The 69,942-nt window shown below is 47.3% G+C and overlaps 5 protein-coding genes and 1 pseudogene across 8 annotated transcripts; 3 read left to right on the top strand and 3 right to left on the bottom strand.

Annotated features, from left to right (window-relative positions):
- Window positions 1–15,540: 15,540 nt before the first annotated feature.
- Window positions 15,541–19,024, top strand: LOC109772288 (protein PIN-LIKES 7). Of its 2 annotated transcripts, none has more exons than XM_020330974.4 (10): window positions 15,541–15,903; window positions 16,616–16,827; window positions 16,938–17,017; window positions 17,232–17,356; window positions 17,454–17,578; window positions 17,669–17,872; window positions 17,958–18,077; window positions 18,175–18,275; window positions 18,403–18,455; window positions 18,568–19,024. In XM_020330974.4, exons 2-10 carry the CDS (start codon window positions 16,693–16,695, stop codon window positions 18,876–18,878), a joined length of 1,254 nt encoding a protein of 417 aa, XP_020186563.1. In that variant the 5' UTR covers window positions 15,541–15,903; window positions 16,616–16,692; the 3' UTR covers window positions 18,879–19,024. The 2 variants fall into 2 exon arrangements, with proteins under 2 accessions (XP_020186563.1, XP_020186562.1); XM_020330973.4 differs by having other exon boundaries at window positions 15,598–15,903; window positions 16,621–16,827.
- A 350-nt stretch (window positions 19,025–19,374) lies between these two features.
- On the bottom strand, window positions 19,375–21,431 carry LOC120964915 (putative F-box/LRR-repeat protein At3g58880). Its single transcript, XM_073499305.1, has 4 exons — window positions 20,433–21,431; window positions 20,194–20,370; window positions 20,146–20,152; window positions 19,375–19,870 (listed from the first exon to the last, which is right to left on the bottom strand). Exons 1-4 carry the CDS (start codon window positions 21,348–21,350, stop codon window positions 19,482–19,484), a joined length of 1,491 nt encoding a protein of 496 aa, XP_073355406.1. The 5' UTR covers window positions 21,351–21,431; the 3' UTR covers window positions 19,375–19,481.
- A 7,779-nt stretch (window positions 21,432–29,210) lies between these two features.
- On the top strand, window positions 29,211–34,922 carry LOC109772309 (protein PIN-LIKES 7). Its single transcript, XM_073498117.1, has 6 exons — window positions 29,211–29,867; window positions 30,012–30,146; window positions 30,259–30,338; window positions 32,553–32,677; window positions 32,837–32,961; window positions 33,051–34,922. The coding sequence occupies exons 1-6, from the start codon at window positions 29,658–29,660 to the stop codon at window positions 33,123–33,125; spliced, it is 750 nt and encodes a 249-aa protein (XP_073354218.1). The 5' UTR covers window positions 29,211–29,657; the 3' UTR covers window positions 33,126–34,922.
- Window positions 33,271–34,737, bottom strand: LOC141023000 (uncharacterized). The gene is made up of 5 exons (XM_073499304.1): window positions 34,723–34,737; window positions 34,083–34,616; window positions 33,878–34,012; window positions 33,463–33,627; window positions 33,271–33,297 (listed from the first exon to the last, which is right to left on the bottom strand). Exons 1-5 carry the CDS (start codon window positions 34,735–34,737, stop codon window positions 33,271–33,273), a joined length of 876 nt encoding a protein of 291 aa, XP_073355405.1.
- A 68-nt stretch (window positions 34,923–34,990) lies between the features above and the next one.
- Window positions 34,991–50,657, bottom strand: LOC109772312 (F-box/LRR-repeat protein At3g03360-like; annotated as a pseudogene).
- Window positions 36,777–40,764, top strand: LOC109772311 (uncharacterized). 3 transcript variants are annotated; one of them, XM_073498116.1, is made up of 4 exons: window positions 36,777–37,225; window positions 38,033–38,141; window positions 38,183–38,449; window positions 38,542–40,764. In XM_073498116.1, exons 2-4 carry the CDS (start codon window positions 38,055–38,057, stop codon window positions 39,874–39,876), a joined length of 1,689 nt encoding a protein of 562 aa, XP_073354217.1. In that variant the 5' UTR covers window positions 36,777–37,225; window positions 38,033–38,054; the 3' UTR covers window positions 39,877–40,764. The 3 variants fall into 3 exon arrangements, with proteins under 3 accessions (XP_073354217.1, XP_073354216.1, XP_045085063.1); XM_073498115.1 differs by having other exon boundaries at window positions 36,786–37,225; window positions 38,033–38,099; window positions 38,141–38,449; window positions 38,542–40,610; XM_045229128.2 differs by having other exon boundaries at window positions 36,799–37,225; window positions 38,033–38,449; window positions 38,542–40,602.
- Window positions 50,658–69,942: the final 19,285 nt, after the last annotated feature.

Genomic DNA, 69,942 nt, shown 5'->3' with positions numbered 1-69,942 from the left:
TTCAATGCATGCATGCTTCTTTGAGAGTTCATTGGCAAATACAGGACCATGTCCAGCGGAAACTAAGCAAAGAACCGTTGACGGGGAGGAATGGCCGGCCGGCGTGCGTAGCACACGGCACGGCGCAAATTGCCCGGCAACACGTGCTCCGGCGCTGGCCTAAAACCGCCACTCACGACCGATACAAGTGGCCATGCCATAGCTAGTGGCGGCCCCATCTCGACGCCATGCATGGATGGACGGACGGACGGACGCCGGCTGCCGGGGTTGGGACGGCGACCCGGCCTCTCTGCGAGCGTCGGGACACCGGACACCCCACTGCTCTGCCTTTGGCCCTTGGCTACTACTGGACCACGTTTCTATTTCCGCCACTTGTTATCTACCCAGATGGCAATCATGGTGGTTAGACTAATGGGGATCGGAAGGCCGGGCAATCAATGTAAAGCAAAGAGCAAAGGAGACCGGCCAGATGAACTGAGCTCATATTATGGAGAGGTAAATTAAGTGGCGACAAGATGGCTCTGGCTGGCATGGCAACGCCCACAGCGGCCATGGGCGGCCTTTCCTCTTCCCTGCGACAAGATGGACATCACGGAATTCTAGAAGTCCACGCAAGTCCTGGTCGGAAACGGCCAGCAGGCGTGCTTTTGAACGAGCCATTGGTTGGGTGCGGCCTCTTTGGCTGCCGCCTTCCCGAGCCTCTACAACCACTCCAGGCGCAAGAACCGCACAGTGGCCGCCGCGCACGCCAATGACCAATAGATCAGAGACCTTCATCACGGCAACACGTCGCTTATTGTCGTCGAGTATCTGCAACTCTGGAGGCAAATTCAACAAGCTGGAGTGATCCTTGACAGTCTCGTTCCAGATCGGATTCAGTGGACAGCGGGCGGCGGTGATCGCTATTCGGCAAAGGCGGCGTACCGCATGCTCTTTCAGTCCAGGCCGAGCACGACTGATGACAAAGTGATCTGGAAAAGCTGGGCGCCGGGATCTGCCAAGGTGTTCTCTTGGCTCATGTTCAGGAACAGGATCTGGTGCAACGATCGGCTGCAAAGGCGAGGTTGGCCAAACGGATATTTCTGCAGCCTGTGCCTCCGAAACCTGGAGTCTGCGGTCCATCTCTTCTGGGAGTGCCCGTTCTTCCACCAAATTTGGGCAACCTTCTCCGTTGGAGCTAGCTACGAGGAAATGGCCGCCGCCAAATCGCCGCTCCACTCTTCCATGCAGCACTACCTGCAAATGATACGTCGCACGCCAGCGGGGGCGCGAAAGGGCTTCAGAACGATGCTAATCTTGATTGCCTGGAATTTATGGAAGGAGAGAAACGCCTACGTCTTCAGGGGGAAGCTACCATGCCGCAATGACGTCGCCCGCGCCATCAGGCTGGATTGCGACCAGTGGCGCGCCGCCGGTGCAGCCTGCCTAGAGCCCCCGTTCGGGGTCTATCCTGCGAGATAGCATCTCCACGATCGCTCCTTGTGAGCTCTAGTTTCCCTTTCCAATTTTTTCATCTCCTTTTTGCAACCATGATCACTTGATCCTCCATGTATTTCCCACTGCTTTCTCCTAAATCAATGAAGCCGGCCAAACCGGATCTTTCAAAAAAAAAATTAAGTGGCGACTCGATCGGCCGATCGATCGCCCACACCACACCCACCCAGGGCGCAGGATAAGATTGTATATCTAACCCTTTCATGGTCAAACGCCCAAATCATCCTTTGCTGACTGGTTAGCCAGGAAAGCTTGCTCTTTAATTTACCGGCGGATCGACGTGGATTGGATTGATCGGGGCTGCCGCCGGCGGGGGCCGGAGTAGGAATAGTACTTCGGGGGTACGGGGCACGAGAGGTCAAGGGACACTCGAATCGATTCGGAGCGAAAGTTGGTGCCCCGTCCGGCGTTGCACTTTGCATGCCCGGGTGGTCAAATGCTACTCAAATGGGCATCATTCGTGGTACGTGGGGCCGACGGTGGCGGCACGGGGGCTTTGGTGCTGTCCTGCCGGCATTGGGTCTGGACGAGCGTCACTGTTCGGTCGCGATGCCTCCTGTCTCTTCTCATCTGCATGCCCGCCCGCGCGCTCATCCTATAACTGCACTTAATTGTCGCGATTTTTCTATAGCTTGCGTGTTCTTAAAAAGTAAAAAAAAGTATTTAAGAACAAATGAATTAAGCGCAGTTATATTACCTAAAAGAAGAAAGAAAATGAAAAATGGGGTGATTGTGTGTCGCGTGTCTGATTTTTGTTGGCGTTCAATAAAATTAGTCTCCACCATTTGATCTAGATCCAAAGGCCTAGTTGGCTTCTTCATTCTTCTTCCCACTATGTTAACACTGAAGTTAAAACAAGAAACAATCATAGAATTAAATTTTCCAAAGAAGAATGAATAAGTGGCATTGGTATTTTACACATAAAGAAGAAAGAACATGGCCAAAACGTAAAACAAAAAAAATCTTGCACACAATTTACAAGGAAATGACGCTTTTATAATACGCAACAATAAACATATAATATGCAAGAATGAACCTATTATAGACTTAAAGAATAATGAACAAAAAATCTAGCTCTCTAGGAATAGTGTTGATAGAAATGAATTAGTGCCACTGGTATTGCACTTTATGGGAAAAAGAATGAAACAAATAAATAATGAAAATGCCCACAATTTACACAAAAATACATTTATCAATATGCAAGAATAAAAATATAATAGTGGAATTCTCGCAAAAGACGTTTTCTAAGAAGGAATAAATTAGTGGCATTGATATTACACTTAAAAAGAATGAAAATGAATTAAAAAACAAATGAAAGTTTCTATAGAAAAATGAACTAGTGATGTTTGGTTTACCTGTTAAGATAAAACAATATATACATTTTATAAAAATAATGAAAAAATTGACCGTTCGATCGCGATGCCAAAACTTATAAAATAAATATAATGGCATTGGGTTTGGAGGACCTTCACCGTTCGGTCACGAAGCCTACCATCTCTTCTCATCGGCATGCCCGCCATGTTACTATATATCGACAGCGCAGATTGCGTCTGGAGGTCACGTGTTTTTACTTTGAAGGACAAAACTATTTGTGGCCTCTACAACTGCATGATGCAAGCAACCACAATTTGTAACATTTGGGGTATGGCCACCGATGGCGGGATCAACTACTACGAAAAACAAAGGGGGACCATAAATGGATGAACGGCCTGGTTGGTGATTATCAAACAAAAAAAACATGTTTTGTCCAGAGCAACACCTTGGAAGATAATATTTTGTGTGCATAAACCAACCGCGCATTCACACAAGTTCGAGCAATCTTACAATTGTGTCCACCATGTCCGCGTGCCCGGGAAAGTAGCACTACCTTCAACTTTGATGCACCAAAAGAGAGGGGCAATGCCCGCCGAACACATTGACCAACATTGACTGAGAAGGTAGCCTACCACGAGGCGATCAAAATAAGTGGTGACGGACATATATGACACTGTTTAACAATGGTCTGAACAATGATTATCAAACCAAAAAGCAACTTTCGTAATAAGTTGTCATTACAAAGCTATGTTTTCAAGACGAAGAAGGGGCACACACATCGATATTGTGTTGCAAGGTAATACTATGCATAAACCAACCACGTATTCAGACACTCCTTTCTTCGATAATGTACATCGAGGCGAATCAACTCATTCTTGTATCCACCCCATTTATGTGAACAAGGAAGCAACACTATCTTCAACGTGGATGCATCTAAAGAGAGAGGCTAGTCTTGTCGACAAACAACCGGATCGCACATAGCAACATTGGTGGAGCATAGTAAAAGGAAAAAAAGTACTCTTGAAGCTAGCAATATGTGATGCCATATAACATTACCTTTGGTAAATCTGTAATAAATTTAATTATATGCATCTATGACATAGATGACGTGGATAATAAAAGTTCTCATTATCTTAAAAAAAAATCACCACTACTAGAAAAAGGCTTACTAGTGGCGCACCAGTTTTGCCTACTAATGGCGCACTACTGGTGCGCCACTAGCATCACGCCACTAGTAATTTTTACTAATGGCGCATCGCTGGTGCGCCATTAGTATCTGGTACTCTAATGGCGCACCAGGCAGTGCGCCATTAGTATAGGCCCCGGTGCGCCATTAGTATGCCTCCCAGTGGGCATGTGCTTTGCCATCCTAATGGCGCACTGGTGGGTGATGCGCCATTAGTATCCTTTGGCATACTAATGGCGCACGTCTGGGTGATGCGCCATTAGTATGTATATTAGGGATTTTTTTCTTTTCTGATATTTGCACAGATTACAAAATATATTATTGGACAGAATATAAACAGCACCACACAGCAACAGCAGATTCATCGAATACAATAGAAGATTAGTCTCCGAATACAATTCATCATATTAGTCTCCGAAATCAAAAGACCGAACAAAGATAGAACATTACAAGTCTCAAGACCGCGAGTAGCGACTTTGTCGAAATTAATACTAATCCTAACAAGTCATGCTAATCATCATCATACAACTTCTACTCGTTATTAATAACAAGTCATACAATCATCATCCTGATAGTCATCGAACCAACCCTACTTAATTGTTCTTAGCACATGATCATCAGTATTAGGCAGGACCTAAAATACCCTATTTAAGGTAAAATAGCATAAAACAATATAGACCCTGACTCTCCATTATGGAGAATGGAGATCATCCTGTCTCCAATTCTTGCGCGGCGCTTCCTTTTGCTTCCAAGAACCTCCTTACGACTGCCCATACATTTTTTCCATTCTCTGATTAGCATGTCTCCACTTCTTCTAGAAATCCGGTATGGACAGTTGAGATTTGTAGGATGACCTGGATATAAGTTCAAAACTTGAAGGCTGCCATTCTGATACATCAAATGAGGCACACAATCCTCTGGGATTCTCTGTTGAAAAACATAGTAATAACTTCATAGTTAGCAATGATGTACTACTTTTAGAAGTATGCAAAAGATGCACGGATGTCGTAATAGTACAAAATCTTACCAGGGTATCTCCATGATAGTTACCGTAGTTCAACACGTGCACTAGTGGCACGTATTGACCATAATGTTGAGGAGTTTGATTGTAGATATTGTAATTCTCAAGATCAGTACAAAATCCAACCAGATGATTTTTCTCCTGATAAGTTAACTCGGAGCCATCGGTGTAGTGGGTTTTGTCTACCATTTTCCGCACATTTTTTGAACAATCAAAATAAGCTGTCAATGGAAATAAGTTGTCAACTATTTTGAAATAAACAATATAGATTAGTTAATAATTAACTATGTTTGAGAAACTCACATAGCGGTAGAACTGAAGGCGTATCAACAAGGACCCAAATGTCCATATTGTCTTGGTCGATGCCAGGATCACCAAGATCCATGGTGACAAGCATACCCTCATCAAAACCATACATCTTGCAAAATGCTTCCCAATTTTTGCAACCAAAATGGGTTACGCTCTCAGCATTATACAGATTTACTTCAAAATCCACATCATGATGTGTCCTTAGGTGAATTTTCTTCGTTTCAAAATTTTCATGATCTTCAAAATCCATCCTCTCCAAGACATAGCGTCTTGCATGGCATGGGATAAACTATACTCGAATTGTAAAAGATGAAATTACACGTTGGAATAGTTGAAGTCATGCTTAATTATGAAAAAAACACTTGTCGTCGTTGCGTACCGTTTCAACTTCGAAGGTCTCCTCGAGCTTAATGCTGAAGCGCCGATCATCGTCCAGGTGAGGCCTGTCGCACAGACCTCGACCGTCGTGGCACCAGTCGCACTCCCCCGAGAGACTTTCGTCGTCCGATGACGACATTTCCTATGTTCATAATTCAAAACTACATCATCTCTGTTGGGTCCAATAAGATAATCCACAGTGTGGTGAAAACACGCCCTTCGAACTGGTTTGAGCAATTGGTGAATGGAGATGGTCTATGATTTTCAGTAGTAAGAAGTGAAGTGGTAATTTTGAGAGCTAATGGTTAGGATGAGTGGTTCCTCTTTCCTGTTTAGCTTTACAATAGAATATTGTTAGTCATGCACACTTGTGCATTTTCAGCCAGGCCCAGTGGAGTTGGCCTAAAAACATTTCTTTCTTTAAGCCTGCTACATCCATCTCAAGTATTTATGGTCAAGGGTTAGCAGGGCCATCCAAATAGAATATGTTGGGGTTTGTCGACGCCGAGGCACCCTAAAAGCCTAAGCTTTCATCATTTAGGTTTTTATCGACACCGAGGCACCCTAAAAGCCAAGGTTTTATCCTTTAGGGTTTGTCGACGCTGAGGCACCCTAAATGCTAAGTTAAGTTTTCATCATTTAGGGTTTATCGATGCCGAGGGACCCTAGGTTGACTGATATATATGGGTATCTTCTAATAATACACCCTATCAAGAAAAGGGAAGGAGAATTCTAAGTTGGGCCTAATCACTTGGCTCTATTGCCACCTATGGTTTAATGCAGCAAGAATAAAGGGGCAGTTGATCCTACTTAATTAAGTACTAAGATACCCCGGCCCATGCATTAGTCACAAGTGCCCCATATGTCCTATTTTTAGCAAAGTCATGCTAAAATTCACGGAAAATTTCAGCATGACCGTTGCTGAAAATAGGACATATGGAGTACCCGAATTTGCCGGAACGGAAGTCAATCGACATTTCGGCAAACTCAAGGGCCTCTCAGGGTACAGCAGCAGCATCACAAGTTGACAAAATTCCCAAGTAGTACATTTCTGCAAGTAGAAGCACAAGCACCACTCAAGGGCTAGTAGTAAAGCATTGATGTATATAGCAGCAGTAGTAAATTAGATTGTACCACTCATGGTACATTTCTGCAAGTAGAAACACAAGCACCACTCAGAGCAATGGAGAGGAAAATCTGACAATAACTTAACTTAAACCAAAGAAAGACCAAGCAAACTATTGCAAGTACAGTACACTAACTACTTCACTAAACACAAATTCTAATGTTCTCCATGAAGTTAATTGTGCAGCACAACTCCACGAAGTGTCCCAAACCGATGCCACAAATGCAGCAAATCTGAGAGGCTGCATTTGAAACTTTTTTGAGTGAGGGTCTTGTTTGAATGGAGCTACATGAATTTTGTCTGGTGTTTTCTGCTTGATATATTTTTGAGTGAGGGTCTTGTTTGAATGAATCTGTTTTCTGCTTGATATATTTTTAGTAAGTGGTGTTTGCCACCTTGTGCAACAGTGCAAGCCATGTTTGTCACTCCTCGAAGGTTTTGTCTGGTGTTAAATGCTATGTTGCTGAGTGTCTTGGCAGGTCTTGGCAGGGACCTCGAAGGTTTGTCACTCCTCGAAGGTTTCGTCTCTAAATCACACTTCTACTTTTTATTATTACTCAAACAATAATTAATTATCTGGAGGTTATTCATGCCAAACATGGCCAGGACCTAAAGAGTAACAGATTTCATGGGCAGCAAAGCTTGCTCCCTTTAAACTAACAACATCACTGCTTTCAACAAACAAACTGTCAAGCTGGAACATAAACTAACAAATTGATGTGGGCATTATAGGTTCTGATTTGGACCAAGTGAAGCTCTGTAAATATTGCCTATACTCCTTATGATAATGAGAAATGAGACTTGCTTGAGATACAATATGAATCTACTTTTCAGAACTGGAGATACCATATGAAAGTGCTGAACTTGAACTTGAAAGGCGGGATGGGCGCGTCGGGGCCGCGCTCGCCGGCTGCTGCAGGGGCTGGAGGAGGCCCTCGCTCGTCGGAGGGAGGAGGAGAGGAAAGGAGCGGGCGGCGCGCGCTCGGCCGATCCCGTTCGGGGGGCGCGGGGGTGGCGGGGGTGGAGTCCCGCGGGGGTCGGGGCGGCGGCGTCGAGGCAGCGCAAGACCACAGCGGCGGCGGCGTCGCCGACGGCGTGCAGGCGCGGCGGACGGAGGGGGCGGAGCAAGGGGGCGGCGGCGTACGGTTGGGGTCGAGGAGTGGGGGATCTGGCGAGCGAGGGAGGGAGGGAGGCGACAGTGCGAGGGGAACAAGTATAAAAATTCTAATGGCGCACCTCCCCCTGGTGCGCCATAAGTACGTCGATTCTAATGGCGCACCTCCCCCTGGTGCGCCATTAGAATTTTGTTTTACTTACTAGCCCGACTGGTCAGGTTATATCCCACCTAACCCTATCTCCATCAGAACACGCCCACTAGCCCGACTGGTCAGCACGTAGCACACACACTAGGAGGTCCTGGGTTTGATTCCCAGGCTCCCCAATTTTTTTTATGCATTTAAAATGCTGTTTGATATTTATTTATGTTTAAATATGTTCAAACTTGTTTAAATCATAACAGTAATATTTTTTTATAAAAACAGTAATATTTTTTATAAAAAATGCATTTAAAATGCTGTTTGATATTTATTTGTGTTTAAATATGTTGAAACTTGTTTAAATCATAACAGTAATATTTTTTTAATAAAAACAGTAATAATTTTTATAAAAACAGGGTGCGGGGGGTGCTCGGCGGCGGTGGAGCGGGGGAGGGTGCGGTGGGTCGTCGGGGGTTGCGGGGGGTGCTCTGTCCTTGTCGTTACCGGTGTAGGATTCCATCGTTACCCCGGAGTTCTGATAACCATCGCTCTTCATGTCCTTGTCCTCGGTGTAGAATGTGTAGCTGTTGAATGCGAGGCGGAGGTTGCGGCGCGCGCGGGCGAGGGCGAGGTTGGTGTCGGCCCTGCGGCGCTGCTCCGGCGAGAGTGGGGTGGGGTCGGAGGGGAGGATGGGGAGAGGGAGGCGGCGGGGGCGCGGATTGGGAGCGGACGGAGAGGAACTGGCGCGGGGGAGAGGGACGAAGGGGAACTGGCGAGGGAGAGGGAGGAATTAGCTATAGCATTCATTTGTGACGGTGGAGCAGGCCGGAGAGGGTGCAGGGGGTCGGCGGCGGCGGTGGAGCGGGCCGGGGAGGGTGCGGTGGGTCATCGGCGGCGGTGGAGCAGGGGAGCTAGGGTGCGGTGGGTCGTCGGCGGCGGTGGAGCGGGGGAGGGTGCGGTGGGTCGTCGGCGGCGGCGGTGGAGCAGGGAAGGGTGTGGTGGGTCGTCGGCGGCGGTGGAGCGGGGGAGGGTGCGGGGGGTCGGCGGCGGCGCCCGGTGGAGCGGGGTAGAGGGTGCGGGGGTGCTCGGCGGCGAGGGGGGCCGGATCTGGCGAGGTGGGATAGCGATCGAGATGGAGAGGGATCGAGATCAAGTGTCCAGGAAATATACACTAATGGCGCACGGGGAGCAGTGCGCCATTACTAGCTTAATTAGTAATGGCGCACTGCACCAGGTGCGCCATTAGTAGTTTTGCAAAAAAGTAAAAAAAAAAATTAGTGACGCACTATGTTGCTGGTGCGCCATTACTAGTTATAACTAGTAATGACGCACTATGTCCTGGTGCGCCATTAGTATGTCTGGCAAAATAAAAATAAATAAAATTTGTTACTAATGGCGCATCGTTTGTCTGGTGCGTCATTAGTGTCTATCACTCTAAAGGCGCACCAGCACATGGTGCGTCATTGCTATATAGCAATGGCGCATCACATGTCTGGTGCGCCATTAGTGACCATTCCATCTATAGCCCTTTTCCTAGTAGTGCACATTGCCTAGTTCTGGGGACTAGCGGAGCCAATGATAATATGATAATACTTGTACTGCCACTTCCATTTACCTATACATTTGATGGAAGACGAATATCTTTGACGTGCAGATTACACAATTTACTCCAACATATTATGAACACGAACCAACCTGCTCAAGGAAATTTCCATATGTGGATCACAGGCAAATTATCTGCGAATTCGAGACTAGTAGTAGATGTGAATATCCTACAGACCGGTAGGCCCATGGACAATGGGCTATGGATCACGTTGTGGTTGCAGGCTAGGTGGACCAAACTGATTGTCTCCTCGGTGAAGAGATCCGGGCTGCTCGGCGGGAAGCGAGCGCTACGGGACAAGTAAGTCTGCAAGGGGATTTCATCTAGTATGGCAAAATATTGGTGGAGTAGTTCTCTCGACCGGCGTTCGTTGCACTGGGTTGATTGGCAAACACTCGCATCACCGAAGGTACAAGGAGGGATGGGTTTTCGGAGTCTTGAGATGTTTGATTTAGCCATGCTAGGTAAGCACGGATGGAGACTGATCACAAACCCAGACTCCCTCTGTGGTCGTGTGTTGAAGGGGAAGTATTTCCCTCTCACGGACTTCATGCATGCTACTGTACCAAAGAACGCCTCGGCTACCTGGAGTGCTATTATAGCAGGGAGGGAGGCGCTCAAAGTGGGTTTGATCAGGCGCATTGGGGATGGCTCCTCGGTGTCGATCTGGAATGGTACCATTGCGGCAAGGGGGAGGTGAGGACTTCTGGGCATGGGCGTGGGAGAAGATGGGTGTCTATACTGTAAAATCTGCGTATCAGGCTCGTATGACTCACAACGAGCACTTAGCTCTATAGGAAGGGACGACTACGGGTACTTCAGAGACAGAAAAACAGTTATGGGCAAGGTTGTGGAAGCTACAAGTGGTACCTAAAGTTCGTGTGTTCTGGTGGCGAGTTCTACGGGGAATCCTTCCTGTCGAGCGAACACTGCAGCACAGACACATAGTCACCACAGCTAGATGTAAAGTCTGCCTAGCTGCAGACGAGGATTTGATGCATGCGCTGATTAAGTGCACTCATGCAGAGAGGTTCCGGGGGAAGCAAGAGAGTGGTTACAAGTGAAACTTCCTGCTCTCCACCCAGAAACATGGATGAAAGATATACTTTGTGACCCAAGGTTTCAAGAAACTGATAGGGCAAAAATTGTTTCTGTCATGTGGGCGATTTGGACTTCCAGAAACAATATTACACATGATAAGGAAAGTTCAAACCCAGTCCAGTTTATGAGAACGATCAAGGATGCTTTGGCGGTGCTAGAACTTCCTGTGGAGCACACCAAAGTCCTGACCAGCTACGGATGGAGACCACCTGAGGGTGATTGGATTAAGATCAACACTGATGCAGGTATCTCCAGTGAGGAGAGAAAAGGGGGTGCAGGAGGGATCGCTCGGTCTTCGACTGCCTTCCTTGCGGCCTGGAGCAAGCCTTATCCTGGAGTGACGGATCCATTGGTAGCAGAAGCTTTGGCCCTGCGTGATGGTGTTCTTTTTGCTCATCTCCGAGGCGTCATGCGAGTGGTTATGGAGGTTGACTGCAAGGAGGTAGTCGATCTGTGGGCTTCTCGCACTTTTTCACGCTTGACGGTAGCGCCAGTTCTATTGGAGATAGAAGGACTAGCTTTATCTTTTCAGTCTTTTGTTATTCAATCTGTATCAAGAAAAGCCAATGCTCCAGCCCACCTTTGTGCCAAGTTTGCTTGCACATTAGGGGTTACGAGCTGTTGGATGGACTCCCCTCCTAGTTTTCTCATGACTAGCGTTATGGCTGATCATGCTGGAGCTAGAGATGATTGAATAAAGTTCTCATTTCCCTGCAAAAAAAAAAAATACGGGACAAGTAAGTGGGTGTGTTTGTTCCAGGAGGTACGGTCCAGATTAGCAGGACCTTGCCGTCGGTGGTACAAGTCACTTGGTTGGACCAGTTGGAATTTACGGAAAGAGTTGGAATTTACCGACGACAGATCGATGCATATGCGTCCATAGTCCATTGGGCATTTCCCCTCATCACGCAAGTACCACGTTTTCTCTTGCTTGCCTTCCATGCAACAGGGCCTTTTTTTTTCCGAACCAACCACAGGTTAGGAGGACAATGCTATCCTCTACCCATCAGGATTCAAGTACTGATGCGCCTTCAGTGGAAGGAGACATCTCCGTCGACTACGACACACCTACGGTGACTTTATAAAATCTCACGATGATATGCCGGCTCAACCTTTCAGATCCGCGTCTTCACAGAGGTGGAGCATATACGCGTGTATATAAGTGCTTGTGTCTGTATTTTTTTAAAATAATAGAGCTTTTTTTTTACGAATACCATTCAACAGGGCCTTGCTCCGTGTATATATGTTGGCGTGGAGTGGAGCTGCAAGACGCGGGAGGGAGGACGCATGGCGTGTGCATTGTTATTGCACTGACGGCGAACGCCGGCCGCCACACAGGATGATGTGTCTGGAGAATGGATGCATACATATCAGCCTGATTTGACAGTGGAGCGTCAGAGCTGAGCTGATGATCACGCGTTAATTAAATTATGATGAATGATGTGATGGCTCGCATCGCATCGCACCTTGCTCCCCTCCCTGGTATGCATTTCCCTGGCGGGCAAGTCAAGTCAAGCCAGGCCAAGCCAAGCCGGCGGTCCAGGAGCCAGCAAGGCCGAGAGAGAAAGGCCTAGTACGCACGTACGTCATGGCTGACTCACACGTAGTAGCCCTCCGGCCAGCCCGGCCAAATGAAAGCAGCCACAGCCCAGACCGACCGACCGGAGTGCCGCCGCCGACGGGGATTTCGATCTGCGTACCAACAAGCGATTTCGAAGAGCTCGCGCGTGCGTCTCATGGCCTTAATCACACAGGCAGAGCTGCTTGGGTTTGATTTTTCTTTTTCTTTCGTGGCCCTAGTACGCCCGAGACGTGTGCGCCAGTACAAAAAACCACGTACGCTGGGCTGGGTCGACTCGTCGCGCTCGCGTGCAGCGCACGGCCGCTCCTCATCACACAGACAACGATCTGCAAAGTCGCGTAGAGAGACGACTCGGATCGATCATGGATATCCAATTTCATTTCGCTTGCTTCGCTTCAGCCTGAAAAACATGCCAAGCGTTCGCCCGTGGTCACGAGCAGATAGATAGATAGATAACCACGTGTTTATTTAGCTTGTCCGCCACGGGATTAGCTTAGCATAACCGGGCAGGCGAAGGGGGAACTGTCGAGTCGCGGCATGTATACATCACCTCCATCTTTCTCTGGCCGCCGCATATATACGTCCAAGCCCGGGATGCCATCCACACATAGGAAGTACAGAAAACTGTGCAACACACAAATCATACGCCCAGAACTAACAAGTCTTGAATCCTTGTGCAATTTGTTATTTTCAACACAAACATAGCAGAAGAGAACACGAGCACCAGGTCAAAGTGAGTTGTTTTAATTATCGGAAAAGCTATTTTCCGGACGGCAGGATTTTAGCGACAGGTGCGGACGATTCGCACGACGTCAGATCCGAATCCTGCGCGCCTGCTTGTTCCTTTTTTCTGCCAAATTTTCCGTTCCCATCCGCAGGTTAATCGCTAGGAAGAAAAACAACCACTAGGCCATGCCTTAATTACAAGAAAATAAAATGAAGTGTTTGCAGTGGGATTCAAACCCATGTCGCCTAGGCTGCTCGAAAAGCCAACAACCATCTCAGCCATTTCGACTTTGCTGTCAAACTACTTCCTGTTATGTGAATAACCCAATTTTTTTGGCATTGTAATTAAGGCATGGCCTTTCTCATAATTTTTTTTGACGCATGGCCTAATGGTTGTTTTTCCATTCTTAAAAGTCTACTGCTGTTGGGTTGCATAATAGCTCACGTTAGTGCAAGGTATCTTGTGTGTCTTCCACTCGTGTGTGTTGACATGTTAGTATTCATTGATTCACCATGACGAAAAGTTACCGCTCCATCGAGAATGGAGCCGATAACTCACGTACAAATAATACGGTAACTCTTTCGAACCATGGAAAAAAAGTTGTTGAACCCATATCCCCGGTAACTTCTGTGGAAATAACATGGTAATATACGCACACCAAAGCTGATAAATCGCGGTAACTTCTGTGGAATTAACATGGAAAAAAAGTTGCTAAATCCATACCCCGGTAACTTCTGTGAAAATAATATGGTAATATACGCACACCAAAGCTGATAAATCGCGTACAAGCACCATGATACCTTTTTTACCGGAAAAAATGTAAATTAATATAACCCGGTAACTTGTGTGTAAAAAACATGATAATATAGACATAACAAAGGTGATAAGTCACGTACAAATACTACGATAACCTTTTTGTCCTGGGACAATTTTATTGTAAAACAAAACCGGGTAACTTCTATGTAAATAGGTTGCTAATATACCCATAACAGAGCTGATAACTCATGTAAAAACACCGTGATAATGACCCCAGGATAAAATTTGTTGGAAACCATACCCCTGATAACTTCTGTGCAGATAGTGCAATAATATACACACAACAGAGCGGGTAACTTTGACTAGGGAAATTTTCTCTTTGAAAAACATAACTACGATAACTTTTGTGTAAACGACATGATAGTTTGTGCACCGCAACCCTAATAATTTAGATACAAACATGGTGGTAACATTCGACACGAGGGGTGCTTGAAATGTATCCTTGCTAATTTATGTGTAAATAGCATGATAATTTATGCACTGCTGACATGATAACTGATGTACAAACATCATGATAACTTAGGTACAAACACCATTATAATTTTTATCGACGAACAAAATGTTTGAAGACACATCCTTGATAACTTTTGTAGAAATAGCATGGTAATATAGGCACAACATACCTGATAACTTAGATACAAACACACTGATAATATTAATCTGAGGAAAAATGGTTGTTCAAAACATAACTCCGGTAACTTTTGCGTAAATATCAAGGTAGTACACGTACCACAGCTCTGATAACTCAGGTTCAAACACCACGGTAGGGGGGAGGGGTGTTGTTGTGCTTGAGTTACCACGGCGTTTGTGAGCGAGTTATCAGGTTCGTGACGTATATATTACCATGCTCTTTACAGAGAAGTTATCGGGGTGTGTTGCAACAACTTTTTTTTTTCTCTGGGCCGAAAGTTACCGCAGTGTTTGTGATTGAGTTACCAGGTTTGTGGCGTATATACTACCATGCTTTTTAGAGAAGTTATTGGGATGTGTTACAACAACTCTTTTTTTCATGTGGTCAAAAATATTACCATAGTGTTTGTGTGCGAGTTATCAGATTCGTGGTGTATAATTACCATGCTCTTTTATAGATAAGTTATCACAATGTATTACAAACAACTATTTTACCTAGGGTCAAAAAGTGAATTATCAGGTCTGTGATGCACAAATTACCGTGTACTAAAGGAAAAAAATGGTAAAAAAAAAGAGAGAAAGAAAGAGGGCTTGTTTTTCTGATCGCGTATGTAGGAGTACAAATATTTATCGATCTTTTTCGTAATCGCTACTTGAAACTAGACTAGGTGGATCTGAGAAGCGATAATGGGACAACAGGTAGTGAGTTCGACTCCTACCTCCTGTAAATTTTTTACCACATTTATTTACCACGCTAGAGAAGCATGCGCGCGATCGTTCGCATCTGTCGCTAAAATCCTTCCGTCAAAAAGTTAGTCGCGTCGTTTAATTATTATTGCTCGCGGGGCGAGCCCAACTTGGTCTCGATCTTGCGTAAACAAGGGGAGATCACTTGACACTGGATGCGCGTGCGCGGTCAAAGAGATGGAGACGCGAGCCGATCGGCTAGCTGATCGGGCAAACAGATAACCAACCATGTCCATGTGCGTTTTAGCCTGGCTGCACGGGACGGACGGGATTAGCACTAGCAGAGGAAGGAGGAGGGAAGCGAGTAGGTAGCTAGCGACAGACGGACGGACGGACGTCTGTGTTGGCGGCGGCTGCCTGCACGGGACGGAATAGGTGGATGCGGTGTAGGCGCCATCTCTTCTCCGGCCCAGTCCGCCTGACTGTGTACGTACGTGTCTCCGTCGCTATCCTATTTAAACCTCCTCCTCCTCCTCCTCTCTCGACTCTGTCTGCATCGCATCCATCCATCCATCCAGGGCTGGCCACCGTACGCCTCCTTCTCTCCCGTCTCCGGCAACGACCAACTCCGGCGGATCCTCCTCGCTCCTCCGCCCCGCCGCGCATTCTTCAGGTAATTATTAAGCTTAACTACTTCGCTCCTGCGTCCGCGATCGAGCATGCAGCCGGCAGCTCCGTGGCGTGGGCGTTGGCACCAGTACCCACTGCCGTCTTTATTTGCTTCTCCTTCTTCTGGGAGCTCCATCCGTCCATCTCCTACCTGCTGCTGCGTTCCATGCTTTTCTTCTTCTTCTTCAACCTTGGGGAATAGTAGTAAGTTCCGAGAGTCTTGGAGAATTTTGCGTCCGTCCGTCCGTCCGTCCGTTTGTATCGTCGCCGGCAGGCTAGCTCGTGTTTTCTTTTCCTCAAAACGCTGGTGCTGCCTGTTTAAACGCACAAGTGCTTTACGCCTTCGCCTCCTCCACATGTATGCTGACAAGGCAGGCATACCCCTTGCAACTTGCTGCTGCCATGAGGAGAGGACCCGTCTCTTTCGGATCACAGTACAAGTAGCATATACCAGAAGCTACCAGCCTAGCAGCAGCAACAAAGATTTTGTAAATACAGCAGATAAAAGCTTAGCTCCATGGAGCAATGCCATCCAGACATATTGCGGCTACCAGCGGTTCCCTGGATCATTCAGCCATTTTGATCTCTCTCTCTCTCTCTCTCTCTCTCTCTCTCTCTCTCTCTCTTATTTGATTTTTTTTTTGTGGTTGTTGCGAAAAACTCTCTTATTTGAATTTGTCAGGAGACGTGTCTGAAAACCATACTTGACATCATAGTACAGGGAGAAGCTAAGCAGGAGATCAGCAGGGGGCTAAGGAGGAGACTTGATCCTACCGACATCAGGACTGGGAAGATGGGTTTCCTGTCACTGCTCGTCGTGGCTTCCATGCCCATCGTCCAGGTCCTGCTCATCGGCGTCATCGGAGCCTTCCTCGCCTCGGGGTACAGCAAGGTTCTCACCGCCAGCGCTCGCAGGGACATGAACAAGGTCATCCAGCTTCCATTGGCACACTATAAACATCCAATGTTTCACCCTGAGCATAATAGTACTTCCTTTGTTATCGGCTAATCCCATTACTTGATTTTCTTCCCGGGCAGGTTGTTTTTACAGTCTTCACCCCGTCTCTCATCTTCGCCAACCTCGCCAAGACGGTCACACTGTCCGACGTCATCTCCTGGTGAGTCAGCGGCTTCATCAGGTTTCATAGTTTCCAACAAGGCAATTAGTTAAATAGGTGCTGCAATTCGGTGAACATGTCCCAGAGTTAGCACCATGTTCCCCTTAACAAGTTCTCTGAATGTCAAACAAGACATCCAGCTCAAGTGACAGAACATTCAGGCATAAACATCCAACTCAAGTGGACTGACACGAGCAAGCTTTACATCATACAGGTGGTTCATGCCGGTGAACATAGCAATCACATTCCTGGTTGGCAGTGCTCTAGGCTGGCTAGCGTGCAAGATCCTGAAACCGCCGCCGCATTTCCGTGGCCTCATCATGGCCTTCTGCTCAGCAGGTACACACACACAATTTCAGACTTTGAGTCGCCATGATGCTGTTGGTATCCATATCATGATGCTAACCGCGTCCGGCATCGACCAAAAATACCGCAGGAAACCTCGGCAACCTGCTGCTGATCGTCGTCCCGGCCGTCTGCGACGAAGACGGCAACCCGTTTGGGAACGACCGGAGCCAGTGCCGCTCCCGCGGCCTCTCCTACTCGTCGCTGTCCATGGCTGTAAGCAGAATTTGCCACCAGTACCAGTTGCTCGTCCCTCTGACGACGCTGAGAGATCAGGCTGCTAATTCACTCTGAGGATGTCTGCAGCTCGGTGGCCTCTTCATATGGACGTACACCTACAGCTTGATGCAGAAGTCTGGCAAACTGTACCACAAGATGCAGTCCAAGAGCATCCAGTGCCCCGCCGACAGCGACGAGGAGCATCTCGAGGGATTCAAAGCCGGCGACGAGGAAGCAGCTCTCCCCGCATCGGCTGGACCCGATGACGAACACAACGAGGGGAGACAGATTGTAAGTTCAGAATTGTCCATGTTGGTTGGTTGGTTCTTGGGGGCATCTCCAGATTTCAAAGAAACTGACTCAGAGAGAAATGCAGGAGGCTCCACTACTGTCTTGTGAGAGCGATGTCGCCAACAACAAAGGGTTCTGGGTAAACCTGAAGGAGGCCGTGCACCAGCTCGTCGAGGAGCTCATGGCGCCGCCGACCATATCCGCGGTATGTCTCTGCCAAACAAACTGCAACATTTATCATTTCTAGGGGAAAGGTTCTTTTTTTTTTTTGACTGAATTCGGTTTTAACTGCATCCTGGCAGATGATTGGATTCGTTGTTGGGCTAGTGCCATGGCTGAAGTCGCTGATCATCGGCGAAGGCGCCCCTTTCAGAGTTATCCAGGATTCTCTGGAGTTGATGGGGTAAGAAGCAACATCAGTGTCTGTCTACTTGCAGATGATAATTTTTCCTGCTTTCATTTTGAAAGCTCTGAACTTAATTCAGTGCTCATTCAGTCTCACTTCAATGACTAAGAAATTGCCTTTGCAGCAATGGCACCATACCCTGCATCACCCTCATCCTGGGAGGAAACCTGACACAAGGTAGGGATCTGACAACCTTTCCGTTCCGATCGTCAAGATCATTTGGTAGCAGTTCATCCACACAGTGTCGTGCCCGAAAACAATTCCCTGAACTCTGAAAATTCTTCTGTAGGGCTGCGGAAGTCGGTGCTGAAGCGCATGGTGATCGTGGCGATCGTGTTTATCCGCTACGTGGCTATGCCGGTGATCGGGATCGCTGTCGTCCGCGCGGCGCACGGGGTCGGGTTCCTTCCCCATGATCCTCTCTACCGGTACGTGCTGATGTTGCAGTTCGCGCTGCCGCCCGCTATGAACATCGGGACCATGGCGCAGCTGTTCGACGTCGGGCAGGAGGAGTGCTCGGTGATCTTCCTGTGGACGTACCTAGTTGCTGCGGTCGCGCTCACCACATGGTCCACCGTCTTCATGTCCATTCTCTCCTGAAGCAGGCAACCATTAACAGTTCAATTTTGTAATGGGCCAGGGAGAACTCCCGTAGATTCCATTTGTAAAGTGTTCATTACAGAGTTTGTAAGTAGACACGCCATTCTTTCTGTATACTAAATACTAGTCCATTTTTTATGGAAAAACACATACTAGTCCATTTTCAGCCTGTCCTGCTTTTGCAACAGACTGCACTAGTGGAAGGATCCCTGTGATGGAACGATCAAGCACTAGTTCATTATATAATCGAAGGATATCAGAGTTTAAACTAACACTTAATTTGACCCAGATTTTGCAAGACAGTTTTGCAAACAATACAAACTCTTTTACATACACTTTCAGAGACCAAAGTAAGAAGCTACCCTGCCCTTCCACCGGTTACTTAATCCCCCTGCGGACTTCTGAATTCTGGTTCCGCAGACTTTGGAATTCCAGTCTACTTCATGGATAGAAACATATTATTTCACTAGTATATGGAAAGAGCATAGACAAACATATCCCCTGGCTCTGCAGACTTCTAAATTTCAGTATACTTCAGGCTACTTTTTTTTTTTGCAAGAAGACTCCACTGAAAGGGCATCATAGCAGACAACAACATTTGCACTAAGAGCTACCAAAGGGATCAACTGTCCACATACCATACAGGTGATGGTCATCGCAAAGGCTGGGGATATCAAAATCTCTTTCAAAATCAAATCGCGCATCTCTAGAAGCTCTGTTACCCAGTTGTAGCCGCCTGCGCTGATTAGCCACCCATTTATCATTGCAGGTACCACTGGCACCAAATTTCATTACCTTGAGCACCTTTGCATTCAGAACAAAGAACTTGGCAAAGTCAACATCTGCTCTCTTGCCTTCATAGGTGTTCAATACTATTGCTCTGAGATGAAGTTCAAGGCATTCGATGGGATCGAGTGTGCTATATTGGCACACATTTTTCATATCCTTCCTAAGGCGTGACTGCAAAAGAACAAAATAGATATTGGTGGCCACTTAGGTCGCGATAAAAGGAGTAATTTTACTGTGGGCAGGGAAACAATGATTCCACATAGTTGGCACCTAGTTACATAAGGATTAGTTGTATTTGCATGATGATTGAATTAATTGGGGATTACTGAACAATGTAGTCCCCTTAGTTCATTTTAACTTTAAAACCCCTACGTGTAGTTTTGACTACGAGATTTTTCATTGTACAATTATAGGGGAAAAATTACCCAACAATCGTTACTGTGGAGGGTAATTTTACCAAAAGTGTACTAAATATTACGTCCAAACTAGACTTCCAGAAATATACAATTGATCAAAGTTAAAATACCATTTGACTAGATTTAACAACAAAGATTTTCACCTGGATGTATAGCTTCTCCAAGCAGGGAAAGCATCTAAGGAAGCCAACAACTGCTTCTAGATTGGGGCCGATAGATTCTAGAATCAAGACCTTCACTGTGCGTCCCGATGCAGACAAGCTAGTGGGGACAATTTCCTGGAGAAAACAGATACACACACATCAATAGATTGCAAGTAGAAAAATGCCCAAATGCATGCAAGTTTTACCTTCACAATTGTTCCATTCACAGTTTTGAAATTTTCGCCATACAGGCAGCCCAACACCATCAAGTTCGGCGTCGCAAGGACTTTGACTATCCTCGGGCCACCACATGGACCAAGTGTGATCAATCTCTCGAGGCAAGGTGCATCCTCAATGACAAGCTCCTGAATCTGGGACTCTTCAATGTTGAAGTCAGAACCAGAGACACCGATACTACGTAGAGTGGACGAGATGATCCGGACGGAGCTGAGCCCCTGGATGTTATCAAGCTGAAGGATCTCTAGCGCAGTGCAGCCAGCGAGTAGGCAGTGGAGGGTCGCATCCGAGATAGTGGCACGACCACAGAGCTTGAGCTCCTTCAGCCGAGGGAGACGAAGTGCGGGGGTAGCTTTAATCTCGTGGAAATCACAGCCGCACAGTCTCGCGACGCGCAGCGTGGGCGCGAAGCGGAGCACGGAGGTCGGCAGCGTCCACCCCGGCTCGCCGCCCAAGTAGAAATCGAGCTCCTCGAGGCCATCGAGGGCGGTGGAGCAGAACCAGCCGTCGAACTTAGTGCAGAAGCCGCGGTTGAGGCGGATGCCGTGGCGGTCACCCAAGGAGAGGCGGCGAGCGGGGCCGGTGTGCACGGCGAGGATCTTGGAGAGGGTGACGTCGATGCGCTCGCTCACCCGGCGGTAAACAGGTTTGTAGTGGATGTCGCGGAGGAACGAGCCGGTGAGCCAGATTGAGCGGGCGAGGTGCTCGACCGCGAGGTTAAGCGGGGCGGAGTGCCAGAGGTGGCGCCACCGAGAGGAGAGAACGGTTGTCCGCGCGGCGTCTTTGGTGGGCAAGAGAGAGATGATGGTGCCGAGGATCTCGTCAGGGAGGTTGCTGATGAGGTCCCGCCTCCGCTTCTTGGATCGGGAAGCCGCCACATCGTTCATGGACGCCGCCGCCCAAAATATCCGGCAATTAGGTTGGAACCTTCTGTTCACCCCCGAGCGACCTATTTAACCAGTTTGGAATATGTACGACTTATACAGGTATACATATCACAAAAAAATCTCTCTTTTTATAAGAAAGAAAAATAAAGAAAACGCATCCGCATTATATAACTCTTCGTGCAACGACCATCTCTGTGGCCTTGTATCTAAGTTGATCGAATGGTCCGCAGCAACCCATACACTATTCCAGCTTGCAACATGGTCCTTGTTGCAACCCTTTCGAGCGCAACACTGGCTATGTTGCAGAGCGACTACGCATGCCTAGGCCTCCTTTCTCACGTGCCATGTGTCCGACCCTACACACCTCTCTTGTCTCTGATTTGGAAGCATTCTCATCACATCGTTTTCAACCGAATCGGTCCCCTTTCTCCTTGGCTCCTTGCATAACACCCACATTCATGTGCCCTCCGGTGAGTTGCTGCTCCCAAGAGAGCCTCTCTCCCCTGCCCTCTTCCACTCGAGAGTCGTGACCTCGAGCTCCACCGCATTGTTCTGCAACCCCCTCCCCCCCACACCCAATCGAATGTGCATCGTCCTTGGCCATCGCCCGCGTCCCCTACACAGCCACCGCCCCGAACACTCTCATGCTGCGACTATGGGGCCACCACATGCACCATCGCGTTGCCAGTTGCACTCCGCCAAGGGCGACCGCCATGGGTGTCGCCCTGGATCCAACACGCCATGTTGTTTCCTTCGGATCCGAGGCAAGAGCTCAATCCTTGCGTGCTGACCTGCCACCAGCCGCCTGGCTCATCTCTTGCATGTGGTCCCGTGCAAGGGTGGGGATTTCGCTGGAGGGGTCAGCCCCCCATGCCTGCTGCGAAGGTGTCGGGGGCACTACTTTTGTTAGACATGTTGCAAGGCACGGCCGCCACCACAATTGCTTGTTGCAATGGGGAGCATCGTCGGTGTTGCACGTGGCTACCATCGGTGGTGCTAGATTGCAACCCGCATGGTGTTGCATACCGCGAAGCACTGTAACTGCAACTTCCGCACTGTTGTGGGTCGCTGCTATGAGCGACGAACAACTCGTTGCAATGTCGCTATTGTATAAAAAATCCTCGCAAAGTTTTGTTCCAATCCGAGAACTTTTATTTCTACACAAAAACAACACCATGATAGTTCTGCTGAAAATAGCGTCAGTCCGGATTAGTTTCATTCAAATCATGCAAATTAGAGTCCAAAACAAGAAGAAAAGCGTTAGGAAAAGTAGATACGACGGAGACGTATCAGTAGACACACTCCCCCCTTGTTGCTATGCATCTCCATGGATAGATCATTGCGTGTGCGTAGATTTTTTTTTGTTTTCCATGCAACGATTCCCAACATACAGAGCCCAAAGAAATGACTATAATCAGGAGACATAAAAATCACTTACCAATCTTCTAATTGCTATAAAACGGTTTGCTTAACTGCATCCATGAATTGCTGAACAGTTGGTGTAGGCATGCACATCCTATCTGATTTTTTTTTCATCCTAATGTCATTCTCCTCCGGACGAAATAATAGGACAGACCCATCAGTTTTCCTATATGCTTTAGGCTGTCAAACAATTCCTACATACCAAAACAACAACTGTCCTTGAGGACATCCAAGAATGCTGCATATTTCACATGTTATTATTGCTACATGTTCCTATTCCACCACATGTACGAAACAAACCTGTCCATCTAGCAGACGGGCTCAGTGCTATGGGTCCAAATGGCAGAATTTATCCTTTGGCAAAGATTCCATCTGGCCCACATTTAACCATGTACATGAGGTCGGTGTCAACAAGGGAAAAGCCAAGGATTTCCTAGACCAGGTCAACTATGTAAGGTCTCTCCCTGGAAAGAATCATACTGGTGAGAACTAAATGTCCGTGGGTTGCTATCGACCAAAAATTGTGGAGGCCTCACAAAGACTATAGCATGCAAACTTACTCAGCCATAAACCTTGCAGCAAAGGACTTGTCATCACTCTGCCAACTGTATGAAAAATGTAATAAAGAGTTGCCAGAAAAAAAGGGGTGATACCTTACTCAAGAAGTATACATCAAGTGGTGCAGAAAAGGGTCAAGATGGAAAGGAATTGCTTCTTTGCAATTTGCATAGAAAATGTATTGATCCACCCCGGATGAATATACATTGGAGATGTCGATTTCACTTGATAGGAAGACTACGAAGGTGCTTTTGTGATACGTCTCCAACGTATCTATAATTTTTTATTGTTCCATAATATTATATTATTTATCTTGGATGTTTTATATGCATTTATATGCTATTTTATATTATTTTTGGGACCAACCTATTAAACTAGAGCCTAGTGCGAGTTTCTGTTTTTTCCTTCTTTTTGAGTTTCGCAGAAAAGGAATATCAAACGGAGTCCAAATGAGCTGAAAATTTACGGTGATTTTTTATGGACCAAAAGAAGCCCCCAAAGCAAAAGAGTTGGCCCAGAAGAGTCCCGAGTCAACGACAAGGGTGGAGGGGGCGCCCACCCCCCTAGGCACGCCCCCTGCCTTGTCGCTGACTCATGGACCCCCCTGACGTGAAACCGACGCCAAAAAATCCTATAAATCCAGAAACCCCAAGAACAAAATCTAGATTGGGAGTTCCGCCACCGCAAGCCTCTGTAGCCACGAAAAACCAATCGGGAGCCTGTTCCGGCACCCTGCCGAAGGGGGAAACCATCATTGGTGGCCATCTTCATCATCTCGGCGGTCTCCATGACGAGGGGGGAGTAGTTCACCCTCGGGGCTGAGGGTATGTACCAGTAGTTATGTGTTTGATCGATCTCTCGCACGCGTTCTTGACATGGCACGATCTTGATGTACTGCGAGCTTTGTTATTATAGTTGAATCATATCGTGTTTTCCCCCTTTACCTTCTTGTGATGAATTGAGTTTTACCTTGAGGTTTCACTATTATCGGATTGAATACTATTATGGATTTGAGAACACTTGATGTATGTCTTGCGTGGGATACCCGTGGTGACAATGGGGTGTTCTATTAATTGATTCACTTGATGTATGTTTTGGCACTCAACTCATGGATTCCCGAGGTGACATTGGGGTAATCTATGCAAAGGGGTTGATGCACGTTTTCGTCCTTGTTTCTCCGGTAGAAATCTTGGGACACTCTTTGAGGTTCTTTATGTTGGATTGAATATTATGAATCTGAAGTTGTTTGATGCATATCGTATAATTGACCCACGGATACTTGTGGTGACTTGGAGTATCTAGGTGACATTAGGGTTGATTGATGTGTGTCATATGGTGTTTACTACAAACTCTAGAGCTGTTTGTGACACTTATAGGAATAGCTCAATGGATTGATCGGAAAGAATAAGTTTGAGGTGGTTTCGTACCCCTACAAGCAATTTCATCTTATCTTATCCGCGATAGAAACTTTGGATTGACTTTTGTTGCGCGTTGAGGGATTGCCATATGATTTAATTATGTTATCATTGTTGATAGAACTTGCACTAGTGAAAGTATGAACCCTAGGCCTTGTTTCCAAGGATTGCAATACCGTTTTCACTCACTTTTACCACTAGTTACCTTGCTGTTTTTATATTTTCAGATTACAAAAATCTATATCTACTATCCATATTACACTTGTATCACCATCTCTTCGCTGAACTAGTACACATATACAATTTACCATTGTATTGGGTATGTTGGGGACACAAGAGACTCTTTATTATTTGGTTGCAGGGTTGTTTGAGAGAGACCATCTTCATCCTACGCCTCCCACAGATTGATAAACCTTAGGTTATGCACTTGAGGGAAATTTACAACTGTCCTACAAAACTCTGCGCTTGGAGGCCCAACACAAGTCTACAAGAAAAAGGTTGCGTAGTAGACATCACTTTGCAATCTTGTAGGGAATGTACCTGACATACATTGGAGATGCCCAATCATCAGGAATAAATACATATATGGATTCAAAATAATTCACCTCGTATTGCATATAAGTACCAATTCAGTTAGTTGGAAATTAAGGGGATTACAACTACTGAAAGTTATCTGAAGAATATCATTTACAAACAAATTTCGGCCAAGCTTTATAGGCACCATCAGTGGTAAATTTGTTTTTAACCCACACAACATGATAACGAGTGGGGCATCTTGTTCCCTAGAAGACTTCTGAATTAGCAATCAGACTGAATATACATATAATATAGTAGAAGATTTGTACTCGATAATATGTTAGGGACACCCCTTCTTTGTGCCGGTATAGCTACACATGTAGAAATAAAATTTTTGCAAATATGTAAACCCATCACAGTTGTTTAGACAAGTATAGCCTATCCCAAAAACAAAAGAAAAAAGGCTAATGCATCACACGAAAGAATTGATGACCCTTCTGGATCACTACAAGAAAAAAGAGAAGCACACCACCAAGCAAATGCACTCAAGTATGAGACCAAGTAGGTATCTTCCATGTAAGAAGAGTACAAACAATGCCTTACCTGTATAGAAGCAATTGATTTCTATTCCAGCAGCTGCTCCTATGTGGGACGAAACAAATATCTCCAAAATAAAAGCCCCTTGGAGCCTATTATGTTGTTCAGCAATCCTTCTCCCAAAATAGACCTTAACATTTAGTGGCTGCTTCCTCAGAATGGAATAGAATGACAGAAAAAGTATACACACACCAATGTTGATTCCAACAGAGGTCAGAAGAGCACCAATTTTCACTCATTATGTCATCTGAATACAAAATAATTGATAGCTCTATTGGTGTGTTGGTGCCTGAAGGGAAACATAGGGTTATGAAATTTCATATATGACATATGGAAGATCTACATACATGATCTTGAATTAATTCAGCAATCACATTGTTCCCATGTTTGCCCCAACAGATCGACTTTCTGCAACCAGGAGCAAAAAGGAAGACTATTTTATTACTGGAGAAAACTGAAACAATCTGAACTGAACTCCCTCTGCTGCAGATTTACAAGGGAACAGAAAAGCTAGTTGTAAAATCATATTGGGAGGAAAATAGTCAATCACAGCAAATGTGGAAGTGAGCAGCAATGGTAAAGTCAATCATAATATAGAGTTTGTGCAGAAAACAAAACAAACGGGGCTTTGATAAATAAGATGATCTTTCATCTTTGAATTGAACATCACCTTGATCTCGAGCTCATGGAACGAGTTGACAAAGACGTCGTCTACCGGTACGACTCCAGCGATGCCACAAACTGACGGCACATCCATCGCTCAGCAGGCCCCGCAACGCGCCCCCTTCCATGACCGACGGGTAGAAGCGGCCCGCGTAGACCTCCCCGTAGATGGCGTCCACCAAGCAGAGTTGCGAGAAGAGCGCGGCCATCGGGACACCGGCGGCGCACGCCACGTGGCCTGCCCACGGGAGTGCTGGTCGTACACGAGCACGCGTAAGCGCACGGGCCTCCCCGCCATGGCCTCAGAAAGAAGAGCGGCTCAAGGGTGTCAGATGAGCGGCCCTCGGCAGCGGTGTCCCGACGGCGACCTGGAGGTCTGCAATGAAGGTGGCGGCGTCTCCTCTAGAACCTCTGTCGTGGCTCGTCCATGACCTCGGTGCCGCCAAAGGCATCCGCGATGGCGGCTAGGGCGTGGTTTTCGTCGACGTAGCGTATAGATCAGCGACGGCGAAGGGATCCCTGATGGCGGCTGGGGCGTGGTTCCCATCCTTGTATCGAATAGATCGAGGACCTAGCTCCCGGTTCGTCCTTTTTTTTCGTGCGAGGAGGCATCGATACATGGTCTTCGTCCGTCTTTTTGTGCGAGGGGCCTCTTTACGTGGTTGACGTACGATTTTTTCTTGTTAGGTAGGGGGGTGTTACGGAGGGGGTGTGAGGAGGGACGGAAAAAGAAAACCAAACAAAGATGAGAGGTTGACAAAAAAAAAAAAAACCGGACGAAATGGAGGCTACCAAGTTGTCCATTAGAAGTAGAGAAATACATTTAAATAAGGAAACAATATAAGAAACTTTCTTATTGTGATACGTGATCACGTGAGGGCGTAGCTTCGACAGTTGTGTTTTTTTTTTTCATAATGGAGCTAAGTATGGAAGGGGATCGATGAAAGAAATAAATCGGAGAGGGAGGTGATCTGTTTGGAAGGTGATCTCATGTATATGATATTACTTCTAAATTTTTAATTACCAAATATTTACATGATTGAATTGAATACACCTGTAAAGCAAGCACGAATAAATGAAAGAAGTATTAGACGCGATTCGTTTTTAAGTGCTAAGAAGAAAAAATTAACGTGGGAGGGATGATGGGAGGTGAGACAAAAATAAACCGGATGAAAAATAAGCATATGAAAAAAGAACCATGGATAGGCCAAATTCCCGTTCATTGCAGGTATGTTGTTCCCAAGTGTGTATCTGATGCGATCGATCTGTACCTGAGTGATACATGTGATTGCCATTTTTGTTCTTCTCTAACTACAGAGTTTTACTATTTTTCATACACAATCATGTACCTACAAACATGAAATAAGAAGCGACTGTTACCAACATACTTGCACTACCTAAGCTTCAAAATAACTATATGTATGGACGTATGGTGCCTATGGCTACATGCTTGCTAACAATATTGGCTTGAAACAGAACGCGTCCATAACGTTAGATAAATATTGTCAATGATGGAACATCCACAATGTTAGATAAATGAGGCCGTGCGACAGCTCCCCGTCACACTCATGGAGGTACGTCCTATGTCCTTTCGCTCGCCCCATGTACATGCGGGAGACAGAGACTCGTATCGCGACGGCTCAGGACGAGCGGGGACCAGCTGCATGCGACCGCATGATGAAGATTGGACGGCAGCTGGGTCGTTCGGTACTCTTGCAAAACCCACGTGGTTTGACAGATAGATTTCTCGTTAATGTAAATAGTTTATATTCTACTCCTATCCTTTAGGCTTGGTCCTGTTGATGAACATATTGTGTCCGGTAATTATCATAAAAAAACATTTTATGTCCGGTGATGCGATGATGAACATTTTGTAAGAAACTTGCTATCAATTTTTTTAGTATTATTAGGTTTGTGTCCTGCTTACAGGTGCGAGGCGGCGACTGCTCTTTGCAGATAGAATAAACTCCTCCCTGCCTAGCTCCCCATTCTGGTGGTGATTTTAGCATCGTCGGATGGTGTGTGGAGGTTTGTCCGACTGATCTCGTGGTATTCGGTCGGCGTTTGTCTTCGGTGGATCCACGTGGATCCGTTGTTCGTTCGTTTGAGTTTATGTGTCTACATATTTGCTCATTTTGATATACGCTTCTCTTCATTGGCGACGGCTGCTGTTCTAGTGCGCCGGTCCCATGACGCCTTAGCACGATGACTTTTCCGCTGTCTACTACAACAAGATTTGCCCGGCTTCGACGACCACGGGCGAGGCGGCACGTCTTCGGCTCGCTACAGTGCTTGTAGTCATCGTTGGTGTTCTTTGTACTCCCCTGACAATTGATGAATAGATCGGAAGTTTTCATCGCAAGAAAAAAACATATATGTATTTCCTATAGAGAAAAGAATACTTTTAGTCCCTCAACTCTTGACGAAGTCTAGATTTAGTCTCTCAACTTCAAAACCGGACAACTTGCACCTCTAACTCGTGAAAACCAGAAAACTTTAGTCCCTTATCTCAGCTGACCTGGTATTACTGGTGAATCAGCACGGTTTTGATCGGTCTTCGTGCACGTAGCGGTATTTCTCTATCTTGCCTCTTCCTTCTCACATTGCCTTACACGGCCATATCATTGAACACCTAGCATGCACTACCTGTACTGTCCATGACCGAACAGTGGCAGCTGCTCCCGCCGGTGCTCATGTGGCTTCTGCACGTGCTGCACGTGCGCCACGCCGCGGAAGGCTGCTAGCTGACGGCCTGTGCGACGACGTGCACGTATGCCACACCGCGGATGGCTGCTGGTCGACGCCCTGTGCGCCGTCGTGCGCGTGTGCGACGCCGCGGACGGCTGCTGTCCGACGCCCTGTGCGCTGCGACCGCGCCCAGCATTCCCATGGTCACTGAACCCACCCATCCTCGACGCCCCGTTGTCAGGCTGCTCATGTGCGCCATATGGAGATGCCCAACGCTGAGTTGAGTCCAATTTTCCTCTAGCTCGTGCGTAAGCAAGAGGGGACACCAGACGTGAGACAATCATCGGCTGATCGGGCAGACAGATAACCAAACCGACCATGTGCGTTTTAAGTAAGTGGAGGGGCCGATTAGCAGGAAGGAGGGTGGTGAGTCGCTAGGTAGCTACAGATGGACGTACGTATGTGTTTGCGGCGGTTGATGCGGTGTAGGCGCCATCTCTTCTCCGTCCCAGGCCGCCTGCCTGCCTGCCTACGTACGTGTCTCGATCGACGATGGCTATTTAAACCACTTGTCTCCACGGCGTCCACGGCACCGAGCAGTCTTGGAGCCGCTCCGGTGGACCACTCCGTTGCCCCGCCGCGCATTCTTCAGGATCAGGTGATTGAGCTTAACTAATACAATCGAGTTTGCTTCTCTTTCTTCTGGCTCTGGGACTGGGACTGGGAGCTTCATCTCCTACCTGCCGCGTTCCCTTCTTTCCTTCTTTTCTTCTCGGCCATGGCAATTTGATTACATCTGCAGGGCCAGGACGATGGGCTTCTTGTCGCTGCTTCCATGCCGATCGTCCAGGTCCTGCTCGTCGGCGTCATCGGAGCCTTCCTCGCATCAGGGTACAGCAACGTTCTCACCGCCAGCGCCCGCAGGGACATGAACAAGGTGACCCAAGTTCAGCTACTATACCCTCTCTTTTTTCTTTTGGACAAAATTCAGCTACTACTATACTATACTGTTTGAGACGACCTTAGCTCACCATTTCTCACTCTCACAGGTTGTTTTCATTGTCTTCACCCCTGCTCTTATGTTCGCCAGCCTCGCCAAGACCGTCACCCTCTCCGACGTCATCTCTTGGTAAGTGGAATCATCAGTTTCCGGATCGGAGTTTCCAAGAGCCAAGAAATGTGCAGATATAATTACTACTTCCTCTCTCCCGGTTTATGAGGCCCATGCAATCGTCAATTTGGCCAACGAAATACGAATATATGCCACACAAAGCTAGATTCAACCACGACAATGATTATAGGGAGCAACATTTTGCTGACTGTCAACTTTGCACATGTTTTTGTCTGAAAAACACTTACTACAACGGAGTAACTTTCTACAGTATTACTCACTATGCATTGCAGGTGGTTCATGCCGTTACTACTCCGGAGTAACTTTCTACAGTATTAGAGCATCTCCAGCCGTTGGCCCCCCAGGCGGCGATTTTACGCGCCCCTGGGGCGAGCCGGCGCTAAAATCGGCGCGGGGGCGAGCGGGTTCCCAGCCGCTCGCTCCAGGGTCGCCCCCAGACGCGTTTATTTTTATTTTAAAAAAATTGAATTCAGCAAAGTTCGGCTAAAATTCGGCAAACTTGGTATTCATATTAAACATGTTCGGCGTTTTACATAAATTATTTTAAAAAAAGCAATCTAAGGGGCGAAGAAGCCGATCAGCGCGGCGTAGTCGCCGACGTCGCCGTCGTCCTCGTCGTCGTCGTCGGCCTTCTCCTTCTTGATGGCGCGGCCGCCCGTGCTGGACCCCTGCCCGGCGGCTCCATGGCGGACAGGCGGTGGCGGTGCGTCGTCGTCGTCGTCGCTATCGTCGAGGACGACGACGCCTCCCTCGTCCCGGCCACGGCGACGAGCTTCAAACCGCGCGAGGGCGGCGTACTGGCGCTCCCTCTCCGTCTGCAGCCAGTCGTCGCGCGCCCATTTGAGGGCCGCTTCGTCGTCGAGCGCCTCCTCCTTGGCGCCGCCAGCGAGCCCGGGCTCCGTCTTCACGATGGTGAGCCCTGGCTCCGTCTTCGGCTTGACGAGTCGGGGAGGAGCTGAGGACGAGGCGCGGCCGCCGCCTTCGTTGACGACGATGTCGACCGAGCGGGGTCTCCGCTGCTGGCTCGGCCTTGACGCCGAACACCGCCGGAGAGCCGAAGCAGTGGGAAGAGGAGTGGGAGGAGGAACGGGATGAGGATGACGAGCCAGAGACAAACCTCCTTGGCATCCATTGCCCGGCGCCGCGGCGGGGCACCGGAGCGACGACCGGTCCTCGAGGGTATGTGAGCGGCGGGTTGTTGCCGCCCTCGAGGTGCGCGAGAACCTCGCGGAGCGTCCGGCCGGGGACGGACCACCACAGGTGTCGCCCCTCTCTGTTCCACCGGCCGCCCGCCACCACCGGTGCCCCGTTAGTGGAGGCGAGGCGTTGCTCCTGACGGCGCTGGAAGTACGCCGCCCACGCCTCGTGGTTGTCAGCGGCGTACTGCGGGGAGGCGCGCTGCTCCTCGATCAGCGACGACCGAACGCTGTCGACCTCGCCGGCGAAGTAATCGGGGCGCGCGACGACATCTGGCAGGGGGGGATGGGGACGCCTCCGGCGCTGAGCCTCCATCCTGTCGGCCCAGCGCGTATGTCTGGAGGCGCCGGAATGTTCGCCTCAAAAAGCAGGTGCACCTCCCACGTCTGCAGTGAGCGGCGGCCGAAGCCGTAGGCCGCCGCTCCGTCGCGGGGGAACCGCTCGCACATTGTCGTGGATGGGGCGGGGAGAGAGGAGAGGTTCGTCGGCGGCGAAGAAAGAGACGGAGAGGTTCGTCGGCGGCGGAGAGAGAGACAGAGAGCACGGCGTCTGTGGCCAATGGCGGGAGGGGGGGGGGCGACGCTTTTTATTGCCGCCGGGGAGGCGTGTGTACGCGGGGCGGGGAGTGAGGCGGCGCCGCGCCGCCCGTGAAGGGCCGCCGCGGGGAATCAATGCGGGCAGCCTTGGCATTGACTCCCCGCGGGAAACCGAGGCGTTCGCAGGACGAGGAGGCGAGTGTCGCTGACTCGGCGGGCCCGCGGCTCTTTCGCGCCAAAACCATTTCGCCCGGCGCCCCCGATCGCCCCCCAGCGCGCCGGGTTCGGCCTGGATCCGCCGGCGCCGAATTCGGCCCGAGCCGGCGAAAATTAGGCGTCTGGGGATGCGACTGGGCCGATTTTTGTGCGCCGGCGCGAGAAAATCGCCTGGGAAGGGCGTGTTGAGGGCTCGGCTGGAGATGCTTTTGCTTGGATGCGACTGGGCCGATTTTATTTTTGTGCTCGCTATGCATTGCAGGTGGTTCATGCCGGTGAACATAGCAATCACATTCCTAGTGGGTAGCGCCCTTTCTTGGATAGCGTGCAAGATCCTGAAACCACCGCCGCATTTCCAAGACTTGATCACCGCCTTCTGCTCAACAGGTACACACAGTTTCAGACTTTTGAATTGCCACACACATCCTTTGTACGTACGAAGTAGTCACTATTTTAGTGACATAAAACGTCTTATATCTGTTTACAGATGTCAGAGGGAGTACTATTTAATTTGTTGATCCTAACAGTGTCGACCAAATATCGCAGGAAATCTCGGCAACCTGCTGTTGATCATCGTCCCGGCTGTCTGCGATGAAGACGGCAACCCGTTCGGGAACGATCGGAGCCAGTGCCGCTCGCGAGGGCTCTCCTACTCTTCGCTGTCCATGGCTGTAAGCACAGCTTGCTTCTAGTACACTTACTGCTCTCTGACGGCAAGAGTTCAGACTTTGAATCTCACTCTGACCCTGTGTGCATGCAGCTTGGTGGCCTGTTCATATGGACGTACACCTACAGCCTTCTGAACTCGCTGAATTCTGGTTCTGCAGACTTCTGAATTCCAGTATTGTTTCAGTATGTAAAGAGCATAGACACTTATATCCCCTGGCTTTGCAGACTTCTAAATTTCAGTATACTTCAGGCTACTGTTTTTTGCGGGAGAGTCCACTGAAAGGGCATCATACCAGGCAACAACATTTGCACTAAGAGCTACCAAAGGGATCAACTGTCTACATACCATGTAAGCGATAGTCATTGCAAAAGCTGCGGATATCCAAATCTCTTTAAAAATAAAATCTTGCACCTCTAGAGGCTCTGTTATCCAGTTGTAGCCGCCTACGTTGTTTAGCCACCCATTTATCATTGCGGGTACCATTGGCACCAAATTTCATTACCTTGAGCACCTTTGCGTTCAGAACAAAGAACTTGGCAAAGTTAGCATCTGCTCTCTTGCCTTCATAGGTGTTCAATACTATCGCTCTGAGATGGAGTTCGAGGCATTCGATGGGATCAAGTGTGTTATATTCGCACACATTTTTCATATCCTTCCTAAGCCGTGACTGCAAAAGAACAGAATAGTTATTTGTGGCCACTTAGGTCGTGATAAAAGGAGTAATTTTACTGCGGGTAAAAAAAACAGTGACCTCATCACTGGCATATAAGGATTAGTTGCATTTGCATGATGATTGAATTAACTGGGGATTATTGAACAATGCACCCCCTAACTTCATTTTTTAACTTGAAAATCTCCTACGTATTGTTGATCAAATTAAATTCCATGTGGCTAGATTTAACAACAAAGATTTTCACCTTGATGTATAGCTTCGCTAAGCAGGGAAAGCATCTAAGGAAACCAACAATCTTATCTAGATTGGGGTCGATAGATTCTAGAATCAAGACCTTCACTGCACGTCCCGACGCAGTCAAGCTAGTGGGGATAGTTTCCTGGAGAAAACCGATACACACACATCAATAGATTGCGAGTAGAAAATGCCAAAATGCATGCAAGTGTTACCTGCATAATTGTTCCATTCACAGATTTATAATTGTTGATAGACAGGCAGCCCAACACCATCAATTTCGGCGCCGCAAGGACTCTGACTATCCTCAGGCCACCATGTACGATCAATCTCTCAAGACAAGGTGCATCCTCAATGACAAGCTCCTGAAGCAGGGGCTCTTCAACGTTGAAGTAAGAACCAGAGAAATCAATAGTCCGTAGAGTGGACGAGATGATCCGGACGGAGCTGAGCCCCTGGATATTATCAAGCTGAAGGCTCTCTAGCGCAGAGCAGCCAGCGAGCAGGCAGTGGAGGGTCGCATCCGGGATGGCGACACAAGAGAGCTCGAGCTGCTTCAGCCGAGGGAGACGAAGTGCCCGGGTAGCTTTAATATCGTGAAAATCACAGCCGCACAGTCTGACGACGCGCAGTGTAGGCGCGAAACGGAGCACGGACGGCGGCAGCGTCCACCACGGCTTGCCGGCCAAGTAGAAATCGAGCTCCTCAAGGCCGTGGAGGGCGGGGGAGCGGAACCAGCCGTCCAACCACTACTAAGAAAATGCCTGCTAGTGGCGCACCAGTTTTGCCTACTAATGGCGCACTATTGGTGCGCCACTAGCATCACGCCATTAGAATTAAATACTAATGGCGCACCACGCAGTGTGTCATCCGTGCGCAATTAGTATGCCTCCAGGGGCCATATTTATCCATGTGCCTTGGCATATTAATGGCGCACTGGGGGGTGATGCGCCATTAGTGTCCTTTCTGCAGTGCGCCATTAGTGTGCTGAGTGGTGCGCCATTAGTATGAATATTAGGGATTTTTTTCTTTTCTGATTTTTGCACAGTTACAAAACATATTACTGCACATAATATAAAGAGCACAACATATGAACAAAATATTTATCGAATACAATAGAAGATTAGCTCCGAATACAATTCATCATATTAGTCTCCGAATTTCAAATACCGAACAAAGTTATAACATTACAAGTCTCGAAACCGCGGGTAGCGAGTTTGTCGAAAGTAATACTAATCCTAACAAGTCCTACTAATCATCATCATACAACTTCTACTCGTTATTAATAACAAGTCATACGATCATCATCCTGATAGTCATCGAACCAACCCTACTTAATTGTTTTTAGCACATGATCATCAGTATTAGGCAGGACCTAAATACCCTATTTAAGGTAAAATAGCATAAAATAATATAGACCCTGACTCTCCATTATGAAGAATGGAGATCATCCTGTCTCCAATTCTTGCGCGGCGCTTCCTTTTGCTTCCAAGAACCTCCTTACGACTGTCCATACATTTCTTCCATTCTCTGATTAGCATGTCTCCACTTCTTCTAGAAATCCGGTATGGATAGTTGAGATTCGTAGGATGACCTAGATATATGTTCAAAACACGAAGGCTGCCACTCTGATACATCAAATGAGGCACACAATCCTCTGTGATTCTCTGTTGAAAAACATAGTAATAACTTCATAGTTAGCAATGATGTACTAGTTTTAGAAGTATGCAAAAGATGCACGGATGTCGTAATAGTAAAAAATCTTACCAGGGTATCTCCATGGTAGTTACCGTAGTTCAACACGTGCACTAGTGGCACCTATTGACCATAATGTTGAGGAGTTTGATTGTAGATATTGTAATTTGGCAAAACGATATTGACCATAACAGGTGCGCCACTAGCAGGCCTTCGGTCATCGTGCGGACCATGGTCGTCTGCGGGGTAGAGCAAAACAATATTTTAGGATCAAGAAAAAATTTGGCATGACTTTGCCTAAAAATAGGACCAAAAAGAATGCATAGTGCCAAAATTCTCGCCAAAACGGAAATGAATCAACATTCTAGCAAAATATTGGCAACTATCGCATTTCAAATACCGGTACCTGCAAACACAAACATATATGCAACACCACAAACATACATAGATCTAGTTAGGCCATAAAAAGTGCATGTGCACGTTGTTGGAGGGAGAAAAAAGTAGATCTACAACATAAAGAAAGCTTTCCCCTTACTTACCTATAAAAAAGGTAATTTAACCACTTAATTTGGATGAATCTATGGTGCAAATGAGGTGAGGAGGAGGAGGCACCCGAGACAAGCTTGGAGGAGGAGGTGGAGAGAATGAAGTGGGGAAAGTGAGTGTGTAGGTGGCTGTCCAAAATATCTAGCTGGTCCCAGGTTACTAATGGCGCACCACCAAAAAAAAAGCCATTAATAACCCTGGTTACTAATGGCGCACCAGCTGGCGGTGCGCCATTAGTAGTTTTGCAAAAAAAAATGATAGTAGTGGCGCACGGGGTGACTGGTGCGCCATTACTAATGGCGCACTACGCCCCGGTGCGCCATTCGAATTTTTGGAAAAAATAAAAGAAAAAGAAATTTGTTAGTAGTGGCGCACCATGGTTGTGGTGCGCCATTAGTGTGATAGACACTAATGGCGCAGTATTTTTGGCAAAAAGAAAAAAAATTGTTAGTAGTGGCGCACCATAGTTGTGGTGCGCCATTAGTGTCTATCACACTAATGGCGCACCAGCACACGGTGCGCCACTGCTATATAGTAGTGGCGCACCGCATGTCTGATGCGCCATTAGTGTGCATATTGTCTATAGCCCTTTCCCTAATAGTGAACTTGGCGCAGAGGCCACGGCTGAACCAGACGTGGTGGGTCAGCCTGGACCACACGAGCAAGCTTTGCGGCCCGCTCGTGGCCCGTTCAGGACCGGACCGTACGGTCCAGGCCCGGTAGAAAAACATGATGGTCCGGGCCCAGAAATACAGACCGTGAAAAGTTCGGTCTGGTCCGGTCTTTAACCGGGCTGACCGAGCGGATCGATGGTGCAAGGCCCATGAAAAGGCCATCTGGCTAGACAGAGCGAGCGACCCCCCTCCCCTCGTTCCATTCCCCCTCCTCCTGGGTCGATTCCCTTCTCGTTCTCCTCATAGCGCCTCCTCCTCTCCAATCCCTAACCCTAACCCTAAGGCAACGGCGCCGTCGCCCGCGGCCTCTCCCCTTCACCGACGGCGCCATCTCGTCCGAGTCCGAGTTGGAGGAGCACGTGTACGTCGGGGACGCAGCAAGGCCAGCACGCCATCGGTCCCGCCTTCCCTGGTTCCTCGCCGAGCGCCACGAAGAGGAAGAGGTAATGTTTGAACAAGAAACTTTTTTCCCTTAAGAGTTTCTGAATTTTCTGAAGATGAATCTACCGAACTGAGATGATTCAGTGCTAGAGACTTAGATAGGAGATCTGGAGATGTAGTGTTTGAACAAGAAACTTTTGTCCCACTAAGAGTTTCTGAATTTTCCGAACTAATGTAAGAGTTTCAGGAGATGTAGTGTTTCAACAGCAAACTTTAGTCAGGAGATGTTGTGTTTCAACAAGGTTTTCTATGCTATAATAATTAAATAGTGTGCAGCATATTTCTGTGCATTATACATTGTGCATGACATATTAGAGACCAGCGGTAGATTTCACCAAAGAAGAACAACTAGGAAAGCTCCGCTGATACACTAGTAATTTGAGAGGCAACATCACTGTACAAACACATACGAACATGAATTTTCAGATGGCGTTTGCTACTATGGTGACTGACAGTGAATCATATGGTTACGGTTGATGGCAATGGCATGCCTGAATGCATTTTAGCAAGAGCAAGAGAATGCCAGTATATGCATATGTAGTGTTTCAACAGCAAACTTTAGGCAGGAGATTATACTGACAACTGACAATAGTTTCTGAAAAAATGCCTGATTGCGCACTATTGCTAGATGACCATATGCTTGTTTGCACTAGTACTAGATGATTTAACATGTTTGGTCAGGAGATGTAGTTCTAGAGAGTAGACAGTATGTGCCGAACAAGGTTTTCTATGCTACAACAAGAAGATGAATTATTTGCACTTGATGGTTGATGTACTGACTGTGGATATTATGTGCTGTTTTTTTGTAGAGAATGGTGAAGGAGAAGGGGAATGAGAAGGGAAAGGGTGCTGGTAAGGAGAATGGGAAGGCGAATGGTGCTGGTAAGGAGAATGGGAAGGCGAATGGGAAGGCGAAGGGTGCTGGTAAGGAGAATGGGAAGGCGAATGGGACGGCGAAGGCAAAGGAAAAGAGTTTGAATTACCTAATTAGGCAAGATTCGCCGCTGCCTCTGCCGGTTCCGAGGAAGAAGAGCAAACCTAAGGTGCAGATTAGGAAGGAGAAAGACTTTCCCAATGCCCCAATGGGAGAGTTGATTTGTAGCTTAAAAAAACACCCTCCACCTCCTCCGCGTCTCCCTGACCGCACCGGTGCCGGCGTGCGTGCCGCGGAAGCCGCTGCCTCCGGCTCCGCAACCGGCTCCGAGCTGCCTCATGCATCTACTATTGTATGATTGCTTTACTTGATGCTTGATGTAGCCATATTTCCATATAACCATATAGTTGTTGTTTTCCTTATTTGTGCGCTCATGTGTGTTAGGTGGTAGAGGACGAGGAGAAGGAGGAGGACGACGAGGACGAGGAGAAGGAGGAGGACGACGAGGACGAGGACATGGATGAGGACAAGGACAAGGAATATGAGGAGCAGAATCTGTTTGTGGTTCCTCCATTGCAAGCGGGTGCTGATATGTCGGATGATGATACATCAGATGGGTATAAGGAATCAGCTGATGAACTAGAAGGTCACACTATGTCCGAGGAATCACTTGTGCATGTTGTCTCTAGTGAGGAGGAGGCAAGAGAAAGGAAAAGGAAAAAGAACAAGAGGCCAAGAGCCAATGCTCATGTTAGGATGTCATCCGATGTTTGGGCCCATTTTCACAAGGTCAGGGAGCCAGATGAGAAGACTGGAGAGATTGTGTTGAAGGCTGTTTGTAATTATTGTAACGACAAGAAGTATGCGTATAAGCAAGGTGGCAGCACCTCAACTATTGGAAGGCATCATTTAAAATGTAAGGGTTACAAGTCCAAGATGGCTAGGGATGCCATCCAAACAACTCTTGAATTGCGCAGAATCAATGGTACAACAAGTGGTCCAACAATGCACCCCTCTATTGAGTACGACCAAGGAATCGTCAAGGAGCTTATTGCTAAGATGATATGTGTGCATGAGTATTCATTTAGAATGGTTGAACATGAGTGGTTCAACATTCTAATGAAGTGCATGAATCCAAATTATAAACCCATTGGAAGGAAGGCAATACGAGCCGAGTGCATGATTGCTGTTTTTACTCCAATGATTGTTGTTTTTTACTCATATGGTTGCTGTTTTTACTCCAATGGTTGCTGTTTTTTACTCATATGCTTGTTGTTTTTACTCGTATGCTTTCTAATTCACTCCAATGCTATCATCTTTGATCCTAGGTACAAGATGGGTTACATAGAGTGGGCCTTTGGAGAACTATATGGAGAAGGAAGTACGAGGTTTAGGACTGAGATCAAAATCGTGGAGAAAGAGTTGGCGGCCTTGTATGACAAATGTGTTGCTCAAGATAAGCGAGCTGGAAATGGAGAAAGTTCATCTTCCTCTGCAAACATTCCTAGTATCCCGGTTCAAGCTGGGTACGAGTCCTTCTTATCGTCCCGTTCAACAAGAATATCAAAGAGTGAGTTGAGGAACTACTTAGAGGATGAGGTTGCCCCTCGCAACAAGGCTCTTCATCTTCTTGGTTGGTGGAAAGACAATGCTCCTAGGTACCCAATTATGGCCAAGATAGCCAGGAGGTTCCTTACTATCCCGGCTACCTCCGTGTCTTCGGAATCTACCTTCAGCACGACCGGATATAAACTTGTCAACTTCTCATCCTCAAACTAGTTGTTGGGCAAGAGAGGTGGCGCCACCGGGAGGAGAGAACGGCTGTCCGCGCAGCGCTCTTGGTGGGCAAGAGAGAGATGATTGTGCCGAGGACATCGTTAGGGAGGCGGCTGATGAGATCGAGGCTCGCACCATCGCAACCGCTGACATCCCTGCTCGCCGGAGATGTCCGCTCGTCCCGCCACCGCTTCTTGGATAGGGAAGCCGCCACATCGTTCATGGCCGCCGCCGCCCAAAAAATCGGGCAATTAGGTTGGAACCTTCTGTGCACCCCCGAGCGATCTATTTAACGAGTTTGGAACATGTGCGATTTACGCAGGGATAAACATAGGGAAAAGCCTGTGTTCATCCGACGGATCTTTCTGCGCGCGTCAATCACCTTCATGGCCGTCGATCTGTCTTTAATCAGACGCCTCTTTCCATAGCCCAGATTTGCAACTGAGGTGTTGTTGCAATCTTTCCCACCGCAACAACTAGTTTGTTGCAAGATCTAGAATCCCCGCAGCAGTGACTGAGAGACACACTTCACCAGATGCGTCGGTGCCGCCGCCAGTGAGCAAGCTGATCTCCTGTTCACTTGCCTTGGTCATCGGCCTTCCTCTTGTTGGATCCCTTGGATCGGAGTAGGCTAGATCATCCGGTGAACCTACCTTCTCCTTTGGCTGACAAGCTCGAGCCGGTGCCGGCCGTGGCGAAGTAGTGGCCGGTGAAGGCAGAGAGTGGATGGCGGCGGTGGAGCTTCCCGTGAGCACCTTTGTGTTCAGAACAAAGAACTTGGCAAAGTTAACATCTGCTCTCTTGCCTTCATAGGTGTTCAATACTATTGCTCTGAGATGGAGTTCGAGGCATTCGATGGGATCGAGTGTGCTATATTGGCATAGATTTTTCATATCCTTCCTATGGTGTGACTGCAAAAGAACAAAATAGATACTGGTGGCCACTTAGGTCGCGATAAAAGGAGTAATCTTATTGTGGGCATGGAAATAATGATTCCACATAGTTGGCACCTAGTCACATAAGAATTAGTTGTATTTGCATGATGATTGAATTAATTGGGTATTACTGAACAATGTAGTCCCCTTACTTCATTTTAACTTTAAAATCTCCTACGTGTAGTTTTACCCTCTTCCTTGCGCTCCACCACCACGGCCACACTGACGGCTCGTGTGTTAGCAGCCACATACAGCAATAAAGGCTCCTTGTCAACCGGAGCAGCAAGGACTGGGGGCTCGGCCAGCTTTCTCTTCAAATCCTCAAAAGCCGTATTGGCTGCATCATTCCAGAAAAAGTCATCAGTTTTCTTCATCAACTGATATAATGGCATAGCCTTCTCCCCCAAACGGCTTAAAGCAGCAATGCGACCCGCCAGGCGCTGGACGTCGTTTATACACGCCGGCTTAGCCAGGGAGGTGATGGCCTTGATCTTCTCCGGGTTAGCTTCAATGCCTCTATCAGAAACCAAGAAACCCAAGAGTTTGCCTGCAGGAACGCCAAAAACACACTTGGCCGGGTTAAGCATCATCTTGTAGACCCGGAGATTATCAAAGGTTTCCCTCAAATCATCTATCAGGGTCTCCTCCTTCCTGGATTTAACCACAATATCATCCACATAAGCATGAGCATTGCGCCCAATCTGGTTATGAAGACAGTTCTGCACGCAACGCTGATAAGTCGCCCGTGCACTCTTGAGTCCAAAGGGCATGGACACATAGCAGAAGGCTCCAAAGGGAGTGATGAACGCCGTCTTCTCCTGGTCCTTAACTGCCATTTTAATCTGATGATATCCGGAATAAGCATCCAAGAAACTAAAGCGCTCACAACCTGCCGTAGCATCAATAATTTGATCAATACGGGGAAGGGCAAAAGGATCAGCCGGACACGCCTTGTTTAAGTCCGTGTAGTCCACACACATCCGCCAAGTGCCGTTCTTCTTGAGTACGAGCACCGGGTTAGCTAACCACTCTGGGTGAAAGACTCAACAATAAACCCAGCCGCCAAGAACCGGGCCACCTCTTCACCAATAGCTTTCCGCCTCTCTTCATTAAACCGCCGAAGGAATTGCCTGACCGGCTTAAATTTCGGATCAACATTGAGGGTGTGCTCAGCGAGTTCTCTAGGTACACCTGGCATGTCAGAAGGTTTTCATGCAAAAATGTCCCTATTCTCATGGATGAACTCGATGAGCGCGCTTTCCTATTTTGGATCCAGATTGGCACTGATGCTAAACTGCTGAGATGAATCCCCTGGAACGAAATCAACAAGTTTAGTCTCATCAGCCGACTTAAATTTCATTGCCGGCTCATACTCCGTAGTTGGCTTTTTCAGAGAGGTCATATCTGTTGGGTCAACATTGTCTTTGTAAAATTTTAACTCCTCTGTTGCACAAACAGATTCTGCATAAGCCGCATCGCCTTCCTCACACTCCAAGGCCACCTTCCGGCTGCCATGAACCGTAATGGTCCCATTGAGACCCGGCATCTTGAGCTGTAAATACACGTAACACGGCCGTGCCATGAACTTGGCGTAAGCCGGCCGCCCAAATATGGCATGATATGGGCTTCTTATCTTGACCACCTCAAAGGTCAATTTTTCCACCCTGTAGTTGTGCTCGTCTCCAAAGGCCACTTCCAACTCGATCTTGCCGACTGGATAAGCCGACTTACCAGGTACTACACCATGGAAAATAGTGTTTGACTGGCTGAGGTTCTTATCAATCAACCCCATACGACGGAGAGTCTCATAATAGAGGATGTTGATGCTGCTGCCTCCATCCATGAGCACCTTAGTGAACTTATATCCTCCCACCTGAGGAGCCACCACCAAAGCCAAATGACCCGGGTTATCTACCCGGGGAGGGTGATCCTCCCTACACCACACTATGGGCTGCTCAGACCATCGTAAATAGCGTGGGACCGCCGGCTCAACAGCATTCACAGCCCTCTTATGAAGCTTCTGATCTCGCTTGCACAGACTGGTGGTAAACACATGATACTGTCCGCCGCTAAGCTGCTTTGGATTGGTCTGATAACCCCCTGCTGCTGTTGATGACCCTGGCCAGACTGTTGATTAAAGCCGCCTTGACCGCTCTGAGGATTGGAATTTGAGCCGCCGCCCGGGCCATGAAAGCCGCCGGCGCCTGAGCCGCCGCCCGGGCCACTGTTGCCGTTAAAAGCGTTGGAATTCTTAAAGGCCTTCATGATTGCACAATCCTTCCACAGATGGGTAGCTGGCTTCTCTCTAGAGCCATGCCTTGGACATGGCTCATTCAACAGCTGCTCCAGCGTCGGGCCTGACCCGCCGGCTCGGGGAGGTGGCCTCCCCTTGCGTCGCTGGTTATTACCCTGTGAGCTGGCGTTGGCCACGAACTATAGGCTGCCGTCGGCCTTGCGCTTGCCACCTCCTTGGCTCCCCGGGTTATGCTGATGACCCTTGCCATTGTCGTTCTTCTTTCCCTTCCCTGTCCTTTCATCATCTGAAGCGGGGTCCTTGGTACCATCAGAATCGGCGTACTTGACGAGAGCCGCCATCAGCGTACCCATATCATTGCAGTCGCGCTTAAGCCGCCCGAGTTTCATCTTCAGGGGCAAAAAACGACAATTTTGCTCCAACATCAAGACTGCAGAGCCGGCATCCATCTTATCTGATAAATGTATGATCTCTTTGACCCGGCGAACCCAATGCGTCGTAGATTCACCCTCCTGCTGTTTACAGTTAGTCAGATCCACTATTGACATAGACTGCCTACAGGTGTCTTTGAAGTTTTGTATGAACCGGGCCTTCAGCTCAGCCCAAGATCCAATGGAATTTGGCGGTAGCCCTTTCAACCAAGTGCGGGCAGTCCCATCTAGCATCATGGTGAAGTACTTGGCCATCGCCGCTTCACTGACCTCCAATAGCTCCATGGCCATCTCGTAACTTTCGATCCAGGCTGCGGGTTGTAAGTCCTTGGATAGACGTTCATTGCGGAGAGCCGGTACTAAACACGGGACACCTCCGGTTCTCGTAGGGATACCCACGTCGACGGAAGCCGTCGGATAAGCCGGGGGGGTCTGGTAAGCCGTCAACTGAGGCACCGGCTCCGCCTCTTGCCGTGCTCTGTCTTGGTCTGCTGCGTAAAAGGCTTCGTTATGAGCCGGGCCATGGCCAGGGGGCGGGTCATGGCGTCGGACATTACTTGAGCCGGTCGCTGAGACCATGTGTCTGCTATAACTCGGGCTCCGGCCTGGGCGAGGGGTCGAGTGGATCCTGTCCCGGCTGTAAGAGTACGCCTCTTGCTGCGCCAGCGCTGTTTGAAGGAGTTCCCTGACCCGGCGGGTTTCAATAGCCGTCGGAGAGTCGCCGTCAATTGGGAGGGCCGCCAGCCGTGCTGCTGCGGCAACCATGTTCTCCAGCGGGTTAGCATAATGACCCGGTGGTATTGACACATACTGAGGCGGGGCAGGGTTCACCCGGGGAGGCCCCATCCCTTGTGGCTGAACAGGGGTCCCCGACCCGGGCACTATGATCCCTGGCGGGTTACTAGACCCTGCACCTGGCGTGTTGAAGAGGTTTCGAGGATCGTAAACCGGAGGGAGTCGAGATTGGGCTTTTTGATGCCTCCTTCTCATGACCTCATTGGACGCGTTTTGATCCATCGTGAGCCGGAAGGACTGCGCCTGAATCAACTGGGTTTGGGCGTCGAGAGCCGCCCTCTCCGCAGCCATCCTGATCCCTTGCGCTGCCAGATCCTCTTTGGCTTTCACTAGATCTAACTTTAACTACGCCACCTCCGCGTCATGCTGAGCTTGATCCGCCGGGTCAACCGCGGCGGTCAACAGAGCCGTCATCTTGTCTGTGAGATCCATCAGCACCTGAGCCGGCGAGGACACCGGGTTTCCTGCCCCAGCAGCAGGGTTCTGAACAGGCTGCGCACCGGCCATGAAGATTCCAACCCGGCTCGGCGGCTCAAACGGGTCCGGAATACTGTCACCATCGGAACAACCCATTAGCCTGCCATCTTGAAGCTGATACAACGAGTTCGACTCATCTGTGGATGATTCGCCGTCAGAGCCGGCGGCTGTCTCATCACCAGATCCAGATCCACCAGAGAGCCCTCCTTGGACACATCCCACGAAAGCATGCTTGAAAGCAGGCGGGGCCCGGGCGGGTCGTGCGCGCTGAGCCGTCTCGATGAGCTCGGCGCAGAGATCCAGCTCAGGGCCCGGCTCACCAATCTTGCTAATGAAAACATGAATTCCGCCGAAGGGGACCCGGTATCCGTACTCAATTGAGCCGGCGTCGGGGCCCCAGCTTGCATCGTCGATGTAGAGCTTGCCGCGACGACTCTTGGTCATCCGGCCCACAGCGTATCCCTTAAGCCCTTCGAAGCTGCCCTTCAAGAACTCAAATCCACCGTGCGCTGGCCCCACGGTGGGCGCCAACTGTCGTGGAATTGTCACGGCAGATGTCCTCAAGCTAGGACTTAGTCGTGGAGCCATCGCCACTAGGAAGCTTGAAGGGGTTAACGGGACAAGGAACACGAGGGTTTATACTGGTTCGGCCCCTTACGGTGAAGGTAAAAGCCTACGTCCAGTTGAGGTGGTATTGACTAGGGTTTCGATGACCAGGGAGCTTAACTGCTATGCCTGGCTCTCGATGAGATCTTTCTTGCCCCTAAACCGCTGCCGGGTCGTCCCTTTATATAGGGAGGCTGACGCCCAGCAACTCTCAGAGTCCCGACCGGCTCATAAGAGTGTCCGGCTCGGACTCTCAACTATTCTTGCCTTACACTACAAGTTCTACCATAATGATGATTTTAACTACGGGCCTTAAGCCATATCCGGGTCTTAAGCCCATCTTTGGCCCACCGTCTTCAAGCTTGGCGCCGGGCTTCTGGCGATGACCATTATGAGTAACCCGGCCCCTCCTGGCGGGTGACTCTAAGGTCTATATCCTCAACACCCCCCCCCCACACACACACACAATCGAATGCATCGGCCTCGGCCACCTCCCCCGTCCCATACACACAGCCGCCGCCCTAGCCCTCGCATGCTGCGACCACGGGGCCACCACACGCACCATCACCTTGATAGCAGTGCTCCGGGCGTCGCCCTGGATCCAACTCCCCATGTTGTTTTCCTTTTGATCCGAGGCAAGAGCATGGCCCCTGCGTTCGCACCTGCCACCAGCCGCCTGGCTCATCTCTTGCATGTGTTCCCGTGCAAGGGTGACGATTTCGCTGGAGGGTCAGCTCGCCATGCCTGTTGCGAAGGCGTCAGGTGCACTACTTTTTTTAGACATGTTGCAAGGCCCAACACCACCATGATTGCTTGTTGCAATGGGTAGCATCATCAGTGTTGCACGTCGCTACAATCAGTGGTGCTAGATTGCAACACGCAGAGTGTTGCATACCACGAAGCACTCCGACTGCAACATCACCACTATTGCGGGTCGCCGCTGTGAGGGACGAACAACTCGCTTGCAATGTCGCCGGTGTCCCTAGCGAGGACAGATTGGCAGTGCCGCAAGCTCTCCGGGGGTGCAACGTCGTTGGTGTTGCGACCGCAACACACAATGGTGTTGCACAACGACGGTGACGTACAAATCCCAAGCGCAACATAATCCATGTTGCAAACATTGTCATTTGGATCCGAATGAGCCAACATGGCCCTTGTTGCTATCCTCGTCAGCTAGATCGGACGGCTATCCTGAAGTGGATCCAACGACTAGCAACCCGACCGATCGTTTCGAAAGTTCAGCCAACCGACGCGTAGCATTGTCTAAAAAATAACCTCGCAATCGCTTCTGCGGTCTGGGGCATGCTAGGCCCGTGCCAAGGCAACCACTCCTCCTGGTACGACGTCTCCTGTCACCACAACAGCAGCGTGCAGGGCCTGCCGCTGGAGCGCGTCGGCCTGGCCGGCGGAGCGCCCTCGCTGGCCTCCGCGTCATCAGTCTACCCTAAAACACGCTCACCGGACCCTTCCCCAATGTGTCGCTGCAGCCGCTGGAGTTGTGCCTTAGCACCCCGGCTCAGGGAACCAAAGGCTCTACGAATCGGGCAGGAGGAGTGCTCGGTGATCTTCCTGTGGACATACCTCGATGCCGCCGTGGCGCTCACCGGCCACCTGGTCCACCGTCTTCATGTCCATCCTCTCCTCCTGACTCAGATTTATTCCTCAAGCCTCGGTGCCCTGATTCATTCCACTCCACGGCTGCGTTTTGTATGGGATGATCGCCAAGAACTCCCGCCGCGTTCCAGGCATAGATTTCATCTGCAGAGAGTTCATTATTCATTGTAAGTACAGTAGTAGACATGCCATTCTTTCTCTACACATACTAGTCCAATTTCAGCATGTCCTGTTTTTTTTTCTTTTAGACTGCACTAGTGGATCGATTTGTGTGGAATGACCAGGCACTGATTCATTATATAATCTCGGATTTTGCGCAAAACTTTGGCCAGGAAACACTGAAATGTATTATAGGACATTACATGCTAGGCTGATATCCCCAGGTTTTGCAAGACAGTTTTACAAACAATACAAACTCCTGCATACACTTTGAAAGGCCAAAGTAAGAGGCCAGTCCACTGCACAAGAACCTGCTACTCCCCTGGTTCTGCAGACTTTCTGAATTCCAATATAACAATTACCAGTTACCAAGATAGAGATAACAAAAAACATACATTACTTCATTATGGTAACAAAAAGATGTACGGTAACAAAAAGTTAGTATTAGGTAAGAGTGTGTGGGTACCGATTCACGCCATTTTTCCGTACGTATTCCAGTTCATTTTTAGGACTCCACTACCATTTTTGCAAGAAACTGCACTAGTGGCGGATTTCCGATTACGGTAAAGCACTGTCACTTGTCTAAGCCAAATAGCCAATAACCAACAAAAACCTAAGCTAAAATTCCCAGGTTTCCCCAACACTTTGTCCAACTAAAATTCCCAGGTTTCTCGTCACAGTTACCAGATACACCAAATTTCATTACCTTGAGAACCCTTGCATGCAAAACAAAGAACCTGGCAAAGCTAACCTCACGTCAATGACAACTAAAACACCCCAACACTTTGTCCAACTAAAACATGCAGGCAAGACACGCTGAAATGTCTCCAGTAAATGCACGGTAAGCTAACATTCCCAGGTTTTGCATAGCAGTCTAGCAAACAATTGTAGCAACTCTTTTACCTGCCCTTTCAGAGACCAAAGTAAGATGCCCGCCAATCTGCCGTTTTCTTCTTAGAATTCCTTTTCAGGAACAAAGACTACATAGCATAAATGTGTATATGCACATCAGGGTGGGTATATCAAAAATTAAACAAACAAAAAATTCGGGTGGTGAACCACAGAAAATTGGCACATGATCTTTCTGCATACTACATACTAGACCATCTCCAGCCTGCCCAGTTTTTTGTTTTTCAAGCAGCCAAGCACTAATTCATTATCAAAGCTAATAATAACCCCAGATTTTGGACACCACCACGGCAAACTAGAACATGGGGGGGAATGCTGAAATTTCCAGTACATGATGATAAGATGATCTTCCCAGGTTTTGCCTAACAGTTTGATAAACCAAGAGGTAGCTTTTACATGCACTTCCAAAGACTCTAGAATTAGAATGTTTCGAATAGAATAGGCGACAAAGATAAACAGCGTATCTCTTGAAAGGGCATCAAGCTGGTTAACAGCATTTACACAATGAGCTATCGAAGGGATCAGGCATCCACATATCATGGATGTGCTTGTTATCGTAAAAACTGGACTCAACACGATCTCTTTCGAAATAAAACTGCGTGTCTGTAGAAGCTCTGTTATCCAGGTGTAGCTGCTCGCACTGATTAGCCATCCATTTCTCGTCACAGTTACCAGATACACCAAATTTCATTACCTTGAGAACCCTTGCATGCAAAACAAAGAACCTGGCAAAGCTAACCTCACGTCTCTTGCCTTGATAGCCGTTCAGTACTATTTCTCTGAGATGCAAATCAAGACAGTCGATAGGATCGATGAGTTTGCCATTTTGCCGAACATTCATATGGCATGACTGCAAAAGAGAACGAAGTATAGCGGACACTTACGCCAGAATAATTTCTTCATAAAATAGCTGGCATATCTAATCACATCACGATTAGTTGCAGGATATGTGGATTCAGTTTTAAACAATGTAGTCCCTCCGAGCACCTCTCTTTAACTTTAAAAAAAAAGCATGCCTTTTGATTTCAAAGTCCTAGATGCGGATTTAACCACTAGATTGTTATCGTAAAATTCTTGGGAAATTTAGCAAAAATAGAAACCTTTACCGACAGTACTAAATAATAGTATCTCCATATGTCCAAACTAGGCATCGAGAGAGATGTATGATTGAGCAAAATTAAAACAGCTTTGAATAACTTCATATTTACAATTCATTTTGCTGGAGTTGCTAACATTCTAACAAGAAAAGTTTTCACCTGGATGTACAGCTTCTCCAGACAGGGAAAGCATCTAAGACATCGGACAATTGCATCCAGATTGGGGCCGACGGATTCCAGAACCAAAATCTTCACTGTATGCACCGACCCGGTGAACGGGATGGGGATCATACCCTGGATCGATACACATGACACCACATCAAGACACCAAACTTACTAAAATGGGAATCAAGCAGAAGACGACTTATTATACCTTAGTAGCAAAAATTCCTGGCAACGAACATTTGATTATATTGCCAAACAGGTAGCCCAACACTGTCAGTTTCGGCGCTGAGTTGATCTTGATTTGGCTTGGACCCAGTGGACCAACTTGCATCAATCTTGGCAAGGTGCATCCTCGATGACAAGCTCCTGAAGCGCTGGTTGTGCTTCCAAGTAGTAGGACTCCATAAAAGGCCGAACTAGAGAGACACTGATACTCCGGAGAGTGGGCGAGACGATCTGGACGCTGCTGAAGCCGTGGATCCTGCTAAGCTCAAGGGCCTCAAGCACAATGCAGCCGGCGAGCAGCCGGTGGAGGGCCTCCTCCGAGATGCAGACATCATAGAGCTTGAGCCGCTTCAGCACGGGGAAGGCGGCATTAATGTGGGGGCAGATCGCAGCCGCCGATGCTGGCGGCGCGCAGCCTGGGAGCGAAGCGGAGCGCGGATGGCGGCAGGGGCAGCGGGCGCAGCGGCAGCAGGCCCGGCGGATTGCCGTTGCCGTAGAACTGGAGCTCCTCGAGGCCATCGAGGACGGGGGATCGGAACCAGCCGTCGAATTTGGCGTAGCGGTTGCGGCCGAGGCGTATGGTTTCGAGGGTGAGGCGGCGGATGGGGCCGCGGTGCGCGGCGAGGATCTCGGAGACGGCGGTGGTGCGGTTGCGCTCTTGCCCGGCGAGGTCGTCGTCGACGGCGAGGTCGAGCGGGGTGGACCGCCAGGTGTCGCGCCACCGGGAGGAGAGAATGGCTGTCCGCGCGGCGCCCTTGGTGCTGGGGAGGCGGGAGAGCATGACGCCCCGGAGATCGACGGGGAGCTCGCTGATGAGGTCGAGGCCCGCATCCTCGCTGCCATCCATGCTCGCCGGCGGCTCTTGAGGTTCCGGCTCGTCCCGCCTCCGCTTCTCGGATGCAGAAGCCGCCCCCGTCCCCGTCGCCGGAGGCTCTTCCCGCCTCCGCTTGTCGGATGCGACCGCCGCCGCATCGTCCATGGCCGTCGCCGGAAAAGAAATAGCAAAAGATTTGTGTTGACTGTTGACCGGTAGCAGTAGCCTCGAGCTAAACTCACTGTGGTCTCTTGACTTTTTTTCCATAGTATACCTGTCTCATTCATATCATAAAAAACAAAGTACAAGTCACGTAAAGAGACAAAACTGAAAAGATAGCAAAATATCTCTGAGCTTGACACCAACGCATGTCACCTGTCTCCGGCACCACCATAGCAGCCACCGAAGAAAAGAATGATGAATCACCTCCTCACCCGAGCTCGACGCGGCTCCATCACGGATATGCAGCTTTGCGGACCTCCAAGGTGACTCATCAAAAGTGAAGCCCTTGCCGCTGAACAAATCAGACCGAGGCAACACCCCAGACATAACATCAAACTCCGGATCTGGCACCCCACTACGACTACTGGTCTCTTGACTTGGTGAGCAGCAACTCCCGTTCACACCCACTAGTATGTACACAAGTGGCTTTATGTACATACTTGTAGAAGTTCACGATGAATTCAACTCCGTTGACGGCCCTAGTGAACTCTTTGGTTCCATGTAGTACGAATTAAAAGAAGCACTTATACCTCATATACAAGATTTTTGTTGTTGCATCAGTCACATTTGTTCTGAACCACTAGATCGTCATCCAACTGTTGTTAGATAAAACGAGAATAAAATGAAACACGAGAGCACACAGATTTTTACGTCGAAACCCTTGCAAGAAAAAACCACGGACGCATGAAGGCGCAATCACTATGATGGAGGAGTATTACAAGCACGAGACGACAGACCGTCTTTAGATGCGACTACATGAGGTATATATGAGGGCAATACATAAGAGTCCTTGGAGGACAAGTAAACGAGTTGTACTCGTACGCGTCGGTACCAACTCAAAGGTCCACACTGTTTGTACTATGTCTAGTCCAATGCGGTAGAATTTGGATCACAATTTAACAATCTCCACCTTGAGCCAAATTCCCTCCAGTAGTCGAAAAAGTAAATAACTCCATTCAAATCAGCATAAACACCTTGTGCGTCAAAGTTCATAGGACTAAAGAGAAATACCAACTACGCCTGAGCAAAATTCAAACTTATTGGTAGGAACTGACTTTGTTATCATATCAGTAGGATTATCATGAGTACTTATCTTGCATACTTTCAAATCGCCTTCAGCGATAACATCTCGAATATAGTGAAATCTGACATCAATGTGCTTTGTTCTCTCATGATACATTGGATTCTTTGTAAGACATATGGCACTTTGACTGTCAGAAAATATGGTAGGGCAAGATGAATCTCCACAAAGCTCAGTGTACAAACCTCTCAACCAGATAGCTTCTTTGCATGCCTCAGAAATAGCCATATATTCAGCATCAGTAGTGGAACAAGCCACAATAGACTGCAAAGTTGCTTTCCAACTCACAACACAACCACCAATGGGTGAAAACATAACCTGTGAGTGATCTTCTCTTATCCAAATCACCAGCAAAATCAGAATAAAAAAACCAACAAGTCCATTTCCAGTCTTCCCAGATTATAAATAAGCATTAGAAGTAACTCGCAGGTATCTGAAAATCCACTGAACTGCTTTCCAATGCTCTTTTTCAGGATTAGCCATGTATCTACTGACAACACTCAATGCATATGATAAATCCGGACGAAAACAAACCATGGCATACATAAGTGAACCAACTGCACTCGAATAAGGAACTCTAAAAATGTACTCAATATCTGCATCTGACTTAGGACATAAAGCTGATGATAATTTGAAGTGTGCAGCCTAATGGAGTACTTACTGGCTTGGCATTATGCATATTAAAATAACAAAGAACTTTATCAATATATCCCTTCTGACTTAGATACACTTTTCCAGACGGTCTATCCCTGGATATTTCCATGCCAAGTATTTTCATTGTTGGACCCAAATCCTTCATCTCAAATTCATTACTCAATTGCTTCTTTAGTTCATTAATCTCTGACATACTCTTTGAGCAATTAGCATATCATCAACATAAAGGAGCAAATAAATAGCTGAACCACCGACAGTTTTCAAATAAACACAACTATCATAATTAGACCTTTTGAAACCTTGAGAGAGCATAAAGGTGTCAAATCTCTTATACCACTGTCTAGGGGATTGCTTCAAGCCATCAAGAGATTTCTTTAACTTACAGACAAGCTTTTATTTTCCTGGAATAACAAAACCTTCAGGTTATTCCATATAAATATCCTCTTCTAATTCTCCATGTAAAAATGCAGTTTTAACATATAATTGTTTAAGTTCAAAATCATGCATGGCAACAATACTGAGTAAAGTACGAATAGAGCTACGCTTCACAACAGGAGAAAATACTTCATTATAGTCAATACCTCGAATCTAGCTATAACCTTTAGCAACTAACCTTGCTTTATATTTTGTCTCATCATTAGGAGAAACACCTTATTTCCTCTTGAAAATCCACTTGCAACGAGTAGGTTTCTTCTCTCTAGATAATTTTACTAAATCCCAAGCGCCATTCTTTTCAAGTGATTCCATCTCATCATGCATAGCGGCCATCCAATTATTACTATCACCAGAAATAATAGCCTCGGAATATGAAGAAGGCCCATCATTACCTTCAATTTCTTTTGCAATAGATAATGCAAAAGAAACGATATTGCACTCTTCAATTAACCTGTCAGGTTTATTAATACCACATCTAACTTGCAATAATTTTTAAATTGCTTAGAATAGAATTCCATACAATTATCGGTGCGAAGTATCTTTACCTTCTTTTTAGTCTGCCTTTCAATCATAATCTTCCACTCCTTACATGCTGAGAATGCTTCGTATTTATGCTTCAAGAAATAAGGCCAAACTTTTCTCGAATAATCATCAATAATAGTCAGCATGTAACTAGCACGACCTAGTGACTTTCCGCGAGATGGTCCCCATAAATCAGAATGAACATAATCAAGAATACCTTCAGTTTGTATGAACCGAGGTGTTGAACTTCACCCTCTTGTGCTTGCCGAAGATACAATGCTCACAAAATTTCAATTTGTCAGTTTCATATCCCTCAAGAAGACCTCTCTTATTTAACTCTTCTAAACCAAGTTCACTCATATGTCCAAGAAGCTATGCCAAAGGTTAGCAACATCACAATCAGAATTCTTTGAAATAACTGAAGTAGCGTTACCTGAAACGGTAGAACCTCGAAGGTAATAAAGACCATTGGTCGAACTTAAATCACCTTTCATCACAATAAAAGAACCTTTGGTGACCTTCAAAACACTATCTCCACCTGAATACTTGTACCCCTTTACATCAAGGGCACTAACAGAAATAAGATTTCTCTTCATCTTCGGAATATATCGAACATCTGTCAAAGTTCTGATTGTGCCATCATGTCGCTTGAAGCTACTCGGTATTTTCCCAAAGAGGAAGGGATGATGCAGCACAGCGGCGGTAGGTATTTCCCTTAGATATGAAACCAAGGTTATCGAACCAGTAGGAGAACCAAGCAACACAACATAAACATCCCCTGCACACAAATAACAACACCTCGAACCCCGACGTGTTAAAGGGGTTGTCAATCCCTTTCGGGTAATGGCGTCAGAAACGGTGCGTGGACGGGATAAAATTGTAATAGATTGAATAAATAGATCACAAATAAAATAAAATAAAATAAAGTATTTTTGTATTTTTGGTTTAATTTTTTTTTAGAAAAGGAGGATGACCCCCGGCCTCTACATCTGGGAGATGCATGCGGCCACTTTATTGATTATTCTCGAGGACCTTACAAAGTATTACAACAATATGCCTGAATCCGCCATCTTAGCAACATATGCCACTACTCCTATCCATATGATGAAGGGATGCTAGCTGGGCCAAATACCCAGACCACTCACCTAAACCTATCATCAAAAGCCGGAAGCCTCAGCCGAGCCACATACCGGGTCTGGGGCACAAACCGGTCTGACGCACTCACATGTGTCGTCGCCGCCATCTTCCACAGGTCCGTCTTCAGAGCAGATATTGAGGCTTCTACCTTGTCAGGCCACTCAGCCATTGACGCCACCATGACGCCAGACAGCCACCTCCTCCTGCGCGAGTCCATCTACACGCATCAGGCGCCGAGTCTCCGCTGCGCCACGCCGCCGAGATCCGCCGTCTTTGATGCGGAGGAGGAAACACCGCTTCACCTCTGGGCGCATCGCCGGCCACCTGCCGCGATGTCGTGCAAGTCCAGCTCCGGGAAAGCACGCAGGGAATCATGATCTTCAAGACGACGCCCTCAGGAGGGGAAGCGACGTATCATGCCATCGTCAGGTCCTGCACCGCAGGTCCTGGGCTTTCACCCGAAGAAAGTGACCCGAGAGCGGAGGAGGTCGGAGAGCTCCACAACGGCCCCCAGGAGGAGAGCGACATCCGCAGACACCGCGCCGTCGGCTTTCGCCCGGAGCAACCCTACCTCCGCACCCTCACGCTGCCGGACGAGGACGGGGGAACCCCAGCGCCGCCAGCATGCGAACCCATTGGCCCAAGCACCTCTTGCGCGGCGGTGGCGCCATCACCACGCATGACCACCAACCTACTGCCGGCCGAAGCTTACGGGCTAGATCGGCCGAGCCCGCCACGGCCAGATCTGAAACCTCGGGACGCCGTCGCGTCGAGGCAGCCACGAGCAACCGACAACCCATCACCTGCGAGAGGACGAGGACGCCGCGCCGGGCAGCCGCCACGCGGGCCGAAGACGCCGAGGGGGTCGGGGGAATCTGGTTTAATAGATCTGAAAATAAATGCAAGGAAACATAGATTGCAAAGCAAATATATGAGAAAGAAGACCCAGGGGCCGTAGGTTTCACTAGTGGTTTCTCTCGAGAAAAATAGCAAACGGTGGGTAAACAAATTACTATTGGGCAATTGATAGAACTTCAAATAATCATGGCGATATCCAGGCAATGATCATTATATAGGCATCACGTACAATATTAGTAGACTGACTCCTGCCTGCATCTACTACTATTACTCCACACATCGACCGCTATCCAGCATGCATCTAGTGTATTAAGTTCATGGAAAAACGGAGTAATGCAATAAGAACGATGACATGATATAGACAAGATCCGTTTATCTATTGCGTAGATATAGATCTCATCGTTTTATCCTTAGTAGCAACGATACATACGTGTCGGTTCCCTTTCTGTCACTGGGATCAAGCACCGTAAGATCGAACCCACTACAAAGCACCTCCTCCCATTGCAAGATAAATAGATCAAGTTGGCCAAACAAAACCCAAATATCGGAGAAGAAATACGAGGCTATAAGAGATCATGCATATAAGAGATCAAAGAAACTCAAATAACTTTCATGTATATAAAAAGATATAACTAATCTTAAACTCGAAGTTCATCAGATCCCAACAAACACACCGCAAAAGAGTTACATCATATGGATCTCCAAGAGACCATTGTACTGAGAATTCAGCGAGAGAGAGAGAGAAAGCCATCTAGCTACCAGCTACGGACCTGAAGGTCTACAAAGAACTACTCACGCATCATCGGAGAGGCACTAATGGAGGTGGTGAACCCCAGCCGAGATGGTGTCTAGATTGGATCTGGTGGTTCTGGACTCTGCGGCGGCTGGATGAATATTTCGTCGGCTCCCCTAGGGTTTCTGGAATATTGGGGTATTTATAGAGCAAAGAGGCGGTCCGGGGGACACCCGAGGTGGGCACAACCCACCAGGGCGCGCCTAGGCCTCCTGGCGCGCCCTGGTGGGTTGTGCCTCCTTCGGGGTACCCCCCAGGCGTAGCCAGGTCCCGTTGTGTTCCTTCTGGCCCATAAAAATTCTCCGTGGAGTTTCGTGGCATTTGGACTCAGTATGATATTGATTTTCTGCGATGGAAAAAACATGGAAAAAATAGCAACTGACACTATGTCAATAGGTTAGTACCAAAAAATGATATAAAATAACTATAAAATGATTATAAAACATCCAAGATTGATAATATAACAGCATGGAACAATCAAAAATTATAGATACGTTGGAGACGTATCATGCCGCCAAACATCTTGATTCAAACAGAACTTATGCCTTCAATCTTGCAAGGTGAACTATAAGACCCAAAACTGAACCAACAGCAGTAGTAGAATCAAATGTAGTAAACCAATCACTATGCGGGCACATATGAAAAGTGTATGCGGTGTCAAGTACTCACTCATCATTGGTCTCAGCGCATCCAGCAATAACGACAAAAGCATCATCGGAAATATCATCATGAGCAATATTAGCAGAATTTTCACCTTGTTTGTTACATTTCATGTTTTCTTTATTCTGCACTTGAAACACTCTGAGATGTCATGCCCGTCTCTCTTGCAATATCTACAATATTTCTTGTCTCTCGATTGCGACCGGCCCTGTAGCCGTTTTTACTTTTGCCTCTGTTTCCATTATGTGAGTTCTTCTCCTTTGTTCTGCCACGAACAGATAATCCCTCGACTTGTGATGAACTTGAACCATCATGAGGCACCATTAGTTTCATCTTCTCCTTAGAGTTTAAAGCTTTATAAACTTCATTAAGTGTGAGAGTATCACGACTGTATAATATGGTGTCTCTAAAATTGGTATAAGAACTTGGCAGTGAACAAAGTAACATTAAAGCAGTATCTTCCTCTTCATACTTAACATCCATTGCAGCTAGATTTGATATGATCTCTTTAAGTTCTGAAATATGATTCAAAACATTACCTCCCTCGGGCAACCCGTGCAGGAATAATTTTTGCTTCAGATGCATCTTGCTGGTGAGAACTTTTGTCGTGCAAATCCCTTCCAGCTTTAACCATAGAGCGGCAGCAGTTTTCTCGCTCAAAACTTCCTGCAAAATACTATTAGGAAAAGTTAGTTGAATTTGTGACAAAGCCTTACGATCGCTTCTTTTCTCCTCGTCAGTCCAATCCTGAATCCTTTGCTTCCCAAAACTATCCAGTGCTTCATCATAGTCGGTCTGTGCCAACAACGCGCGCATCTTGACTTGCCATAGAGTAAACCTTGTGTCACGGTCCAGTAGCGGAAGATCGTACTTCATGGAAGCCATGAGTAGATAAATCTGTGCACAAAGTAGTACAAGCCAATAGAAAAATTCTGGACAGAATTAATCAATGCGGAGCAAAGAACTGAAAAAGATAGCACGTGGTAGCTCTTCGTGTGGATGTAGCAATCAGATGAGAAAAATAAATCTGATCTACTAGTACTCAATAGCACTAGACTTCACGTGAGCAAGTAGCAGCAGCAGCTTCGGTAGAATTGACACAAAGCAGGAAAAACAAACCGATCTCTTCGGGCGGACATGCAGAAGTAGTACTGAGGTTGGCTGCCTCCAACTCATACTACTAGTACTATCAATGTTTGCCTTGGATTGATGGAGCTGTAGCGGAAAATCAATCTCGAACATATCCGGACAGCTGATGATCTGATCCATCTCGGCTGCAGCAGAAAATCGATCCGCCTTGGATCGACGGATCGCTTGGACGTGCGGCGGCACACACGCTGCAACCGTAATCTCTCGCTTCAGTCTCGTATCTGCGAACTTGGCTCTGATACCACTTGTTAGATAAAACGAGACACGAGAGCACATAGATTTTTACGTGGAAACCCTTACGGGAAAAAACCACGGATGCATGAAGACGCAATCACTATGATAGAGGGGTATTACAAGCACGAGACGACAAACCATCTTTAGGTGCGACTACATGGGGGTATATATGAGGGCAATACATAAGAGTCCTTGGAGGACAAGTAAACGAGTTGTACTCGTACGCGTCGGTACCAACTAAAAGGCTCACACTGTTTGTACTACGTCTAGTCCAATACGGTAGAATTTGGATCACAATTTAACGCCAATAGGCCAAAACAGATTGGAGCTAGCTATGGCTCACTTCCCCCTTTACTTTATCACCGTGTATCCTAAGTCTCTCCATCTATACCTGGCCATGGGATACCTGGCCCGGCCAGCCCGACTCGACCCGATCTTGCCTACGGGTTGGGCCTAAGCCTGAGATCTAGCCCGGCAACCGGGCGGGGCCGGGCTTGGGTTTGCGATTTAGGGAAGAGGCCCGGCTGGCTTTTTCTATGGGCTGGTATTGGGCCTAAGATCTAGGCTCTACGACCGAGCCGGGCTGGGTCCGTGCCTAGGTTTTCTGCTACAGGATTTGTTAGGCCCGGCCCGACCCGACATATGGCCAGGTATATCTCTATCTCTATGCATGCAGGTGTTGGAAATATGCCCTAGAGGCAATAATAAAATGATTATTATTATATTTCCTTGTTCATGATAATTGTATATTGTTCATGCTATAATTGTGTTATCCGGAAATGATAATACATGTGTGAACACAAAGACCATAACATGTCCCTAGTAAGCCTCTAGTTGACTAGCTCGTTGATCGATAGATGGTTACGGTTTCCTGACCATGGACATTGGATGTCATTGATAACGGGATCACATCATTAGGAGAATGATGTGATGGACAAGACCCAATCATAAGCATAACACTAGATCGTGTAGTTCGTTTGCTAAAGCTTTTCTAATGTCAAGTATCATTTCCTTAGACCATGAGATCGTGCAACTCCCGGATACCGTAGGAATGCTTTGGGTGTACCAAACGTCACAACGTAACTGGGTGGCTATAAAGGTGCACTACAGGTATCTCCGAAAGTGTCTGTTGGGTTGGCTCGGATCGAGACTGGGATTTGTCACTCCGTATGATGGAGAGGTATCTCTGGGCCCACTCGGTATTGCATCATCATAATGAGCTCAATGTGACTAAGTAGTTAGTCACGGGATCATGCATTACGGAATGAGTAAAGTGACTTGCCGGTAACGAGATTGAACGAGGTATTGGGATACCGACGATCGAATCTCGGGCAAGTAAAGTACCGATTGACAAAGGGAATTGTATACGAGATTACTTGAATCCTCGACATCGTGGTTCATCCGATGAGATCATCGAGGAGCATGTGGGAGCTGTTGGGGATCGTAGTAGAATTTAAAATTTTTTCTACGCATCACCAAGATCCATCTATGGAGTATACTAGCAACGAGGGGAAAGGAGTGCATCTACATACCCTTGTAGATCGCGAGCGGAAGCGTTCCAATGAACGGGGTTGATGGAGTCGTACTTGCCGTGATCCAAATCACCGATGACCGAGTGCCGAACGGACGGCACCTCCGCGTTCAACACACGTACGGAGCAGCGACGTCTCCTCCTTCTTGATCCAGCAAGGGGGAAGGAGAGGTTGATGGAGATCCAGCAGCACGACGGCGTGGTGGTGGAAGTAGCGGGGATCTCGGCAGGGCTTCGCCAAGCTTCTGCGAGAGGGAGAGGTGTTGCAGGGGGAGAGGGAGGCGCCAGGGGCTGTCATGTTGCTGCCCTCCCTCCCCCCATTATATATAGGCCCCCTGGGGGGGGCGCCGGCCCTGGATCCCATCTACAAAGGGGGGGCGGCGGCCAGGGGGGAAACTTACCCCCCAAGTCAGGTGGGGCACCCCCCACCCCTAGGGTTTCCAACCCTAGGCGCAGGGGGAGGCCCATGGGGGGCGCCCCAGCCCACTAGGGTCTGGTTCCCTTCCCACTTCAGCCCATGGGGCCCTCCGGGATAGGTGGCCCCACCCGGTGGACCCCCGGGACCCTTCCGGTGGTCCCGGTACAATACCGGTGACCCCCGAAACATTCCCGGTGGCCGAAACTTGACTTCCTATATATAATTCTTCACCTCCGGACCATTCCGGAACTCCTCGTGACATCCGGGATCTCATCCGGGACTCCGAACAACTTTCGGGTTTCCGCATACTAATATCTCTACAACCCTAGCGTCACCGAACCTTAAGTGTGTAGACCCTACGGGTTCGGGAGACATGCAGACATGACCGAGGCGCCTCTCCGGTCAATAACCAACAGCGGGATCTGGATACCCATGTTGGCTCCCACATGTTCCACGATGATCTCATCGGATGAACCACGATGTCGAGGATTCAATCAATCCCGTATACAATTCCCTTTGTCAATCGGTACGTTACTTGCCCGAGATTCGATCGTCGGTATCCCAATACCTTGTTCAATCTCGTTACCGGCAAGTCACTTTACTCGTACCGTAATGCATGATCCCGTGGCTATCTCCTTAGTCACATTGAGCTCATTATGATGATGCATTACCGAGTGGGCCCAGAGATACCTCTCCGTCATACGGAGTGACAAATCCCAGTCTCGATCCGTGCCAACCCAACAGACACTTTCGGAGATACCCGTAGTGCACCTTTATAGTCACCCAGTTACGTTGTGACGTTTGGTATACCCAAAGCACTCCTACGGTATCCGGGAGTTGCACGATCTCATGGTCTAAGGAAATGATACTTGACATTGGAAAAGCTCTAGCAAACGAACTACACGATCTTTTGTGCTATGCTTAGGATTGGGTCTTGTCCATCACATCATTCTCCTAATGATGTGATCCCGTTATCAACGACATCCAATGTCCATGGTCAGGAAACCGTAACCATCTATTGATCAACGAGCTAGTCAACTAGAGGCTTACTAGGGACATGGTGTTGTCTATGTATCCACACATGTATCTGAGTTTCCTATCAATACAATTCTAGCATGGATAATAAACGATTATCACGAACAAGGAAATATAATAATAACCAATTTATTATTGCCTCTAGGGCATATTTCCAACAGGAGCCAACATGGGTATCCAGATCCCGCTGTTGGTTATTGACCGGAGGGTCGTCACGGTCATGTCTGCGTGTCTCCCGAACCCGTAGGGTCTACACACTTAAGGTTCGGTAACGCTAGGGTTGTAGAGATATTAGTATGCGGTAACCCGAAAGTTGTTCGGAGTCCCGGATGAGATCCCAAACATCACGAGGAGTTCCGGAATGGTCCGGAGGTAAAGATTTGTATATAGGAAGTCCAGTTTCGGCCACCGGGAAAGTTTTGGGGTCACCGGTATTGTACCGGGACCACTGGAAGGGTCCCTGGGGTCCACCGAGTGGGGCCACCTATCCCGGAGGGCCCCATGGGCTGAATTGGGAAGGGAACCAGCCCCTGGTGGGCTGGTGCGCCCCCCATGGGCCTTCCCCTGCGCCTAGGGTTGGAAACCCTGGGGGTGGGGGCGCCCCACCTGACTTGGGGGGCAAGTTTCCCCTTGGCCGCCGCCCCCCCTTGAGATTGGATCTCTAGGGGCCGGCGCCCCCCAGAGCCCCTATATAAAGAGGGGGGAGGGAGGGCTGCGCACCCAAGCCCCTGGCGCCTCCCTCTTCCCCGTAACACCTCTCCCTCTCGCTGAGCTTGGCGAAGCCCTGCCGAGATCCCCGCTGCTTCCACCACCACGCCGTCGTGCTGCTGGATCTCCATCAACCTCTCCTCCCCCATTGCTGGATCAAGAAGGAGGAGACTTTTCTCCCAATCGTACGTGTGTTGAACGCGGAGGTGCCGTCCGTTCGGCGCTTGGATCATCGGTGATTTGGATCACGACGAGTACGACTCCATCAACCCCGTTCTCTTGAACGCTTCCGCTTGCGATCTACAAGGGTATGTAGATGCACTCCTCCCCTCTCGTTGCTAGTAAGCTCCATAGATTGAACTTGGTGATGCATAGAAAATTTTAATTTCTGCTACGATCCCCAACAGCAGGTGCCCAAGGAGAGAACGACTGAGAGCCTGACACTGACAGAGACTAAACTGATTCACTATTTGCCCCTCTTCTAGTGAAGCTTGGGTGTGCAAACGTGTGTATCAAAATTTAAATGACAACCATAGGCATTTCACATTTTTCACATAGTTATAGAAAGCAGTTAGTTTCTTTTTTCTAGAATAGAAACTAGAGATGAAACTAGATGCGAAGCAACATCGAATTTGTCGGAATCGAAGAAGAAAGAAGTGTTCAACCTCGAGAAGCCAAGAATCAACAATGAAGATATATTATTAATCCAACTAGTGGGAGCAGTTAAGGAAGTTCGGTATCTTTTCAAGTGTCTAATTGTGGTTCTTGTTTTCTTTGGTTTCGTTCTCATAGCAAAGAATTGGTGAATTATGTACTCCAATGTATCAAAATGTCGTTCAATGAAATAAAGAAGCAATGAAATTTGTTTCGGTGCCCAAAAACTAAATGCAAATGAATATTTTTTTACTCCGTTATATTTAGGGGATCGACTCGGTCCGGCCAAAACTTAGTGAAGTAAAAAGACTCCACGAAAGGTTTACTCCACTGGATCCTCTTTTATTTTTAGGGGATCGGTTAGAGATGCCCTTACAAGGATACTTTGTGTATTTGGTTAACATTCGAACTGCTCTCACCCTCTCCTTCCATTTCTATGGTGGTCTTCTTTGGGCGTTCCACTCATTTGAAGATGTTTTAAATGCAACCTTCCATTTTTTTGAGTTCAAATAGGTAGGTAAACACAATCAGACATTTTGAGGTGGCACATTTTGGGAGTACTTAATTAGATGATGCTACGAACATGTAGGAAATAGCGTCAATCTGTTACGGCCCACCCTGGTACAACTACGGAGAGCCCATCAGGAAGCAAGGCCCAGGAACCAGGCAAGAGGGTGAGAAGGCCCAGCGAGTGCCACCCAGCCCACAAGTGGGTGACCTATCCCTACTTAGGGGTGCTAGCCACGGGAGGAAGGCAGGCAGAATCTATACGGCTTTGACGGCGGCGGCTATCTCTTTCCCTTTCCCCCAATTCCTCTTGGCCTAGAACCCTAGCTACTCCAGATTTGTGTAATTCAGAGGACTATCTTGTACTAGATTGAACAGGGACCATAACATTTGGTAATCAGAGCCTTCTCCCACCCACTCCACTGATCGATCGAACCTGGCGGGGCAATTTCCCTCGATCATCCAGACGAGACGCAGCAAGGCCAGTACTATGGAGGAGCACAGCAAGGCGCTGGCCAACCTGACGGCAGTGATCGCGGCGATGATTGTGAAGATCGACGACATCCATCCAGTCTTCCTCGAGTTCCAAGGGTGGAGGCCGACGATCGAGCGCTCGGTCGCAGATCTGCGCGCGCAGCTGCTGGACAAGGGCAAGGTGGCAGACTCATCCGTGCCATTGCACGCTCCTCCGCCGTCGGGCCCTTTGCAAGCGTCGCTTCTTCCGCAGGCGCAGCCGCAGCACCAAGCGCCCCTGCTTCTCCAACCACCGCCGATCCGACTGGCGGACCAGCCGCCGATCCCAGGCCATGTGATGGACGCGTCCTTTCCTCGGGTGGGGGAGCCCCTACAAGCTCCTGGTGGCGACGGCCGTGGGCCCATTGGCCACAGTAGGACAACAACTCACCGGGGGCTGTCACCAGGGTTCCGCTATTCAACGGGGATGGTTGATACGTCTCCAACGTATCTATAATTTTTGATTGTTCCATGCTATATTATATTCTGTTTTGGATGTTTAATGGGCTTTACTATACACTTTTATATTATTTTTGGGACTAACCTATTAACTGAAGGCCCAGCCCGAATTGCTGTTTTTTGCCCATTTCAGTGTTTCGAAGGAAAAGGATATCAAACGGAGTCCAAACGGAATGAAACCTTCGGGAACGTGATTTTCGGAACAAACGTGATCCAGAGGACTTGGAGTCTATGTAAAGCAATCAACGAGGAGACCATGAGGCAGGGGGCGCGCCCTCCACCCTCGTGGGGCCCACGTTGCTCCACCAACGTACTTCTTCCTCCTATATATACCTATATACCCTGGAAACATCAGATACGGAGCAAAAACCCTATTTCCACCACCGCAACCTTCTGTACCCGTGAGATCCCATCTTGGGGCCTTTTCCGGCGCTCCGCCGGAGGGGGCATTGATCACGGAGGGCTTCTACATCAACACCATAGCCTCTCCGATGATGTGTGAGTAGTTTACCTCAAACCTTCGGGCCCATAGTTATTAGCTAGATGGCTTTTTCTCTCTCTTTGGATCGCAACGCAATGTTCTCCTTGATCTTCTTGGAGATCTATTCGATGTAATCTTCTTTTGCGGTGTGTTTTTCGAGATCCGATGAATTGTGGGTTTATGATCAAGATTATCTATGAATAATATTTGAATCTCCTCTGAATTCTTTTATGTATGATTGGTTATCTTTGCAAGTCTCTTCGAATTATCAGTTTGGTTTGGCCTACTAGATTGATCTTTCTTGCAATGGGAGAAGTGCTTAGCTTTGGGTTCAATCTTGCGGTGTCCTTTCCTAGTGACAGCAGGGGCAGCAAGGCACGTATTGTATTGTTGCCATCGAGGATAAAAAGATGGGGTTTATATCATATTGCATGAGTTTATACCTCTACATCATGTCATCTTACTTAAAGCATTACTCTGTTCTTATGAACTTAATACTCTAGATGCATGCTGGATAGCGGTCGATGTGTGGAGTAATAGTAGTAGATGCAGAATTGTTTCGATCTATTTGTCGCGGACGTGATGCCTATATACATGATCATACCTAGATATTCTCATAACTATGCTCAATTCTATCAATTGCTCGACAGTAATTCGTTTACCCACCGTACTACTTATGCTCTTGAGAGAGGCCACTAGTGAAACCTATGGCCCCCGGGTCTATTTTCCATCATATTAATCTTCCAAAACTTAGCTATTTTTGTTGCCGTTTATTTTACTTTGCATCTTTATCATAAAAATACCAAAAATATTATCTTATCATATCTATCAGATCTCACTCTCGTAAGTGACCGTGAAGGGATTGACAACCCCTTTATCGCGTTGGTTGTGAGGTTCTTATTTGTTTGTGTAGGTGCGTGGGACTTGTGCGTGATCTCCTACTGGATTGATACCTTGGTTCTCAAAAACTGAGGGAAATACTGACGCTACTTTACTACATCACCCTTTCCTCTTCAAGGGAAAACCAACACAGTGCTCAAGAGGTAGCAAGAAGGATTTCTGGCACCGTTGTCGGGGAGATTCAAGTCAAGTCAAGACATACCAAGTACCCATCACAAACTCTTTCCCTCGCACTACATTATTTGCCATTTGCCTCTTGTTTTCCTCTCCCTCACTTCACCCTTGCCGTTTTATTCGCCCTCTCTTTTCCGTTTGCCTCTTTTTCACTTGCTTCTTGTTTGCTCATGTGTTGGATTGCTTGCTTGTCACGATGGCTCAAGATAATACTAAATTGTGTGACTTTACCAATACCAACAACAATTATTTTCTTAGCACTCCAATTGCTCCTCTTACCGATGCTGAATCTTGTGAAATTAATGCTCCTTTGTTGAATCTTGTCATGAAAGATCAATTCGCCGGCCTTCCTAGTGAAGATGCCGCTACCCATCTGAATAGCTTCGTTGATTTGTGTGATATGCAAAAGAAGAAAGATGTGGACAATGATATTGTTAAATTGAAGCTATTTCCTTTTTCGCTTAGAGATCGTGCTAAAGTTTGGTTTTCGTCTTTGCCTAAAAATAGTATTGATTCATGGAATAAGTGCAAAGATGTTTTTATCTCTAAGTATTTTCCTCCCGCTAAGATCATCTCTCTTAGAAACGATATCATGAATTTTAAGCAACTTGATCATGAACATGTTGCACAAGCTTGGGAGAGGATGAAATTAATGATACGTAATTGCCCTACACATGGTTTGAATATTTGGATGATTATACAAAATTTTTATGCCGGATTGAATTTTGCTTCTAGAAATCTTTTAGATTCGGCCGCCGGAGGCACTTTTATGGAAATCACCTTAGGAGAAGCTACTAAACTCCTAGATAATATTATGGTTAATTATTCTCAATGGCACACCGAAAGATCTACTAAGAAAAAAGTGCATGCGATAGAAGAAATTAATGTTTTGAGTGGAAAGATGGATGAACTTATGAAATTATTTGCTACTAAAAGTGTTTCTTTTGATCCTAATGATATGCCTTTGTCCACTTTGAGTGAGAATAATAATGAATCTATGGATGAGAATTTTGTTGGTAGGAATAATGTTGGTAACAACGCGTATAGAGGAAACTTTAATCCTAGGCCGTTCCCTAGTGATTCCTCTAATAATTATGGTAATTCCTACAACAATTCTTATGGAACTTTTAATAAGATGCCCTCTGAATTTGAGACTAGTGTTAATGAGTTTATGAATTCGCAAAAGAATTTCAATGCTTTGCTTGAAGAAAAATTGCTTAAGGTTGATGAATTGGCTAGGAACGTTGATAGAATTTCAATTGATGTTGATTCTTTGAAACTTAGATATATTCCACCTAAGCATGATATCAATGAGTCTCTCAAAGCCATGAGAATTTCCATTGATGAGTGCAAAGAAAGAACCGCTAGGATGCGTGCTAAGAAAGATTGCATTGTGAAAGCGTGTTCTTCTAGTTTCTATGAAAATAAAGATGAAGATCTAAAAGTTATTGGTGTGTCTCCTATTAAATCTTTGTTTTGCAATATGAATCTTGATAATGATGGGACTGGAGATGAGTCACCTTTACCTAGGAGGCGTCCCAAAAATTCGGAGTTTTTAGATCTTGATGCAAAAATTGGTAAAAGTGGGATTCAAGATATTAAAACTTTAGATATTCATGAACCCACTATTTTGGATTTCAAGGAATTTAATTATGATAATTGCTCTTTGATAGATTGTATTTCCTTGTTGCAATCCGTGCTAAATTCTCCTCATGCTTATAGCCAAAATAAAGCTTTTACCAAACATATCGTTGATGCTTTAATGCAATCTTATGAAGAAAAACTTGAGTTGGAAGTTTCTATCCCTAGAAAACTTTATGATGAGTGGGAACCTACTATTAAAATTAAAATAAAAGATCAGGAATGCTATGCTTTGTGTGATTTGGGTCCTAGTGTTTCCATGATTCCAAAAACTTTGTGTGATTTGTTAGGTTTCCGCGAATTTGATGATTGCTCTTTAAACTTGCACCTTGCGGATTCCACTATTAAGAAACCTATGGGAAGAATTAATGATGTTCTTATTGTTGCAAATAGGAACTATGTGCCCATAGATTTTATTGTTCTTGATATAGATTGCAATCCTTCATGTCCTATTATTCTTGGTAGACGTTTCCTTAGAACGATTGGTGCAATTATTGATATGAAGGAAGGGAATATTAGATTCCAATTTCCGTTAAGGAAAGGCATGGAACACTTCCCTAGAAAGAAAATAAAATTACTTTATAAATCTATTATGAGAGCTACTTATGGATTGCCTACCAAAGATGGCAATACCTAGATCTATCCTTGCTTTTATGCCCAGCTAGGGGCGTTAAACGATAGCGCTTGTTGGGAGGCAACCCAATTTTATTTTAGTTTTTTGCTTTTTGCTTCTATTTAGGAATAAATACGTGATCTAGCCTCTGGTTAGATTTTTTTATGTTTTAATTAGTGTTTGTGCCAAGTTAAACCTATAGGATCTTCTTGGATGATAGTTATTTGATCTTGCAGAAAATTCCAGAAACTTTCTGTTCATGAAAACAATTGTTTAAAATCACCAGAATGTGATAAAATACTGATTCCAATTGCATTATATCAATAAACAAATTGTCTAGGTCGTCCTATTTTGGTAGATTTTTCTGAGTTCCAGAAGTTTGCATTAGTTACAGATTATTACAGACTGTTCTGTTTTTGACAGATTCTGTTTTTCGTGTGTTGTTTGCTTATTTTGATGAATCTATGGCTAGTAAAAGAGTTTATAAACCATAGAGAAGTTGTAATATAGTAGGTTTAACACCAATATAAATAAAGAATGAGTTCAATACAGTACCTTGAAGTGGTGTTTTGTTTTTTCTTTCGCTAACGGAGCTCACGAGATTTTCTGTTGAGTTTTGTGTTGTGAAGTTTTCAAGTTTTGGGTAAAAGATTTGATGGATTATAGAACAAGGAGTGGCAAGAGCCTAAGCTTGGGGATGCCCGTGGCACCCCAAGATAATCTAAGGCATCCCCTCTTTCGTCTTCGTCCATCGGTAACTTTACTTGGAGCTATATTTTTATTCACCACATGATATGTGTTTTGCTTGGAGCGTCTTGTATGATTTGAGTCTTTGCTTTTTAGTTTACCACAATCATCCTTGCTGTAAACACCTTTTGAGAGAGACACACATGATTCGGAATTTATTAGAATACTCTATGTGCTTCACTTATATCTTTTGAGCTATATAGTTTTTGCTCTAGTGCTTCACTTATATCTTTTAGAGCACGGTGGTGGATTTGTTTTATAGAAACTATTGTTCTATCATGCTTCACTTATATTATTTTGAGGGTCCTACAAAACAGCATGGTAATTTGCTTTAATTATGATAGGCATCCAAGATCAGTAAAAAACATTCTTATGAGTGTGTTGAATACTATGAGAAGTTTGATGCTTGATAATTGTTCTGAGATATGAAGATGGTGATATTAGAGTCATGCTAGTTGAGTAGTTGTGAATTGGAGAAATACTTGTGTTAAAGTTTGTGATTCCCGTAGCATGCACGTATGGTGAACCGTTATGTGATGAAGTCGAAGCATGATTTATTTATCGATTGTCTTCCTTATGAGTGGCGGTCGAGGACGAGCGATGGTCTTTTCCTACCAATCTATCCCCCTAGGAGCATGCGCGTAATACTTTGCTTTGATAACTTCGCTACAAAAAAGAGACATCCGTGACATTTTGGGCCGAACGAAATTTTTTTGGGTCATATTTATGACACTTCTATGACAATAATTGTGACAAAACACGGTATCATCATAGATGTGGTGGGGTCCTACTTCTATGACAAAAAATCATGACAGAAAATGGGCTTTTCATCCTGGGCGGGCTGGAGACGCAGCTGCATGACATTCTTTGGGCCGTCCATGACGGAAAAAATCATGGTAGAAGCGAGGGCGCGGAAAATATCGGGGAGTCCCCGGTTACAGTGGGTGGTCGGGGGCCGAGCGACGCGTGTTTCTCTCGTATGTACGCGCGTGTGTGCGAGGCGTTGGGCTCTAACTGAACCTGAGCGAGGCGTTGGGCTCTAACTGAACCCGAGCGATTGCACTGCACGCTACGCGTTACTGAACCCGAGCGATCGATCGATGGATGTTAACTAAACCCGATCGAGCGATCCCTTCGCTACTGCTGCTAACTGAAGCCGATCGATGCTGCCTCTGGATGAACAGTGAGTGTTGCTGGGGGGTTTGGATGAACAGTTCCCGGTGGGGGTGGATGAACAGGACCCCGTGGCGTTGCCTCTGGATGAACAGTGAGCGTTGCTGGGGGGTTTGGATGAACAGTTCCCGGTGGGGGTGGATGAACAGGACCCCGATCGTTCGAGCCGGTTGGGGCAGGATGAACAGGACCCCGTGGAGGGCAGGATGAACAGGACCACCCCGTGGAGGGCAGGATGAACAGTAGACGGTGGAGGGCTGGATGAATAGTAGTCCGTGGAGGGGTGGTT

The sequence above is a fragment of the Aegilops tauschii genome, chromosome 5, assembly GCF_002575655.3.
Source record: "Aegilops tauschii subsp. strangulata cultivar AL8/78 chromosome 5, Aet v6.0, whole genome shotgun sequence".
NCBI lineage: Eukaryota > Viridiplantae > Streptophyta > Magnoliopsida > Poales > Poaceae > Aegilops > Aegilops tauschii.
This window is presented reverse-complemented; position numbering and strand designations above follow the sequence as displayed.

Bases quoted from the DNA above. Each gene is read 5' to 3' on its own strand.
- LOC120964915 (XM_073499305.1), bottom strand. From the start codon at position 21,350: ATGAACGATGTGGCGGCTTCCCGATCCAAGAAGCGGAGGCGGGACCTC. The intron at 20,371-20,432 runs GTAAAACTTGCA...GTGTGTATCTGT, and splicing joins TGAATGGAACAATTGTGAAG to TTTCTCCAGGAAATTGTCCC.
- LOC109772311 (XM_045229128.2), top strand. From the start codon at position 38,036: ATGGTGAAGGAGAAGGGGAATGAGAAGGGAAAGGGTGCTGGTAAGGAG. The intron at 38,450-38,541 runs GTATGATTGCTT...CATGTGTGTTAG, and splicing joins TGCCTCATGCATCTACTATT to GTGGTAGAGGACGAGGAGAA.
- LOC109772288 (XM_020330973.4), top strand. From the start codon at position 15,670: ATGCGGTGTAGGCGCCATCTCTTCTCCGGCCCAGTCCGCCTGACTGTG. The intron at 17,873-17,957 runs GTAAGTTCAGAA...AGAGAAATGCAG, and splicing joins ACAACGAGGGGAGACAGATT to GAGGCTCCACTACTGTCTTG. The intron at 18,456-18,567 runs GTAGGGATCTGA...ATTCTTCTGTAG, and splicing joins GGGAGGAAACCTGACACAAG to GGCTGCGGAAGTCGGTGCTG.
- LOC109772309 (XM_073498117.1), top strand. From the start codon at position 29,658: ATGGACGTACGTATGTGTTTGCGGCGGTTGATGCGGTGTAGGCGCCAT. The intron at 29,868-30,011 runs GTGATTGAGCTT...TTACATCTGCAG, and splicing joins CGCGCATTCTTCAGGATCAG to GGCCAGGACGATGGGCTTCT. The intron at 32,678-32,836 runs GTACACACAGTT...CAAATATCGCAG, and splicing joins CACCGCCTTCTGCTCAACAG to GAAATCTCGGCAACCTGCTG.
- LOC141023000 (XM_073499304.1), bottom strand. The intron at 34,013-34,082 runs GTAACACTTGCA...GGTTTTCTCCAG, and splicing joins TGAATGGAACAATTATGCAG to GAAACTATCCCCACTAGCTT. The intron at 33,298-33,462 runs GTAATGAAATTT...CATGGTATGTAG, and splicing joins TGAACGCAAAGGTGCTCAAG to ACAGTTGATCCCTTTGGTAG.